At 36.8% G+C, this 63,312-nt stretch overlaps 2 protein-coding genes and 1 pseudogene across 2 annotated transcripts in view; 2 read left to right on the top strand and 1 right to left on the bottom strand.

Moving 5' to 3' along the window:
- Positions 1-7,721: 7,721 nt before the first annotated feature.
- Positions 7,722-30,061, top strand: LOC114470139 (ral guanine nucleotide dissociation stimulator-like; annotated as a pseudogene).
- Positions 30,062-40,729: 10,668 nt separating this feature from the next.
- On the top strand, positions 40,730-46,755 carry LOC114470331 (prostaglandin E synthase 2-like). Its single transcript, XM_028458484.1, has 7 exons — positions 40,730-41,025; positions 41,739-41,927; positions 42,713-42,768; positions 43,054-43,206; positions 44,852-45,052; positions 45,657-45,774; positions 46,510-46,755. Exons 1-7 carry the CDS (start codon positions 40,747-40,749, stop codon positions 46,672-46,674), a joined length of 1,161 nt encoding a protein of 386 aa, XP_028314285.1. The 5' UTR covers positions 40,730-40,746; the 3' UTR covers positions 46,675-46,755.
- Positions 46,756-52,107: 5,352 nt separating this feature from the next.
- Positions 52,108-63,312, bottom strand: part of LOC114470138 (nucleoporin GLE1-like) — a 13,473-nt gene continuing 2,268 nt past the window's right edge. Inside the window, exons 3-12 of the mRNA XM_028458149.1 lie at positions 61,059-61,316; positions 58,679-58,898; positions 58,490-58,602; positions 55,479-55,691; positions 55,086-55,276; positions 54,888-55,017; positions 53,947-54,051; positions 53,776-53,858; positions 52,475-52,538; positions 52,108-52,243 (exon numbers count right to left, since the gene is read on the bottom strand). Coding sequence (XP_028313950.1) covers positions 52,175-52,243; positions 52,475-52,538; positions 53,776-53,858; positions 53,947-54,051; positions 54,888-55,017; positions 55,086-55,276; positions 55,479-55,691; positions 58,490-58,602; positions 58,679-58,898; positions 61,059-61,316 — 1,446 coding nt within the window. The 3' untranslated portion in view covers positions 52,108-52,174. The remainder of the gene's footprint in view (positions 52,244-52,474; positions 52,539-53,775; positions 53,859-53,946; positions 54,052-54,887; positions 55,018-55,085; positions 55,277-55,478; positions 55,692-58,489; positions 58,603-58,678; positions 58,899-61,058; positions 61,317-63,312) is intronic.

Below are 63,312 nucleotides of genomic sequence, written 5' to 3'. Positions count from 1 at the left end.
CATTTATACACAAAGGTTGGATGGGGGCACCCCTCCCTCCACCCCCTTTCTTTTAACTGCACCTCATACATTCACTAAACACACACAGGGGATAGGGAAGTACCATAACAGGATGTATTTATATATGTATGTATATATATATACAATATGTACGTAGTGTATATATATATATATATATATGTATGTATATATATATATATACAATATGTACGTAATGTATATATATATATATATATGTATGTATATATATATATATACAATATGTACGTAATGTATATATATATATATATATATATATATATATGTTTGTGTGTATGTCCCGTAAGCAGAGAAATGTGGCAAAGTATTTGTACTAACTACAGCATTACATGGTCAGTGTTTTTCAACCTTGGGGTCATGGCCCTATGTGGGCTCACCTGTAATGTCTAGTAATTAATTAAAAAAATCAAAAAACTGATTCAAAATATATTAATAAAGTTTAAAATGACACACAATCTTAACTGTTTTCTATACTTCTCAAATATAAATATATTAATAATAAAATGACCTGTGAAAATAACTCTGCTTTTTTCTTCATTTATGTATTTCACATATGTTGAAGAAAAAACAACATTGAAGGTGAAAGGAGAGAATCCTTGTATCAGAGCCACTTTCAATAAACACATGCTTTTTGGAATAAAGGCTAACAAATAAACAAGAGCAAATGAACAATTAATCTTTGATATATGAGGGAAAATCATATAACCAAAGTACACAAAGATCAATATCAAGACAATGGAAATATTAAAAAACATATTAGTTAAAAAAAAAAGAAATACAAAATGAAAACATATATGCATATATTATACATACTGTATATCCATTCTGCTTTGCATTTGTAAAACAGAAAACCAAACATGATGAAAAACTCATTTTAGAAGAAAAAAGTGGCTTTTTGATATTAAAATGGGGTCACAACCCAAAAATGTTTGTGAACCAGTGAACCAGTGAACCAGTGGACCAGTGAACCAGTGAACCAGTGAACCAGTGAACCAGTGGTGTAAAGTGTAAAGCTTTAGTTCATCACAGCTGCTCCATTTTATTTAATCAGTCACATGTTCTTAGAGAAAAGCTGTTGGTGATGATTATTATTATTGTTTATCTAGTGACTCCAATGAATGACAGTATATATATATATATATATATATATATATCAGGGAAGACATTGTTAGTGCAAACGTATCTATTTAATCATCTATTTTACATGTTATGCCTATTGTCACACACGACTGCTGCTCTGAGTTTATATGAGAGTATTATTTATTTTTAAAGGTTAAGGTATATCATTTTTTCATTTACTATGTATTTATTATTATTATTATTATTATTATTTATTTATTAACTTTAAAAGAATAAAAGCAAAGAAGGCTCTTCAATTTACTCCGTCATGTGGACTTCTGGTTCCTTCAAAATAAAATGCCATGTCATGTTTTACGGCCTGAGGTCATGGAGTCTGATGACTTTTATTTTGAAGCCTTTTTATCTGACAGAGGTTTTGCTGAGTCATGAGTCAGTTTGGTCTGATTAATGACAGAGGTTTATCTGATACCTGAGGATGTCCTAACATAGACCCCGCCCCCATCTGAGCCAACAACGCAGGAATCATGTTTACATGAGATGTACAGTATGTGTTTCTATAGGTTTAAATCAATAACATGAGTCCATAGTGTTTAGATGTGTTAGTTAATAGGTTGTAAGATTAATGACAACTAAATACATTTCTATAAAATCCTTTCAAAATGTGTTTCTGACTGAGTCAGCCTTCAGTAATATCAGTTGTCTTTAGTACAAATCTTAGTATTATATTATCTTGGTATTTCTAACACTCTTTCAAAAGAGAATTTAAGAGGTTTTAATTATTATTATTACACAGTCAGACACTTAATACTGTATTTGACAACATGTTAAAACTGTCATAGCTTCACATCAATAATTCATCAATGAAACACATTGTTGATCCCTTACTTTATGATAAATACTGTAGTTTGGCCAGCAGGTGTCGCTGTGGACTACTGCGTCCTGACTTTATGACGTCATATGGTAGATAGAGGGCGTCCCCAGGGGGCGGAGCTCTGATGAGCCTGGTCTGAGTCACTGTGTTACTGAAAGCTGCAGTAGCTATAGTGTGTGTGTGTGTGTGTGTGTGTGTGTGTGTGTGTGTGTGTGTGTGTGTGTGTGGGAACTAAAGCTAAATAATGCGTCCATCAGTGTAGATGACTCAGCAGTTAGCGCTGCTAGCATCCATGGTCTGTTTCCAGGGACATTTATTAGGAATGTTTGATAGCTCATGGACAGTGAGGAGTATCTGGGACGGAGTGAGGCTGGAGATGGTGGCAGACAGTGGACCAGTGGTCCTCCACAGTCTGACCCACCTGGACCCAGACCTGCCTGTACTGGAGGTGAGACCACAGGGTGGATGGATGAGGATGGATGAGGATGGATGATCTCTATATGTGATGGATTCTAGAAACTACTGCTATGTTTGGTGTGTTATAGATTGTTCTAGTATTTTATTACCTTACACAGAGGTGTTCAGTGTGTGAACACATGTTCTAAATATCTTTTAAATCATTTCTATTATAAACAAAGATGTGTTGATCTTTATAATATCTGCTTACATTTATAATGTAGCATGTGCTTCCTATTAGGGCTGTGCCAAAATATCAATACGACAACATATCACAAGGTTTCATCTCTCTATACGTTATCAAGACATACAAGACATGACAAAAACATTATATATACATGATACACAGATATAATGCAGTACATATATAGTACAATCAGACAATAGGTGAGGAGTGTGTGTGTGTGTGTGTGTGTGTGTTTTACTTGGCTGTCATTCATATGAAATTGATTGACAATGTTTTTTAATTTCTGTGAAATGGATTCAATGCAGTCAATAAATTCAGATTTTCTTCAGTTACACAGATATTGTGATGTATCGTGGATGACTTTTCACGTGATGTATCGATTATTGTCATAATACCGTTATCGTGGGCTAAAATATCGCTATATATCGTGAGGGAACTGGCGACACCCAGCTCTACTACCTGTTGTTTATCTGAGAGTCATCAGCACTGACGACGTTACAAAGTCTTTTTGCTGCTGTTCATCAGTCAGTCATCCTTATCATTTTTAGTAGAAATGTTCTCGTTTTAATAGCTTTTTATGTTTATTAAAACGCATGCTGCATAACTATAATCTATTAGTTTAGGACTGACAGTGTCATACAGTAATCATACTAATCACCTTATCCCTCTGTGCTTTACAGAGGGGGGGGGGGGGGGGGGAGCATCAGATCTGTAAACTTCCCGGTGAGATTGAACACGTCCTTGAGCTGGCGTGTTGGGGAGACCAATTGGAGATAATGAGTTGTTTACGTTCCAGGCTAGCATTCTTTTCAGTAGCTGAAAGTCCTGGTCACTGTAAAATCCAATAGTGTGGATCAAACATCTTCTCCATCCTTTCCAAGATCGATTTAATTCCATGCAAATGCTCCAAAGTAGCCCCTTGTTCAGTGCATCGCTCCATCCTTCAGAGATGACTGGCAGTCTTCCCGACACAGCTGCCAACGTAGCACAGACTTTAGCCGCTAGCTCCAATTAGCAGCATTCCTGTTGCCATGATTCCAATCACGTAAATATCCTCCACGTCCTAAACGGAGAGTAAAGCCAAGCACACGACCTTCCACTCGTCCCAGAAATCCATCGTGTATCCAGCTGCAAACGTTCCATCAGGTCACGTCTGGTCTTCTCATTGAGACAATTGGATCAAAAGCATTAAGTGATCAGCTGATCAATTCCATAGTTCCAAGAAAAACGATGACTCATCAGATCAATATTCAAAAGATCAACAGTGAAACATAAAATGACACCAAAAAACACATACTGAGAGAATAATGTGAATAATACCAACAATTCACAAAAACAACAACAAAAATCCACAAAATAAAAGAGAAATATACTGAATAATAATAAAAAACATAGACAAACAACAACAAAACACACAAAATGATAAAAATGATGAACTGAAAACACAAAGATCAGTGTTGGTTCCACATCAGGAGGGAGTGACAGGAAATGATAAAAACTATCAAATAAATTTATTCACGAGCCACTAAATGCTGTTTTTATTTATTAAATGAGATTCTTTAAAATGTGTGTTATCATTCATTCATTCTATCATTATAATCTATAGATGTTTTTCACAGAATTCTGAGTAAAATGTAATAGTTGGACATACAGTAAGGGGGACTAGAACTCAAACAGTTTGAGAACCGCTAACAGTGTGTGTTCTCTGTTGTTTTATTTTTCAGGCTGTAGTTTGAGAGCAGGAAGTGAAAGATGTATTTTCTAGAATCACACGGTGTGTTTACAGTAATACAGTAATAGTGTGAATAAAAGCAGGTGTAGAACACTCTATAATCTAATCTAATCTGTTGTTACCTAATGTTTAATCCTCATGTTCAGGTCAAAACCACAGCCTCTACTGTTACACTGATGCTATTTTTGGTCCTAAGTGTGTAAGAAAAATATTATTCTGCAATAAATCACAATATTTCACAGCGCAATTATCATATCAATCCCAAAAATGTCCCAATCAATATTTGTAATCATGTTTTATTATGATAATCATTCCACGTGTTTTGATTTTGGTGCTTGAATAACAGTGTGTTACCATTTAATTGTTTTTGCAAGTTTAAAAAACTGAAATAAATTGTATTTCCTGTAAAGGTGAAATTTGTAATTATTGATATTGTGATCTATATTTTATTGTTTAGTATCAGGATATATTGTATATAGTGAGCTCTACCATTGACTTTGTGTGATTTAGAACATTAGAAAGCTTTGAATAGTTACTTAAAGTGTCAATTTCTTATGAAGTAAATAAGTACATTTAGATAAACTAGAGAAATATTTATTATGATGATTTATGGCCATCTCAGATAATTCATAGTTTAATGATCTTTGAAGCATTTATTTATTTAGCAAATATTCAGTAACAATAAACAGTGACCTGGTTATTGGTTTAGATCAGTGATTCTCAAATGGGGGTACGTGATGCTTGAGAGAGATTGTTTAGTTACAAATGGTAATCATACTAAATATTAGCAGCAACACACAAAACAACACCAAAAACACACACACTGAGAGAGAATAATTTAAATAATACAATCAACACAAAAACACACAAAATAAGATAAAAATGGGGATACATGAAAGTTTGAGAACCACTGGTTTAGAACATGCAGAAACCGTGGCTCAGGTGGTAGAGGGTCGTCTTCTGATTGAGAGGTTGGGGGTTCGATCCCAGTACCTGACTATGTGTCGACGAAGGGATTCAAATGATCAACTCCTCATCCAGCTCTGCAGAAGCCTGATAACGATCCTAATCATTTGAATCAGGTGTGTTGGAAGAGAGAAACATCTAAGCCATGCTGGATAGTGGTCCTCGAGGACAGGAATTGGACATCCCTGCTGTAGATAATATAAAGGAGGAGATGATAATTCAAATTAATACACTTTTAAGGCTCAATTGTTCTTTTATACTGTAATACAGTTTGATCTGTAGAATTGTGACATCACTTTTTAAAGCATCAGTCACTGTGTTTATATCCAGTGTAACAGGAGGACTCTCTATGCAGACATCCTATGCTGCTGACACGTCTCCTCAGACACATTTTATTATTATTATTCACCGCTCGTCACGTCACTGAAGAGATAAAGTGATGAAGTGATCATAAAGTGTGACTAATTATGGGTGATTAGACTATAGTCACTGAAGGTGAGTTTAGTGTGAACACCTTTAGAACAGGCTCATATTCATCAAACACAGGCTTATTTCACCCATTACGGTGAATAAATCACTATTTTCCGGGTGGTTGTCATGGCAGCTGAAGTCATCTTTGATCCATTGATGATGGCTTTTTATCAGGCATGTGCACATCAGTAACCCAAGGTTTACATACTCAGGGTTGATTGATCCACTTCATACCAGCTGTAATGAATCAGATACACAGAGTTTACCATGGAGGGTATGTTGACCTAGAGTTTATGGATAGACTCAGAGTTTGTTAAACCTCCTTTATGGAACACACCTCTGCACTAAAGTGGAGTTTTACTTTTTTATTTTCAATCTGTGTCAAAGATAAACATTGAAATAAGACGAGTGGAGAAAAAGAAAGAAAAACAACCCCAAATGTATTGACGTCACTTCTAATGGCACTTTGGACTTGGTTTTTCATAATTTTTTTGTCCGTCATCATAAATATAATAATGAGGTATTGATAGTAACGCTTGCTTGATAAATACATCGGAAAACAATAATCTTTTACCAGATAAAGATTTCATTGATCAATAAATCAAAGATGATTTACTCACAAATAAATATAGAAGGTTGGATATGCTGCTTGAAACTAATCTCCACTGTAAACATTTGGTTTTGTTGACATTCAGAATAGTTTGACGCATTGCATTGTGGGATGTGGAGTCCCGTAGAAAAATGCAAAGAAGTGTTTTTTCTTCATTCTTACCATGATCGGTCGTGTTTCATCACCACACAAGGAACACAGGGATTCCCTTCACATCGTTGATGTTCCAGTATCTCCATGGCAACAAAATAAACCATTCAAATGTGTTGGTGGGTCACTTTGGCTGTGTTTGTTTTATGACAATAACAACCGTGTTAATGCGTGAAATTAGTAAATGATCTTTGATTAATTAATTAATGTAGAGTAGATGGTTGCATGAGGGGCCATTCCTTGTGTTAACAAAGAGAGAGCGTGTGAAAACAGAGTTAGGGATACTAAAGGAGGTACATCTGCACGGTGCCTGTGACACAATAAACTGATGTAGATATTCAATGTATGTATTTATTGTCATACTCGATGTATCATCTATTACGTTTGTCCTGCATTTTGTCCAATTATAATTAGTTACAATTATTATATTCCCCCTGACATCAGTTTTCTGTTTTAATTCAAATGTTTTTAGAACATTCTCATGTCAATTACAATTACAAAGTTAATTATCTGAACTCAATTACAATTCAATTATGATTACAACAGCAACACATTTTTGCAATTGCATTTTCAATTATAATTACATCATAACTGTGATTAATTACCAATTACGTGATTACAATTATAATTGCCCCAACCCTGGCTCTGAGCTACACATGTTTCAGTACTAGCAGTAATATATATATATACATACACACACTGCACACACGCAACTTCCTCCACCTCCCGACATGCTGAGTCTCACCGCCTCAACTCACGATTGTGACACTCTCAATAGTCCACTTAGTTCCACACGTTCTCTGCTAGAGTGTGAGCTACTGTTAGCTTCACCGTCTTTTCTCGTAGCGCCATTTTCTGCCTCTTCCCTGGTTTGTCCCTCCCCAGCTATCACGGCTAATCTCTCTGCTGCCACCTACATGTACCAGTTGGTCACAACGTCATAGTACAAGCCTGATATTCACACTGTCTCCTAGCAACCCCCGTCAAAAAACACAATTGACGTATATTTACGTCATTGGCAGTGAATGAGTTAATAAAAGTGTTGTCGTGTTCCCAGAGCTCAACGCAGGAGATCGGCGAGGAGGCAGAGGAGGATGCTATCTTCCACCATCACACTGAGGAAGATGCAGCTCCACCATTCGTCCACTAAGGGCCAGCGATGGCTGGGTGTGGACAGGTGACTCCGCCCTCAGCCTCTATGAGACCTGTAAAAGTAAGAACTATTAAGGCTGGTACGCTGGAGAGGCTGGTGGAGTACATGGTGTCAGCGTTCAGGGGTAAAGACTCCACCTACGTCACCATCTCCGCTGCACTCGACCCGCCTCACCACCCACCAGGCAGGTGGACCGCCGGCTCAACAGGACACACAGAAAGCCACACCAGCACACCGGAAAGACACACCGCACACAGAAATACACACCAGCACACGAGAAAATACACACTCAGCACGATAAAGACACACCAGCACCACAGAGAAAGACACACCAGCACACTAGAAGAACAACACCAGCACACGAAAATACACACCATCACACTAGAAATACACACCATCACACTATAAATACACACCATCACACTATAAATACACACCATCACACTATAAATACACACCATCACACTATAAATACACACCATCACACTAGAAATACACACCATCACACTAGAAATACACACCATCACACTATAAATACACACCATCACACTAGAAATACACACCATCACACTAGAAATACACACCACACTCACTAGAAAACACCACCATCACACTAGAAATACACACCATCACACATAGAATACACACCATCACACTAGAAATACACACCATCACACTATACTGTAAATACACACCACACACTAAATACACACCATCACACTAGAAATACACACCACACACTAGAAATACACCATCACACTGTAAATACACACCATCACCACACTAGAAATACACACCATCACACTAGAAATACACACCATCACACTATAAATACACACCATCACACTAAAATACACACCACACACTAGAAATACACACCACCAACTAGAAATACCACCACACCATCACAGTGATTTTAAACCTTTTATTTTCATCTTTCAGGAAAAACCAACAACCAAAAATGTTAAAAGTGAGACTTTGCAGCTTTATTATTACAGTCATTATAAATAGACTGTATATATACAGTCATTATTATCACAGTGTGTAGAACAGGAATAAAAGGAACCAAAGAAAACGTTTTTATGATCTTTCTATATTCTTTCTAAAAACTGTAATTAACAATCTGCAGTCATTATTATACATTTAAATAGGAATCAAATGAACAATAACAAAAACTATATTATGATTTTTCATATTCTTTTTCCAGTCTTATACTCATAAATATATATAGAATATAATAATAATGATAATAAAGAAATATATAAGACATTTATATAATTCCATTTTGTTCTGTATTGTGAAAACGTTAACACGTGAACTTTGCCGTATATACAGAACATATTTTTATGAATATCACAAGTTAAGGTAGTTTTATTAGCAGCTGTCTGTCTGTGGGGGGGAGGGGCTTTCTGCAGCACTATGACATATTTACACACAATCATTAGTTTTAAATAATGTTTTTTAGACCAATTAGGTGAAACTAAAAAATTTCCCACAGTATACCAGACCATCTGTCACAGCACTGAAGTGTGCCACGGCCCAGGGGTTGAAAAACCCTTGTTTAGGAAATGTTTATTATTTTCAGCTTTCAGATCAAAGCTGGTTATAATCTGTTGTAGTGTTAGATTGTTTAAAAAAGAGAAATATATCCCAGTTAATCATGATGTAACAATAACTACACATTATTACATTTATTTTATTCTTTACACTTTGGAAAGTGAAAGTCAATAGATTTAAAATTAAACCATTTATTTATAAGTGACCTTGAGCCGAACAATATGCATTGAATATTGAATGTATTTTAAAATAAACTAGGTGAGCAGTGCAGTGTTGTAATTATTATTTGTTGTGTGTACACTTACTTTATGAGATATTTAAAGTCATTGTTTACCTGTGCTATGGTCCAGTGTTCTGTTCTCTATGATTTATACAGAAAAATGAAGCCTACAGTACATCAAATAACAAACATCAAATAACAAATTCTTTGATGCACAATTTCTCTCCAAAACAAATTTTTCTCTCTTTTCAATACAAAAGTGTCATTTTCACTTTATGGAGCCAATAAACCATTGTTAAAACACAAATAACCAACAACTCCATGAATCTAGATGAAATTTGTGTTTTTTGTTTTAACAGCTGAATTTTTGACAGTCATTTGAAATCTGCCTTTAAACGCTAACAGCTGCTGTGTTGCACACAGATTAAAGGTCACATCATGTTATTTATTTTTCACCATCATCTCCATTTGTTCTAAGAACTCTAAAAACATCATATTTAAGGTTTATTTTCCCAGAGTTTTATCCTCTGAAAAGTCACTTTCTGACCAACTTTACACAAACAGGCTGAATAATGTCCTACTTATGAATATTCATGAGTGGGTGTGTCTATAGACGGGACACTGACTTCCTCCTCCCCGCACAGTGACATAGGCCAGAGGACAGCCCACCCTCCTCCCACCCACTCCCTAGCTGAGCTCATGACAGAGCATGGGGGCGGGGCCTTCACCAGTACATACATAGACCGTAGAACATGTTCCCTCTTCCAACACACCTCATTCAATTGATGAACTCATCAAGCTCTGCAGAATCCTGATAACCATCCTGGTCATTTCATCAGATGTGTTGGAAGATGGAAACATCTAGAACATGCTGGATAGAGGCTCTAGAGGACCAGGATTGACCACCCCTGCTGTAGAAAAATACATACGTCGCACTGTGTGAAGGACGCTGACATGATCACCTTTGTGGGCGTGTCTGTTTACATGTCAATCACGGCAGAGTGCTTCCTGGAGCGTGGCTTCTCCAGCTCAGTGCTGCGTCATGTTCGTCATCAAAGTGAAAACCTGTCATTAAATCGTAGCGATGTGTTCGTGTTCACCCTGTAGTAAGAAAGGAACAAATCACCCTCTGACTATTGATTGATGGAATCAATGATTAAAAACACTTTGATCATGTTTATGAAGCCATAATAGAACTTATCATGTTTAAAACACAGAAAACTTCATTTAACTAATATGGACCCTTTAATGAATGAGTTCATTAGTGAAGCTACAATAAACCTCTGTGAAATAGATGATGTGTCCATCATTAGGTGATCAGAAATATGTTTTTTTAGATAAAGGTTCAGTCCCTGACTAACAGCTGTTAAATTCTGTTCTTGTTCAATTCGACTCATTAGAAAATACACCAGAACCATATTTGGCCCTGGATGAAACTAAGACCCTGTTCTAAATGATAGAAGTATTTATATTAACACTCATTTCATCCTTAAATAGAAGTTTCCTCATTACAGGACAATCATTTTCTTTCTTCTATTTTTCCTTCTTTCAGGTACGCTAAACTCCAAAACGTTCCAGGATCCACAGCACACAGAGTTTCCCCAGATGACTGCACAGAGCTGAGGAAGGTAAAGAACTGTGTGTGTAACTAAAACTCTCTGTCAAACCCCTGCTTTACTTTACTTTACTTACTTTACTTTACGTTACTTATGTTTGCTATCTACAGTACATGTTGAAAAACCAGCTCTTTACAGCACAACTGGCCTGAGATTGTGAATGTTTAGGTTAGCCTAGCCCGCTAACGGAAGATTCTGGGATATGTTTATCCAGCTTCGTAGTACAGACCCACAGGCTTAATCTTAGAGTGAGCGTAATAAGATAATGTAGTAGTATAGGTGTGTGCATTATTACAGTTTAATAATGTTCATACTAATAATCTTAGATTATTATTATTAATAATAATAATAATAATAATAATAATCTCTATTTAATTAATCAGTAAACAGAATATTTGAAAAAAAATCTCACATGTAGCTATGACACAGGATACTTTGATATCTACACAAACATTATACTTGAAATGTAAATTAACTGAAGAAGATAGGAAACCACATTTTATATTCAATTCAATTTCAATTCAACTTAATTTGTATAGGCAATTTACAGAAGTCATTCTCAATGCACTTATCAAAATATAAATTCATAATAAGAAAAAAAAACCCAACAAGATCTACATGAACCAGGTTCAGAGGTGGCAGCCATCTGTGTGGACTGGTTGTGGTTAGTAGACAGAAGGACCAACAGAACATGATAGAGAGATAGAACATCAGAGTGTTCCAGGACTAGTTGAGCCGTGAACACAGATCAGGAAGTGACATCATCAGCTTCACCTGAAACAGAGCAGAGAGAGAAGAACGAGGAGAAGACACTGACTGCAGAAAAACATGATACATTATTATCAAGTCATCATGTGTTGGTCTTAGACCTCACTCCCAGTGCCTAGTCAGCACTTATTATAAATATAACACCTGTTTATTGATAAGCTAACAGTGACTCTAAGGTCTGTAAATGTGATCATTTAAAGATGAGCCCATGTCTGCACTAGTGGTGAGGTTAACGCTATTATACGTTATACGCTTCAGCAAATAAGTAGGTTTTAAGTTTAGCCTTAAAGGTGGAGAGAGTAGCAGCCTCCGTAGTAAGACTGGGAGCTGGTTCCAAAGAGGAGGAGCCTGGTAGATATTGCGATATATCTTGTCCCACAATATATCGTCCCATCCTTAATATCTACTACTTGTTCATTTTTAATAATGTTCATATATAGTGTTTCAAAGTGTTTTCTTTGTATTAGAAAATAATGTGTTTGTACGTTATTCACTATTATTTCAGCACTGTGTCATCCATCCTGGGGGCGTGGCTTGATCAGTACTCTGAGGACTTCTGGAATCCTCCAAACCACGACTGTCTGCACCAGCTCCTGTCCTACCTTCACCTTCACTTTCCTGGGTCTGACCTGGAGCGTCGTGCTCGCAACCTGCTGGCCCACTTCCATCGCCGCCTGCACTGTGAGCCTGACCCTGATGGTAGGAAGATCTATATCATAAATATAGAGAAGATATTAAAGGAAATATATAGCAAATATGAGCACATTTGTACACATTCACAGTTCTTTTAACTATAGCAATAATGTCAGCCTATCAACATAAACAAATATTATTCATTATGTGCATACATTACATATCCTAATGTAACAGAGGGAAATTATGGTACGTTCACACCAAATGCGTTTGGGGCGTCAAAATCGTGTCTCACGCCCGTAGTTGGATGCTTGTGCTCATTGAATCAGACGCTTGTCATCAGCGTCAAAGATGCTCTGGACGCACGTCCAAACAAGTTGGGAAGAGAGTACTTTTAGGGGAGGGGCCTCTCTGTTGCCGGTGGTGTTCATACAATGGATGATATTATGGTGATCAGTTATGTTAATAATTCACCCAGTGACTGTGAAGTGGTGGAACATTGTGTTTAGAAGGTGGTGTTTCTGGTCAGATGTATTTAGGTGTGACTCAGCGTGTTCACTGTGATGTCAGAGGGTTATAGAGAAGTGTGGGTGGATGGAGAATAAAGTTGGAGTTCCTTGCTGAACACGCCCCCTCTGACTCCCGTTCATCAGCTCTACGTTATCCAGAGAGTGACTTGGCTTTATTTGAGCCTCTGCGTCGTTTCTGGATTCACCAGAGCTGTGATTGGACGAGAGTCACTTTCAGCACTACTTCCATCTCTCCCGTGCCCAGTTTGACGACCTGCTGACCCACATCAGCGCTCACATCTCCTACCAGGACCCCAACTATAGACGCTCTATTCCAGTAGAAGACCCTGTCCATCTGTCGTGTTAGTGTTTTTTTCTGAATACTGGGGGAATACTCCTGATTCGTCAACACGCCGTGATATGTCCCAAATTGTTCAACAATCCCAACTCCAGCATGGCCGCGTTGGAGGTGTTGGACGCACGTCAAAAGTTTTAATCTCAAAACGCACAGTGTCCACCGCATCAAAAGCTTCAAAACGCGCTGCACAGGAGGTGTTGGATGCGCAGCGGGACCTCTGACGCTCCTAGAAGCATGTCCACCTCATATTGCCAATGTAAACCTGACGCTGTTGACGCTTTGGACGCATTTGGTGTGAATGTGCCATTGATCTAATAACCAAAGCAGATTTTCTACTTGTTTCTAAATGTTTTTTCCCATTCCAGCAGCCTAACATCCAGTTTAATTTTACTGTGTTTTTACCAGAAGTGTATAAAGTACTGACAAAAAATAACTAAGTAAAAGTACAAATACATTAACTGAACATGACTTTGGTGAAAGTGAAAGTCCCCCCATTAGAAAATCACTAGAGTAAAAATCTAAAAATGGCTCACATTAAATGTACTTAAAGGCCGTCATCCATTGTGTTTCATTGTGTATGTTGACCTGGAACTTCTGGAAAAGGATTGGCTCTAAGGGCGGGGGGTGTGAAGTGGGCCTGGGCTCGCTACAGTCTATGGGCTGGAGGAGCAGTCGCCGCCGCCCCCCTCCTAAAGTGATACGTTCTCCAGGCGTTCTCAAGGTCACATGACCTGGCCAAAGACGGTCCGTCTCCTCCAAACTTACATAGTTGGTATTTGAAGAGGGAAGCCCAGCGTCGATACTGTCAGTGCTGTATATTGGTCTGAGGAATCATTTAAAATAACTCTTTAGGTCAAAAAGTCCACGATGTACCTTTAAGTATCAAAAGTATCTTATGAAATAAAATACTTAAGTATGAAAAGTAAAGGAGGAGGATCTTCCAGTATGTGCTGTCATTTTATCCATCCTGGACTTTAGTCTCTTTTCTCTGCCTCGTGTGTAACGATTTCCTCTGAACGTGGTCGCCCTAGTAACGGTAACTGCTGAATCAGCATCTTGATCTCCGCTTTCCCCGGGCATCCCATTCTTACCGTGACCTCCAATCCGCTCCAAACCAGAAGTTGTTCTTTTCATGCTCTCAGACACGCCCATTCCAGATTAATTATGTTCATATTTTAATTTGTAACGAGGTGGCAAAAATAAAAGTAAAGGAGTAAACGTTTGTTTTTTTTAACAATGAAATGTAAGTAGAGTAAGACTGAAGTATTGTAAGAAACTTGAATGAGTTTTGTTACTGTACTGTTACTGTACATGTGGTGTGTGTGTGTGTGTGTGTGTGTGTATCCAGGTGAACACATGGGCTGTCCCTTTGCCACGCAGGAGGAGAGCGGCTTTGAGGACGAACTTCCTGCTTCAGTTTCCTGTCATTTGACCCCATCATGGTGGGGAGAGCAGTTCACGCTCATGGACGCGGTGAGCATGTTACCATGGTAACATTGTTAATCAGAGAGACGGCCCCTGAATGCATCACTGAGTGTGTTAGCTAACTTCTGGTTGCAGTATGTCATATGTTCTAGTTTCTCTCTCACCATGATGGATGTGTGTGAGAATCATATAATCATATAATATCAGTAAACTGCATTAACAGTCCATTCATTAGAAACAGCCTAATGTCTTCATTAGTTTTAGAAACAACAGGAGTATTGTACAGTACATGGCAGGTCACTTGTGATGAATATATAGGCCTGGTATTTGTAGTGTTTGAGCTTTTTTTACCCACTTTAAGAAGAATAAAATCATTCAGAATTCATTTTTAAAGTTTTTTTTTCTAAAGTTGTTACAAAGTTTAATATAGACAAAAAAATGAGAAACATTTAGGAGTAATCTATGTGGTTATCGATGATTACTCAGTGAACAGACATAACGTAAAAAAAATCAGTATTATCAGGTTATCAGGTCAAGTTTTCTGTTAGATTTATTTTTTAATCTATTTTTGTGTTCGTTTGTTTGAATTAAATAAATAAAAATCAAATTGTTTGCTTTTCTGACTGTTATGAAAACTAAAAGACATGGAATGATGAGCATTGACCTCATTATTAATATTAATATTATTACTAATCTATTCCTCAGGACCTGTTTAAAAAGGTGGTGCCTTATCACTGCTTGGGTGGTATTTGGTCTCAGCGTGATAAGAAGGGTAAAGAGCATCTGGCCCCCACCATCAGAGCCACTGTGGCTCAGTTTAACTCAGTGACCAACTGTGTCATTACAACGTGTCTGAGCAACCCAGCGCTGAAGGCCAATCAGAGAGCTCGGCTCCTGGAGAGGTGGATCGATGTGGCTCGGGTCAGTTTGCTCCGCCTCGCGTTTAAAGAAATGAAAAGTCATTAGCTAGTGCGCTAAAGTGTGATTCTGACTTTCAGGAATGTCGGATCCTAAAGAACTTCTCATCGTTGCGAGCGATACTTTCTGCTCTGCAGTGTAACGCCATCCATCGCCTGAAGAGGACCTGGGAGGAAGTGACACGGTAATAAGACTCAATCACTTATATTTATGTATTCTTTATCAAACATCCTAAACTTCTTCCCACAGAGAAAGTTTCCGTACATTCCGTGAGCTTTCTGAGATCTTCTCTGATGACAACAACTATTCCCTGAGCAGAGAGCTGCTGGTAAAGGTGAGATATACTTCTTATTTTAATGCTCAACTATGCTTTTTATAAACTATTGGTGTATGCAAGTCATGCCTGACATTATAAATCTGTGTTTTTGGTATTTCTTTAACTGTGAGTCAGCAACTAAAGGAGCATTTATAATATGGTTGAACACAGCACTGATAGTTTGATAAACTGGGCTTTTTTTAACAACTATTTGATTAAACTGATACTTAAAGGGGGGTATTATGTAAAATCTACTTTTTCAAGAATAATATCATGTCACTATGTCATCGTCTGCCCCTCCCCCGCTTCCAGTTCCGTCTAATCAGCTGCAGTCACAGCAAACAGCTGATAGATAACTGTGTATAGATGCTGCTGCCTTTTCAGATGTCTGCTTTAAAACTAGAGTTTATTATTAGTGGATTAATAAATACACAGACATAATGTGATCCATATTCTGGACTATAGTGTGTGTGTGTGTGTGTGTGTGTTATTATTTGCTGCATTTTCCAAAAACATTTTGGTGTGATGATTCACATGATATTATTCACCATAGCAACCGAGGAATGCACACCTATAGAATGCAACAGCTAACCCTGATTAACATGGTGGGATTAACCACCTTTAGGACGTAGAGCAAACAAGGATGCCAGTAGAACAATGGTCGGGCCAGGTTGGCATGTGTGAAACCATAGGGGGGCCATGGGGGGCCATGGGGGGCCATTGTGATGCTTGAGTAAGTGTTAACTTCCAACCAGTCCTTCTTGGCCTGGTTGGAACAAACGTTTGTTTTTCAGTAATGAGGTAATCTAACTAATTACTTTTTATGCCGTTACAACGCCGTTATCGTTACTGAACGTTAAATGTGGTGCGTTACATGTATTGATTGAATAAACTTATATGAAAACATCCCTGGATTCATACTCAGCTGTAGTGAGGAGGTGGGTTAGAAACAAGGTAAGAGATTATGATTGGTTAAGGAGGAGTCATGTTTAATGGTAGCCAATCAGAGCCAGTGTTTTTACTCATGTGACAACACACACACACGCACACACACACACACACACGCACGCACGCACGCACACACACACACACACACACACACTACAGATGTGATGACTCAGCAGAGATGGTGAGCGTGGAACAATCTGATGAAAAGTTGTTATTTTTAAGGTGACGATATAAACACTACTTTATATTAATTATGATAAAAACAAGAACGTACATGTGAAGTGTTCATTATATCCAGGAGTGAAGACTTTGTCCACATCTGTTGTAAACAACTATAATTTAATGAAACACCTCACAATGACACATCTAAAAAATATGAATTATTTGACATAAAGCAACTTTTTTTTTTAACAGTAACGCAAATATTTACTTTCCTTGGTAATGAGTTACTTTTATTTTAGAATAATTCAGTTATTAACTCAGTTACTTTTTTGACAAGTAGTGATAAATTATAACTAATTACTTTTTTAAAGTAACGTTACCAACACTGTCAATCACAATTACGATAGCAACACATTTTTTCAAGTACAATGCCAATTATAATTACACCGTAATTGTGATTAATTATTAATTACACGATTACAATTATAATTGACCCTAACTCTGCCTGTACTGAGCCTCCCCTGGTGTTATAGGGAGTTATTACATCACTGTAATGGAGGCGGGGCAGCAGAACATGGATTAACTCACAATGTAATGCTACGTACAATAGAAACTTTGCCTTCTGAATGTGACACATTCTATATTTCAAAGATAACGAAGCCTATATTTTCTGGGGTGTGATTTAATGAAAGTGTGTGTGTGATTTAATTTGTGTGTAGGAGGGAACTTCTAAGTTTGCAACTTTGGAAATCAATCCTAAACGAGCCCAGAGGAGACACCAGCAGCAGAGGGACCTGGTGAGACCTTACACTTAGTTTTTAATAGATCTATTTATGTCATTTTGTCAGTGTATTGCAGAGTATGTGTGTGTTTCCTCCGCTCTGGTCCTGAGCTTTTATTCACTTCCTGCTTCATTTTCCATTGATTTGAGATTAGAATCATGTTCAACTCTCTAGCTTTACCAAGTCAACTATATTCATGAAATAAAACATGTTGTATTTGATAGTTGAGGTGGAAAACAAGTGTCTATATGTACAGTATGTTGTTGTGTTCTGGACCTAAATCAGTATTTTGGGGTGTGTTCAGGGTGTGATGCAGGGCACTATTCCATACCTGGGGACATTTCTCACTGATCTGGTGATGATGGACACGGCCATGAAAGACTACACTGAGGTCAGTGATCTGAAGGCTCTGTTTGGAGGATGACTTTCACTGATGAGGGTCTGCTTTCTGATATTAATACTATTAATTAATCATGTTGGTGGTCTCTCCGTAGGGGGGCCTGATCAACTTTGAGAAAAGACGAAAGGTTACTTTACATTTGTTTTAAGAATTGTAAGTGTAAAAGGTGTAACTGACATCACTGACCTGTGTCTGTATCTACTTCCTGTTTTCAGGAGTTTGAGGTGATCGCTCAGATCAAGCTGCTCCAGTTGGCCTCCAACAACTACAGCTTCACTCAGGACAACCACTTCAGAGAGTGGTTCTCAGGGGTGGAGAAACTTAGCGAGGCAGAGAGGTCAGGATTACACACACACACACACACACACCAATGTCGCCTCCTATGCTTCGGTTTCAGCAGTGTAGGGGGGATTTTCTGTAGTATTTTTCCATTTCTAATTGTTACCATGGTAATAATTGTTGCACACTTAAACACAAAGAGACTTCCAGGTGTTCCTGTTTTTTTTTACTCTTTTTAATCTGAATAACCCAGGAACACATACATCAGCTGCACCATCTATTTAATACAGGCGATCTGCTCGGATGCTCCAGTCTTTACCCGAGGACCCCTGCCGTCACATAACTGTCCCCAATGCTGACTGTGTGATCCAACGCTTAGTAACCGTAATCACCGTCCAATATAAACAGTGTTCTTCAACCAGACGTAGCGTGGAGCTGCTTGTCATGTTTATAAGTCAATAGATCAGTCTACATGCACACATGTGAATACCATGTGGTTGAAACGTGTTCAGGCTTAAAGAGACTTCGTCTTTATTCTGGTCAGGCACGTTCAGGCCGTGTTCTCTCTTTACTAATCAGAATCAGTGTTTGAATCAATTGTTATGTGTTGTCTCTACAGTGTGTGTGAGTGTTTATTAGTGGAGTACCTATATATATATATATATATATATGTGTAAATATATATGTGTATATATATATATGTGTAAATATATATGTATATACCAAGCATAAGTAACTCTATAACTACATTTGTCATCACCAATTCAACATATAACTTTTAGATTTAATGTAAGGCTGGAACAAAAAAAAAACGTCTTTATCTTTACATCACTAAATGTGACCGTTTACATTTCAACATTTTCTGCACCGGTGGCGCTCGCTCACTCTACACAATCCCCCTGTGCTGTGAAACATTCTGGTGAGAACCCTGAGTACTATATTATATACTTATAAAAAGACATTAGTGCTGGTTTGTAATACGTACAAGATAACTGTTTAAACTACAAGCATGCTATACAGTATGTACATATATGTGTTTGCAATATTTTGTTGGTTGCCAAACTGCATTTTTAGATTTAGTGAAATCATGATTTAGTAGTTTAGTGCTAGTATTCTGACCAGCACTAGTGAAGCGCCTATAAGAACATAAACATCTTAAAGTGCATCACAGTGTAAAATGGTTGATCAATAAAGTTTTTCTGGGTCTTTTTTAAACAAAATGTATTATTATGTAATGTCTGAGTATTGTCAGTGAAAGTAACACAATAATGTGATCAGTGATGTTTTATAATCTCTTGTAGTTATAATTTATCCTGTGAGATTGAGCCTCTGTCTGAGTCGGCCAGTAACACGCTGAGAGCCAAGAAGAACGGAGGCATCATGAAACGCTGGAGCGAGTAAGTAAAACATAAAAGAACATTTTATCATCTATACCAGTGGTTCTCTAACTTTTTTGGCCCAAGTCTCCCTTTCTCTGATTTCCAGTCTCTCCTTTGTTCGACTACAGCGTTTTGCTTAGAATATTATTGAAAAACATCAATAGATCATAATGATGAATGAATGAGTGATAACACACATTTTAAAGAAGCTAACTTTGTAAATCAGTGAATAAACAGTATTTAGTTCATCCTGAATAGATTTTTTATCATGTTCAGTCATCTCCCTCCTGATGTGGAACATCACTGACCTTTGTGTTTTCAGTTCATGTTCTAATAAACATAATTTCTATCATCATTATGTGTGCTTTGTTATTGTTTGTCACTATATTTTTCTTATTTTGTATGTTTTTGTTGTCATTTTTGTGTGTTATTGGTATTATTTAAATTATTCTCTCTGTGTGTGTGTGTGTGTGTGTGTGTGTGTGTGTGTGTGTGGTGTGTGTGTGTGTGTGTGTGTGCGTGTGCGTGCGTGTGTGTGTGTGTGTGTGTGTGTGTGTGAGTGTGTGTGTGTGTGTGTTTCTCTGTTATTTTTATTTGTGTATTTTCTAGTGATCTTATGTCTGTTGTCATTTTGTGCTGCTAATATTCAGTGTGATTATCATTTCTAATTAAAAATAAACATGATAAAACCCCATATTTTTAATGCTTTCATTTTTTAATTTTCCACTTTCTCTCTCTCTCACGTACCCCCTGTAGTGCCATTGCGTACCCCTAGGGGTACAAGTACCCCCGTTTGAGAACCACTGCTCTTTGCTGCCCTCTGTAATGCTGTAAACATATTAAAACTCTTGTTCTATTGTTGTGTAGTCGACAGTTAACAGAGGCTGGCTGTAGCAGTGGAACCAGCTCCCATTCCAAGTCCTTTGACCACTCCCACTACAGACCCTACCAAGGAGGGGGCGGGGACAGTGGAGATGCTCTCAGCGTCACCTCAGTCAGCTCTAGTGGGTCCGACCTGGAGGATGTGAACCCCAGCTTTATGTCCGACTCACCAGAGGGCCACGACAGAAAGGTGGGAAACATAAGTCACATTACTGATGATCTGGTGAATAGAAACATTATTAATACAGTTTTAGAACGAGATGAAACAATCCCATAATACCTGAGGCCTAAGTGGTCACAGTGCAGTGATTGTGGGTTGTAGGTGTCATTTGGGTCATCAGGTGGGCACCCTCCTTCACTGGTGTTTCAATGATAGGCCCACAACACCTCCAGAGGGCTCATCGGCAGCACCTGTGGTCCCAGTTGTGCCACCCTACTTTTAACCCTTATATACTATTATGGGCCCAGGTGGTGTCTTGCCTTTTCATTTATAGCACTGACTTGCTATTTCTGCTGCCCCTGAGAGGGCTTTGATGGTTTGGCCTCGAACTCCCAAGTCCTTAAGCAGCCTGATGGTTGTTTAACCCACAAAGCCCCTGCAGCCGACCTTCACAGGGCAAACCTTGGCTTTCCAACCTTGTTGTTTAGCATCAGCTGCTAACTCAGTATACTTAAGGCTCTTGCATTTGAAGGCCTTCTCTACAGCAGCCTCCCAGGCAACGGTAAGCTCTATGATGTATGAGTGAGTAGGACCAGAGCACAAGGTACTGGTCTGAGGTTTGTTGTGGTGATCTCAGTGGGGAAGCATAGCCTCTGGTTTAAATCTGCCGCCAACTTCCAGTCACGAGCTCCTCCGAGCTTGCCCGTGTCCGAAGTTGGATGGACTTTGGGTGGCTTCATACCTTCTCGGATGAACTCCCTTGTTGGTGAAGGATAGACTGGTGGAAGAGGCAGGGCATTGATTTTCACCGTCTGGACTCCAGAGTAGCTGCTAGGCACTTCAGGACATGTTTGTACCACCAGGTGTAAACGGCCTTGTGATAGGCTCATCTTGCAGCTAGTCAGGATGTGTTTGAGGTTTGCTGGAAATGTACAGAGGGGGCATGTGGGGTCTTCTCCGTACCATTGGTTGAGGTTAGAGGGGGAAGGAAGGACGACATATGTGGCGTGTAAGACAAAGCTGATGTGAAATGCTTCTATGCCATCAGCTCCCTCCAAGAAAACTCTCTCTTCTCAACTCCCTCCCAAGTCAACCACTGTCCTTGCCTGGCTTGTGAGACAGCCTTTGCACACATCATTGCCTCCTCGTGCTGACGCGCCTCCTCGACGACCAGCCGTGGAGGCTTAGCTGAAGTTTCACTATGCCACCGTGGTCTGCTCTCTCCTCTTCCTAGTTGCACAAGGCCAACAATGTCTCTTTGCCTGAGGTCTGACTGAGCTTGCTGAGTAGCCACAGCTGGGGTCCACTTCCTTCCTGTCACCTAAGTAGGTGCTGTTTGGGAAACGCATGGGTCACGAGACTCTGTTAGTGTCATTTCCAACTTTACTTTTGGGGTGTCTGCGAGGCCGGAAACAGGAAGATCTAAAATGCCTTTTCCATACAGCCCGATGTTACTGAAGCATCTGGGGAGTCCTAGCCACTTTCTGATGTTAGAGCTCAACCTCCAGTTTTTCTACTTTGGAGATTGGGACCTAGTATATGGTGAGGGGCCACGTCAGCCTAGGCAGTAGCCCAAACTGAAGGCACCACAGCTTCAGCGAGCCAGGGAACATGGTCTTATTGATATTCTCAAGGCCAGTTCTGGTGTCCTGCCTAAGCTGGTCCACTTGTTCTGTGTCATTGAGGGTGGAATAATACCAGCATCCAAGACTCTTGACTGGCTGCTCTGACACTGTTGGTCTAGACTCTTCGTCTACATAGAACCAAGCTTACCCTTGATGAGTGAAATGCTCCTGGACTTACTTGGCTTTATTCCCATCCGTGCCCACTGTATGTTCTCCTGCAGCTTGTTCAGTGGCCGTCAAGCACACACCTTAGTTGTTGTGAGGATGGTCATATCATCCATATGCAATAAGCTCTGTTGGGAGGGAGGTGAAGACCAGCTTTGAGCTCCTCCTGTCCTCCTACTACCCATTGAGAGGCTCAGATGATGATTTCCATAGCCATTATGAAAGCTAGAGGTGAGATGGTGCATCCTGCCATAATTCCTGTCTCTAGTCATTGCCATGTTGTGGTACACTCATCAGTTGTCAGGCATAGTTGTAGGTCACAGAAATAGAATTTGAGGAGGCGGGTGGTTGCTTCTGGGATGCTCAAATAGTCGAATGCCGTCCAGAAGAGTTTGTGAGGCACTGACCCAAAGGCATTTGTGAGGACTAAAAAACACAACATGGAGATCTCTTCCATCCTTTTTTCGGTTTGGAGTTGATTCCATATAATGTTTTTGTGCTACAAGCAACCAGAGAAGCCTGGAATCCCTGCTTTCTGCACCGTGGTATAAATATAGTGGTTCTTTTCCAGGTAGACTGCCAGCCTGTGAGCCACTACACTGAAGAAGATTTTGCCTTCAACATTCAGGAGGCTGATTTGGTGAAACTGGCTGATGTCCACAGCATCCTTTTCCTTAGGATGCCTCCTGCCCTTCACCAAGTAGTTGGAATTGCTTGTTTCTGCCACACCAACTTCATCAGCCTCCACAGAAAATGCAATACCGCTGCTGTGTTCTTCTGGTATGGGACTCCATTGGGTCCAGGGGCCGATGGAGCTCTTGCCCGATGTACAATTCTCTCCACTTCACTCCACTTAGGGGGGCTGATGTCCAGTTGATGTTCTGTATCGGGGGCATTTTGGGTGGAAGAGCTGTCTGTCATTGTGGTTCTGTTTCTTTGATGTTTGGAGTTTGCCACTTTTGTCTTTTGTGAAAAGTCTTTTTGCAAACTTGAAGGGGTCTCTGAAGACGTTTGATCTGGTTTTCTCCTTTATTTTACACCTCTTTCTCAGATTCTCAGCTCTCCTCAGAAATGACAGACTATTGTTGATATTGGAGCAGGTTTATACCCTCCTTCTCCTCCTCTGGAGCTTTCCTCTATCGTTTCTTCAGCTGTCTTCTTTCCTTGATTAGTCGTTCAATCTCCCATTGTCTCCTGGACTTCATCGGAGTGGGTGATGTTTTCTTCCTCTTTTCTGCTGTTCCAAATCGCTCCGCCCCATAGTTGTAAATCATGTCTCCCATTCTCTCCAGCTTCTTCACTGCAGTTCCCCTCAGTTGTTCTAGGATTTTTCTGATGTCTGTATCAATTGTCTTCCACTCCTTTTTCTCACAGGATTTTGGCCACCTGATTAATAAATCAAAACAAAAAATGGATGTTACATAAAACGTGCACATGATATGTGATCAAAGGAACCAGAGGTGGTGTAATGAATCTACTCCAGTTTTAAAGTCTTTACACTGGCTCCCAGTCAGCCTCAGAGGAGACTGTAAAGTTCTGCTGCTGGTTATAAATCTGTGAATGGGTTTGGTCCAGAATACTTATGTGACATGTTTGTCAGGTATGAACCCAGCAGGTCTCTCAGATCTATGGACACAGGTCAGATAGTGGAGCCCAGAGCTCACAGTAAACATGGTGATGCTGCTTTTAGTTGTTATGCTGCAAAGAAGTGGAACAAACTGCAGCAGAGCTGAAGTCAGCATCACATGTGAACATTTTTAAATCAAAGTTAAAGGAACTTTTTTCTCTACTGCATATGATTGAGAGAGAGATTTATGGTCATGTTGATGATGTCATGTGTTGTTGATGATTTTAATTGATTTTAATTTTTTTTTACTGGTGATTTTTAATTGTTCGTATTGATTTTAACAATTGAATGTTTTATCATGTAAAGCACATTGAGTTGCCTTGTGTATGAAATGCGCTACACAAATAAATTTGCCTTGCCTTGCCTACTGGTGCTCCTCGTTTCTTGTGATCAACTTCCGTGTCTGTTGACTGCTGCTGTTAGTTGCTAGTGATATTATAACGTGAGCAAAATATATATTTTACTGCCCTCAAAAAAGCTTGTTTTTGCAAAAGTGTCAAATGTTAGAAGTTCTAACATCTATTGTTCTTCATAGTCGATGGTAGGGACGTAACGATTAATCGTAAGGCAGTTAAAAATCGATTCATAGGTATCGATTTTCTGAAAATTGAATCGCAGTACTTTTTTTAAACAGCAGAGGGTGCTATATATTTATCCTTCTCTTGTCCAAATACTGAGGCGGCGGGGCGGAATCTGCTACTACTTTCTTTCTGGCCGCCTTCTACTCTTAAACATGTTCATAAATTAGTCCTTCCCCCTTTAGCACCAAAAGAATATCTGTAATATTACGTGAATATCTGTAAAAGTCATGTTTTTCTATTAGCTCTGTCTGCTAGCATAGCATCTCTTCTTCACTGCACAGAATATCTGCATGCCAACCGACCACTGGGTTACCAGCACCCTCTGCTGGTCCAAACAAATAGCTGACGTAAATACAGTGCAATGACTGTTTTTATTTTTTTTAAAGTCCAATTGTTAAGTCACAAAATACATTTTCAGTTGGACTTTTAAAAAGAAAAATAACTATTATGTAGTTTTGTATTGTTTACTATAGAACTAGAATTTAAATTAATAAGCTTCTTCTTCATTTGTATTATTCCTTGATTTATTTCATTCAAGATTTATTTTTAGTTTATTTGCATTGTTCTGAATAGTTTATCAAGGAATTATTTGACAATGATAAATAAAAGGAAAATAATACAGTTTTTTCTAGTTTTTTTCCCAAAAAAAATAAAGAAATATTTTTCAATCATTATTTGTCTACAGTCCCATTTTGTAAAATAAATCGTGAGAGAATCGTATCGTGAAACCAGTATCGTGAATCGAATCATATCAGGAGTTGAGTGAATCGTTACATCCCTAGTCGATAGTCAGTCACCAGATTATCTGGATACTATTTGGACGGTAACTGTTGGGTAAAGTTGGCAGATATTCACAGATTCAGACTTTATCGGTGTGAGGTGGACAACATGATACAATATCATTTTATTAAACACAGCAGAATAAACGTCCTCCCCCATCTGTGGGTCCCTCTGTGCAGTGAGATTAAAACATGAAGCTCTCGTTCATAATAAATATTCAGATATCACAAACTGAAAAACGCTGCTTGTCTGGTTTTAGATTTTTTGGTTTTCTGTTTTGGCTTTAAGTCAGTGAAACAAAATAACCACTTTGTTTATTGGTTATTTTGCTTTGGTTTTAAAACAGAATAACCAAAGAATGAAGGGTACATGGATGTACTTTATTGGAATATTTATTATTTATTTTTAGTGCACGGACCCCCACAGTAATGCTAGACCTCTGTTTAATCTGGTCAGGTTCAACCAAAGCTTTCATGGATGTAGGGTTAGCGTGAGCTGGAGCTCCTTATTCAAAACTCCTGAATGTTAATTTCCCAAAGTTGCACTTTGACGTATAAATGATACATAAGTATGTATACGACACAAACAATATCCCAGCTATAAGTGACAGATAGCAGTCCCTGCAGGGTTTTCTCTTTTAACTGTCATTGATTTTGTGACAAATCTTTATTTAATTTTGGGAAATTATGAGAAATTATTTCAGGACTTTAGTTAATCCTTGTGTTTCTGTCGTCCTGCAGACGTCCACTCCGTCAGTGAAACTCATTGTGTCTGCGTTGGGGAGAGAAGCTCCAGCTGCAGATACCACCTCTACAGTAATACTTTTTTTATTTTAATACAGATGTGCATAATGAGTTGCAATAAACACCACAATTAACAGTTAAATAATAGGACTCAGGGAGTGCTACACAAATTGAAATCTAGATTGATGTAATAAAACACACTGTTTATGTTCCTGTATAAACCATGTAAAACTCTCCTTCCTCTTCCATCAGTTCTGGGAGTGCACGTCTCTGTCCTCTCTGGAAACATCTGGGATGGGCTCCAGCTCTGGCTCCAGCTCTGGTTCAGCCTCTGGTTCTTCCAGCACCTCCTCTTCCTCCGTGTCCTCCTCCACCCCCCTGTCAGCCTCACGCTACCACAAACGCTCAGTGTCGGTGGGTGTCCAACTACTCCACCCTGTCTCTGCCTCTGTACAACCAGCAGGTGGACGACTGCTGCATCATCAGAGTCAGTCTGGATGTGGAGAATGGAAACATGTATAAAAGTATTCTGGTAAGAGTTACACGTTCAATGTGAAAGGAACTAAAAATATGAAAACATTTAATGGAAGGAAGTTTATCATTTCACTAATGTGTTAGTAAGGAACAACATTCAGACCCGCAGTGGTGGGTGGACCCCCAGAAACTGGGGATTATTATCATGTGACCATCCCAGCCTGTGATTGGCTGATCTGGTTAGATCTGTGAAGATGGTGTGAGTGAGTGTTGGTGGTGGTGGGAGGGGCCGATGGCGCGCTATGGCAGCCTCGCTTCCATCAGTCTGCCCCTGTGGCTACAATAGTAGCTTACCACCACTAAGTGTGGAGTGAAAGAATAATGCCTTAATTCTGTAAAGCGCTTTGAGTTTCTATGATAAAGCACTTAATAATAATTAATGTATTGTTATTATTATTCTGAATAACATTTTTATATTGGCCCAACAAAGAAAGAAAACACTTGAATATTTGCATTTCTTGAAGAAATTGCAAATGAGGATATTCAGGTGCTGGCCCGCGTCGCACTGTATTAGCCTAGCGTGAACATTAGCCTAGGGTAGCATTAACTTAACATTAGCATAGCTTTAGCATTAATCTGGCATTAGCCTAGCAATAGCTTTAGGGTTAGGGTTAGCATTAACCTAGCATTTGCATTAGCCTAACGTTAGCATTAGTCTAGCATTAGCAATAATGTTATCATTAGCCTAGCATTAACATTAACCTTGCATTAGCATTAACATTAGCATTGGCTTAATGTTAGCATTAACCTAGCAGTAGCATTAGCATAGCAATAACATTAGCCTGGCATTACCAATAACCTAGCATTTGCATTAGCTTAGCATTAGCCTAACGTTTACATTAGCCTTGCGTTAGAATATAACATTAGCATTAGCCTAGTGTTAGCATTTTCTTAGCATTAGTCTAGCATTAGCGTTAGCCTAGCATTAGCATTGGCATTAGCCTAGCATTTATAATAGCTTAGCACTAGCTAAGCATTAACCTAGCAATACCTGAACATTTGTATTAAGTATGAAAAAGGTTGAAATGAGTTGAAAAATGACCGAACAGCTGGAGTTCAGAGTTAAAGGTTTAAAATGTTGATGGGAAATAGAAAATTTAAAAAGTTAAATAGTTTAAAAAGTGGAAAAGAAAAAAAACTAATTCATAGAAAAGTCCAGAAATGATTTGTTGAAATGTTGAAATGCCTCCTGCATCATCACTAATTATGTAGAATATTTCAGTAACAAGGCATTCAAAGTGATTCATGTAAAGATTTAAAAACATTTTAAAGTCATTTTAAAATCATAAAAACAGCTCATTAAAATCTAATTACAGTTTTCACAAATACAATAACAGCACTATTTAATTTGTGAATGTAGTGAATATTGTTCATTATTTCTGTACTTTTTTGTCATTAAAATGCTTTTAATCATTGTTTTACCACCAACATGTGGTTCTGCATGGTGCTATTGTTGTTATGAGACGTCAGAGAAATGATTGTAGAGAAAATCTGTCCTTGAATATGACGTTAAGTTATAATGTTGTGACTCAGGTGACCAGTCAGGATAAAACCCCCGCAGTGATCAGGAAAGCGATGATCAAACACAACCTGGAGCGAGAGAAGACGGAGGAATACGAGCTGGTGCAGAAGATCTCTGAGGACAAAGGTGAGAGAAATATCTGAAATACAGGAAATCTGGGCAATTCAGCAAAAACATGATTCATAGAGACCAAACGGATTCATGACTCAGCAAATCCTCTGTCAGATGAAACAACCTCAGGCTTCAAAATAAAAGTAATCTCAACAGCCTCAGGACGTAAAACACGACATGGCGTTTTATTTTGAAGAAACCGTAACTATACATGGCGTCATCAATATGTGCTGCTTCCTGCTTGTTCTCAGAGGAGAAGGACGCTCTTTTTCCTGCTTGCTGCTCTTTTGTCTTGTTCGTCCTGATCCTGAATCTAATCATGGAATTGATTATCTGGTCTTTTTTCGCTTTTGGTCAAATCTCTCTACGAGAAGGACGAGGAATGGAAGAGTTCGCAAGTCCTGAGGACGTGGAAGACGTCCACCATCAGATTGGAATTTATGATATCGGGTCTTCTGCTGATTGGATCTGGCATTTTCCTGATCTATCGCAAAATTGGATTACGTTAGCAGCACTATTGGAAGCCTGACCAGGAACAGAACAGTAGGGCTGACAGTCATGTTATGGCTAACCCGTCTCTATTCTCACACCCCCCGAATGAACAGCCCGTGGTCTGTTTTCCTCTCTCCAAGGATGGAATGTTGATACGACCCTCTGACCTTTCCCTCACTTTTCATGAACATGTGGACCAGGCTCTGCCGACGAACTCTGGAGGTCATCTCTACATGAGAGTCAGCAGCAGAGTCTGAGTAAACAGGCTTATCTCAACAAACACTTTAACTCCTCCTACATCACCACATATACATACAAACACGTATGTTGGGCGTGTCCAAACAGACTGCAGACTTAACACAATATAAATGCTATACATTTAGTAACATGCCCATAGACATAAGTACGCTCTTTAAACAATAAACTACAGAGAAATATAAAGAAAAAATGCTTAAAGTACACAATGTGAACTTAGGCAATAGGCTGATGTCATATCATATGATCATAACATCATGTGAGAGAAACATTACAGTAGGCACTCAATAATGAACCAGATAGTGTCCTTTCATTGGTTCAAACACCATAGTTTAGTTTAGTGTTGATATTTGAAAAGTGTCTAAACACAAACTGTGTGTTTTGTTTCCTGCAGAGCTTCGTATCCCAGACAACGCTAACGTTTTCTACGCCATGAACTCCACTGCCAACTATGACTTTGTGCTAAAGAGGCGGGGCTCCGTGCGCTCAGTGAGGGCCAAGAACGTGGCCAGTTCCACTCTACCACGCATGAAACAGAAGGGCCTGAAGATAGCTAAAGGGATCTTTTAAGACTGACTGTCTTCCTCAGAGGCAACTGGTCTTGTCTTGGATGTACTGAAATTTCTGAGTTTTCTGTGAGCAGATGTAGAGAAGAAGAAGAAGAAGAAGAAGAAGAAGAAGAGAGAAGAAGAAGAAGAAGAAGAAGAAGAAGAAGAAGAAGAAGAAGAAGAAGAAGAAGAAGAAGAAGAAAAGAGCTCACAGGCTGTCTGCAGGAACCACGGGAACACTATCTAGAACCCTGGGGGGTCCTGGGGGTCCTGGATTAGAAACGGTAAAGACACATTAAAGGGATTCTAATTGGTGCAGCGGTGGCGCCCCCTGTAGTTAGAGCAGGAACACTGTCTGGTTGTGTTGCCATGGAAACAAAACCCTTGCCTTTCTGGACCGAACCATTTTGTTTACACCCGTTTCTATCTGAGCGCGTCCTTCAGCTCACTGGGATCTTTGTACTTCACTTTTTTTAATACGTGAACCGTAGAGGATTTACAATGTGCTGAGTCATCATAAAGGACCCCCTGGCATGCAGTGACCACCTATAGACTCTACATCTGTGCTTACTGTGAGGTACTTTAACAATAGTGACTCCAGGGCTGACACATGGACAGGTTTAAACTCATGAAACACGTCCTCCATCTTTGTTCTTGTGATGTAATGAAGGTTTTAACAAAATGACATTTTATGTTCAATGAACACGTTTTTTGCTAAAGCTAGAGATGAATCTAGCGTAACGTTCATATCAATTAACACTATCTTTTTTTACCACTCATCACTTCAATCTTTACTAACTTTTCCTGTGGTTTTGTACATTTTGTTGCTTCTCTGAAGTGGTGATGTTTATTATCTATAATAATAATAATAATAATAAGTGACCCTTCACCAGTGACATCATCACTTTCTGCTTTTTACCGCCATGTTTTAAATATTATTATTAATCAAACAGCTCCTCACGTTTAGACATGGATATGACATCATTATATTTGATTGATAGAAATAGAGTGGTGGGTGTGTCCTGCTGCACATACTCAGTGAACATCCTCCTATTCACTGCAATATTACCATCATTCATTCATAATAATAATCTTACTAGGGATGCACCAAAATGAAAACTTAAAAACACTAAAAAAATATTCTGCAAATGATTATTTCCATTACATTTATGGCTCTGAAGGTGTTATAACCACTAAAATTAAAACATTTGTATAAATTAATATTAATGCTTCAAAGAATAAAATGTCTAATTTATAATAATAATAATAATATACAGGCCTATAACTGACTGAGCTGCTGGAACAGAGTCACATTAAATATGTTCTCATTAAAACACAAAGTGCATTGTAGTCACCCACACACACACACACGCACACACACACACACACACTGTGCTTTGATTACAGCTTGCATCATTTCCTGTCCCCTTTAATGCCAGTAATAATGTTAATAACGTGGACCTGGTACAGTAGTGATGTAGATCAGAGGATCTCTGTGAAACGTGTTCTGACTGGAACAGATTAATGCTAATGCTCAGCATGTGTCAGTCTGCTGTGTAGAGGTGTGTGTTGGTGGAACGACACGTAAATACAGTAGCTGTGTTTCCATCACCCGTGGAAATGCACAAAATAGCATATCACTAAAAAGTTTTGATGCTTTCATGAGGAGGAATTTCAAACGTTTCAATATTGAAATGTGTCACAAAAGTGCTATTTTCCGCAAATACACGTCACAGAACGTGGCGTACCTGGTCACATGACCACTTCTCCCTGAGTGTGAACAGAAGAGGAGACCCAGACATTTCTTAGCGTTATACTTTAAAATTATGAACGTGAAAAAACTTTTGAATGCAGAGTGTTCTAAGGAGGTTTGGAGCGTCTCACAGGATGAGATTTCGCCAGAGTTTCCAGGCTCCTCCCCCAAACCAACCTTCAATGGAAACACCTTCGAAACACAGCTATACTTTGTCAACTCTTAGAAATATCACTTTTAATTTGTCAAAATCTGTAATGGAAACCCAGCTAGTGACACATACATAAATCACACTCACTGTTCTGTCTCAAACTCTGCTTAGCAGAAGCATTACTGCTCAGATGTGTGATGCTCTGTGTCCACACACACACACACACACACACACACACACACACACACACACGCACACACACACACACACACACACCTGTGACCTGTTACAGTCGACTTGTTTCTGTGAAAAAAGTGTTTCAGCTAAAAACATAAAATGCACTTTGAACATTTTCAATGGCTGGAATTTTGGTGCATCATGACTTTTACTGAGGAGTGATGTTTAGTTTAGTATGTGTATCAGTTCATATCCATCAACAGCATCGCTATGGTTGAATGTTTCTAATGCTCTATGATATGAACAGCAGTGATGATGATGATGATGATGATGATGTTAGTTTGTTTACTCACTAATGAATTGTGTCATTTGTTCCTGGTTTTTCTCCTAAAGATTCAGTAGGTGTGTGTGTGTGTGTGTGTGTGTGTGTGTTCATTAGAGAGACACTTGGCACAGGTGTTATTAACAAAGTTGTATTGATTATGTCTTTGATTTCACTCTTTCTACTTTGTCTACATAGCTAACATAGTTTACCCCTCATCACTCTATCTATCTATCTATAGCTGTATCTATCTATCTATCTATCTATAGATCTATCTATCTATAGATCTATCTCACTCACTCTCCCTCAGGCTTCACAGGAAATGAGCAGGAAAACCCTTTTCACTTTGAAATGCATTTATTCCTGATTTTATTTCAAGTCTGTTTTCTTTTTGTTTTTATCAGCGTTCAATTTATATATATATATAATATACAGTCCCCTCCAAAAGTATTAGAACAACAAGGTCAATTTCTTTCTTTGTGTTTTATACTGTAGATATTTGGGTTTCAGATCAAAACATGAATATGAGACAAAAGTTCAGAATTCCATTTTTTATTTTATGGTATTTACATCTAGACGTGTTAAACAACTCACACAGAACAGTTGGGTATAAACAATACAACAATTTGGAATGTCCTGAAAAAGAAAGAAACTACTGGTGAACTGAGCAACAGACATGGAACAGGTCGACCAAGGGTATCAACAGCAGTTGATGACAGAAACATTGTGAGAGCTGTGAAGAAACACCTAAAGACAACAGTCAGTGACATCACTGCACCTCCACAGAGCAGGGTGAAGGTACCACAATCCACTGTTTTCAGAAGACTTGGAGAGAAGAAATATAGAGACCATACCAATAGATGCAAACCACTCATCAGCAAAAAGAATCAAAAGGCCAGATTGGATTTAGCAAAGAAGTTCAGAGATGATCCACAAATGTTTAGAACAAAGTTTTATGAACTGATGAGACCAAGATGAAAGTGATGGAAAGACCAAAGTATGGAGAAAGAAAAGATCTGCTTATGATCCAAAACACACAAGCTCATCTGTGAAGCATGGTGGAGGTAATATCATGGCTTGGGCTTACATGGCTGCTTCTGGAACAGCCTCACTAGTCTTTATTGATGATGTCACTCATGATGGTAGCAGCAGAATGAATTCTGAAGTCTACATTTACAGAAAAATACATCCAAACTAATCAGGAGAAGTTTCATCATCCAACAAGACAAAGACCCAAAACACACACTGTCAACACAACAAAGGACTTCATCAGAGGGAAAAGTAGAAGATCTTAGACTGACCAATCACTGGACCTTCACCCAATAGAACATTTTAGCTCCTGAAGAGGAGAAACCTCCAGAAACAAACAGGAAGTGAAAGAAGCTGCAGTAAAAGTATGGAAAAACATTTCACATGAAGAATGCAACAGTCTGGTGAAGTAAATGTGTCACAGATTTGATGCATTTATTGTAAGTAAGAATTATGTCACCAAATATTAAATGTTATTCACTTTAAGTTTATTTAATAATTTCTGTTCCAATACTTTTGCTTATACTTGAAAAGTGGGTGTGGTCAAACAAAGGTGTTCTGTCCTGAGTTGTTTAACACGTTAGATGTAAATACCATGAAATAAAAACTTTTGTCTCATATTCATGTTTTGATCTGAAACCCAAATATCTACAGTATAAAACACAAACAAAGAAATTGACCTTGTTGTTCTAAGACTTTTGGAATAGACTGTATATATATATATATATATATATATATATATGTATATATATACAGTCTGAGTGTAAAGGAAGGTGAGAACAGGAGAGGCTAGATATTGAACATCAGTCAGATCATATTAATCAATAACAGCAGATCAGAAACATTGAAGGTTAGAATCTCAGCAGGAAATCACAGAATAAGAAGATACAGTAAAATATTTAGAGATAGTGATTATACACATTTAATGAAATGGGGAGTAAAGATAATCAACTACTCTGTGCAGCATAAACCTGTAGCAGAAGAACAATAGAAAATCCTGTCAACACTTGTCAAATAACAGTTTTTTTATTATTTCAAAATAAAAGCTTAGTTTTACCCCAGTATTCTTATTTAATCAGAGAATTTGACCAAATTTTGTAGTTTTTTTAAATTCTTGCCCAAAAAAGTTCAACAGCATCTCAGACTTTAAAAATGTTTAGACATTAAAGGCCACGCCCACCCTTCTACATGTGACCTTTGACCCCACTTTGAGGAGCATTGATGTAGATACAGTAGCTGCCCTTCATGTTTGAACACTTTGATCTTTGAGCACATCCTGTAGAGCACTGTGAACAGAACCAATAGCTATAGTCATTACTCACTGTGTGTTATTATGTTACTGTTACAGTAACTGTTACTGTAACCCTACATGTGCCATAAGGACCAATGAGCATCAGCCTTTTATTATGTTTACTGTCATTGATTTTATGAAATATGCCTATAGTGAGGTACATGTGACAGCTGAACTGAAGCCATTCATCAGTAACCTGATGATGATGATGATGATGATGATGATGATGAAAACTCCACTTAAAGCTGTTTAAATTCCTTTTTATGAATGAGTTTATTCTGAGGGTGCACGGTGGTGGTGGTGTAGTGGTGAGCAAAGCTGCCTCACAGCAACAAGGTCCTGGGTTCAACCTCCACCCATGGTTCTTCTCTTTCTGTGTGGAGATTGCATGTTCTCCCTGTGCATGCCTGGGTTTTCTCCACATAAGCACATTTCTGCCTCCGTTCAAAATCAACTGGAGTCTTTAAAACCCCCTGGGTCATAAATATAATATAATATAACATAATATAATATAATATAACATAATATAATATAATATAACATAATATAATATAATATAATATAATATAATATAATATAATATGGGTCTATACGTGTTTTCTCAGGGTGTCCAGGGTTCAAACCCCCCGATAGTGATGAACTCCTGTAAACCCTCCAACCCTGAACACAAACACATGATTTATTGTGAAGGTAACGTATTGATCATCGTTTATCACATGATGTTAATGGTGATCATGTGACCAATGGATGTTTACACACTGACCTCCAGGGTGGGGCTCAATTACATTTTTCTTTTTCAATTGTTTTCACTTACTTATGTTCAATTACAACTCAATTATGATTACGTTGATCAACATTTCTTTCCAATTATAATTAATATTTCTTCTGTAAGTCAATTACAATTAATCCCAATTACTGAGCCTTTAATAAATATAAAATGCTTTGTGTTAGCATCTCTAATGCTAATGACGTCTTGAATAAAATGTAAAATACACTAATAATCCATTAAAATATTGGTATTAATAGATTTGTATATTTTAATATTTGAACTCAAATATAATTAAATTACAATTGCAACGTCAATAGATTTGTTCAATTACAATTACAATTATAATGACATCATAATTGTAATGAATTATAATTGAGCCCAACCCTGGTTTTATAATGTGTTTAAATCACATAAAAGTTTGGTCCTAAAACAACAGGATGAACCACGGTTTGATTATTATTCTGTCGTTTCCTTTGACTCAGTTTTTCAGAACGAAACTAAAAGTGTTTCATTCTTTAAACATGAATATTTGTGTTTCTAATGTACATCACATCTTTGTGATGTCACAGCTGTGATGTCACAGTGTTGGATGGTTAAAGCTGTGATGTCACAGTGTTGGATGGTTAAAGCTGTGATGTCACAGTGTTGGATGGTTAAAGCTGTGATGTCACAGTGTTGGATGGTTAAAGCTGTGATGTCACAGTGTTGGATGGTTAAAGCTGTGATGTCACAGTGTTGGATGGTTAAAGCTGTTCCTCTGTGGTTGATGTGATGCTCTGTGTGTACTTGTCTGTGTGTATTTCTGTGCTTTCACTTGATTCATTGTGAGTTTGAACATAAAAGACGTGTGTGGTTAGATTTCATCACTGCTTTGACCTTTGAACTCTGTGCCATTTGAACTAATATTTCTCTGTTTTTTGTTTTTTTACCTAATCTTTGTGTTATTTCCTCCAAAAACCTGTGTACAAAACCATCCTGATGATGTCTGTATTTATTGATTTGTAAATAGAGCTAATGTACATTCCCCTTTCTCGTTATAGATTAATTTATTCCTGTATATATGAATAAACACTACATTTATAAAAAGTAAGGGAGCTATCTTTGTCTCTATAGCGGGAATCAAGTAGGTCACTTCTGTCTATTACACACACACACACACACACACACAGTATTTACGTCAAATCAATAGACTGAGCTACTAAAACTTGTGCAGAATGGCACCATAAGATATATGTATATGTAACATATGTATACTTTTATGAAATTAACTATATTAATATGATAAAATAATTTAAATTATTACATGTTTAGTATAAACAAGTAATAATTCAAAATAGTGTATTATATTAGTAATATTTTATAAATGTGACATTTATTTGCAATGAAAAAACAATAATATAAAAAACATCTAGAAATGCTGTGAGAACTAGTTTACAGTAGAGGTACAGTATACGTAGGTTTATGTGTTGGCCTTTATACGGCTTTTAATACAAGTAATAAATATTTCAGAATCAGAAATGTTTTATTGGCCAAGTACAGTTTTAAAGACAGCACAAAAAATTTGACTTGGTCGTCGTGTGTGGAACATATTATTGTTATAATATTATTTTAATCAGAATAATTGTTAACACTTACATAGTGGTCTCACTGTACCCACAGACACTTACCATAAGGAGAAAACATGAGCAGAATGAATTTTTTGACTGTTTTTAAATTGATAAAATGTTTCACATAAAAAACACACAAACAAGTAAATAAAAGTCAGTTTAAATATAAATCTTAGTAACAGGTTCAAAATACAAATTATTAATATTGTTAGAGTAAGACGTTGCACAAAAACAAGATAAATGTAAAATACAAACCTAAAAATAAAAAAACAAAAACAAACCAACCAATAATTGAACTTAAAAAGACTTTAGTGACACTGTAACATTCCTAAAAAAATACATTTACATTTTTAATACTGACTAAAATGTTTTGCTATTAACGTTATTATTTTGTGAAAAGATCCAAAACTTCCAGGAGTAAAACGTTTAATACGTTTAAAAACCAACGTGATTTTTCCATTAAAGAATTAGTTCAGTTATAAATCACTAACTTTTACACACATTTTTAGAAAGAATTGAGAGATTTGATATTTAGGACAATCATTGTGTGTTTAATCTTTCTGATTCCTAAACCTGGAAAACATAAAAGACTTAATAATAATTTAACACCATTTACACTTTTAAATACTGACTATAAAATTATAATAATCAATGAGACACAATTAAAGGGACGATCAATGCATAATAACATATAACTTATATTTCTTGGATTTTATAAAGACTTTGATTGTGTTGAACATTTTTTTATTATTTAAACAATGACACACTTTGGTTTTGGGCAGAAATGCATTGATGTGATTAGAATGTTATATAATATTAATAGTTCAGTGTCTTTAGGTACATGGTTTATTATATTAATAGACATGGATGTGCTAGTTCATCTTTACTCTTTATTATGTTTGTAGAAATGTTCATTAAATGCTCATTAAACTTAGTGGAATTGAAGTCATTGATATAAAAGGAAATCAATAATAAAATAAGCAGCTGATCAATGACACAACTTTGTTTTTAAAAAAATGACAAAGTGTTTGTTTTACAATTAAAATTAAATAACTGTGAAATTATAACAATACATGACCACCCTCTACAGCCTTTATATATTATATTTATATATTTATATCCAGCTAAAAAGTGAGGTGAAATATTTGGGAATGATCATATCTAAGGATAAAACTGTAACTGAGAAAAATAATATTTGTAATAGATAAACATATGTTAAACAGATATAGTTACAGAGAGACTTCACTGTATTTGGCAGGATATTGTTTATAAAAATAGACGGTTTATCTAGAATCATCTATCTGTCCTTTTCTTTTTATTATTACACAGAACATGATTAAAACAATGAACCAAATTAAATTTAACTTCATTTGGAAAAACAAAATACCACTTTATTAGAAAAGAAGATATTTTTAAATATCATAAGGTATAAATGTAATAGTCTTTAATGTGATGAATGAAGTTATAACATTTCTAAATAATCAAAATTCTCTGGTTTTCAGTTTGTAAATTAATCTTTGATAAAGTTGGAGGTTTAGATGTTTCACTTTGTTGTGATTTTAAGTGAAATAATTTACCCATAATGCTCTGTGATTTCCATCAGCATCTTCTCTACTGGAAGATGATCTTTAAACACAACTTTACTCATAAAACACCTTATGGAACAATCAATACATACTGATCCACAGAAAATCTGTATTTTGTCTAAAGTATATTTGTACATTTGTACACTTCTTTAATAATTCAGGAGATATATTGTCTTATGAATAGTTTTGTTTGAAATTTGGGGTCACTTGTACCCTCAGGATGTATAAAAAATAGACAAAAGCAATATTTGTACCTGTTTAAATAATGATGAGAGATGATTTATTATATTCTAAAACTTAAGAATTATTATTATTCTAATAATAATTTTATCAGACTTAAATTTAAAGGTTGTGTCAGTGAAATAGAAGATTTGGAGCATTTTTTAATTGTTCTGTTTGTACATTTTGGGAGGAATTATGGAGAAATAAACTTATTCCCACTAACAGTTGATTGTATTTAATTTGGTTACTTTTCCAAAGATAAAAATATAGACTTTGCTGTTAATAATTTAATACTGACAGCCAAATTCTCCATACATAAATAATGATTGAAAAATAAAATTAAAATAAAATCCTAGTTTCTTATTTTGCAAAAACAACTTTATTCTATTTGTTAAATCCATGAAAACATTTTAAAAATGAGTCTGAAACTCTGTACACAGTTAGAGAAATTTATGTTAATATAATTAATTCACTTCATTAATTATGTCCTGATCCTGGTACGTTTTTGTTGATTCGTTATTGCTGTTATTGGAAAATATGTGATACTATTGTATTTTATTTTATTGTTAGTATTATTTTATTTTATTTTATTTCATTCTCTATCTTTTTACAATAATGTATGTTCAACGTGTGAAGATGACATAAAAAGAATAAAATAAACTACCATTAAAAACTAGTAGAAGAAGAAGTGACAGTAAAGTAAAGGAACACGTGGTTCAGAAACACAATCAAAGAGTTTAAAGCTTTGATCTAATGAACCAAACATGAACCAGGACAGGAAAGCCAGGGGGAGGAGCTTAAAGTCGTTTTCAAACTGAAGCTCGAGGGTCGTTTCACTGCTTGTAAAACAGTGATGTTTATAAAAAAAAAGCTATAAGAGAAGTTAAAACATCTAAAATAATACACAATGATTCATTATTAATGACTAAGCAAGAAAAGTGGAAAAGACTGGAGGAAAGTTGTTAGAAGTGAAGGTAAAAATATCCATAAAGAAGTGGTTTTTATCCCAACAGATGGAAGTGATAATGGATACAATGTTTGAAATATGAATAATGGAGGTTAAACAATGTGTTTCAGAGACATTTGTGACATTTAGAGGAGATGCTTTACAAATGTATAGTTTTCATAAGATATCAGAGTTCTAATGTATGTTCCTCCACTCAGGTCATATATACTGTAACTGGTTCAGACACATAACAGCAGGAAGAAGCTAAGTGTTGCTAACTGTGAGCATAGCTCAGCATTCAGTAGATGTGAAGAGAGTCAAAGAACTGTAGAGATAGAAAAACAGACTGAGGGTTTAAACTATGCTGAAGCAGTGAACAGTGCAAGGTACAGTTAATGCTATATTAATAATAATAAAAAAGCTTTTAATCTTCATGGTCGAGGTCACAAACTGTTCGGTTCACGCTGCCAAGAAAACTGAAAAGATTAAGATAATCGTGAAATCGACGGAGAAATTCTTGGGGATCTGATTTAGGAAGAAGTTGGATATTTGTTCCAACAAGAGTTATTAGTGACACGTCTCAGTCAGAGGCTGGAGAACACTGTGTTCTATTATAGTTAGTTAGTTTTGTTTTGTTTTGTTTTGTTTTGTTTTGTTTTGTTTTGTTTTGTTTTGTTTTGTTTTGTTTTGTTTTGTTTTTAGGACACTACAGTAATACCTTTAAGGTTAGAAAACTACAAATACTGAAGTAAAGAGCAGTCTCCTGTAGGTGGCGGTATGCACCAGATAAGTCATGGTTACAACCTGCTATTGAACCAAAAGAAGAAGAAGAAGAAGCCGTCCTCCAGACGTGATGCATTCTGGGAGTTTACGTAAATCCATCATGGCGGCCGCCTGCTGCAGAGCGTTAGCAAAGGTCGGCTGGTCTGTTCTGGACTCTCCGGTGGTCCGTAGGCCCGGTTCTCTCACTAATCTACTGTATAACATCAACACCCGGGGTTCTAGAAGGTTCTACCGGACCAGCAGCCCGTTAGTCCGCCCTCAGGGGCCCAGAGGCCGGGCTCTAGGCTGTGCTCTGCTCCTAGGTGGTGGACTGGGATTCTACCAGGTTCTAAAGACTTCTGTTCAACAACACCAGGCAGAAGAACCCAGCGACACCAAGGTAAGACCCACAGCCTGGTGGAAGGTTCTAAAGCTGTGGTTCTCAAATGTTCCTCCTTTCTCTGATTTCTGAATTTAAGTCATTAACTTTGACTACAACATTTTACTGTATTTAAAAACATCTATAGATCGTAATGATGAGTGATAATAACACACATTTTATTTTGTAAATAAGTGAATGGAACAGTATTTATTTCCTCCTGAATAGATTTATTTCAATAGTTTATATCATTTCTTGTATTTTCACTTCATGTTTTAATCAGCATCCTTTACATTATTATTATTATTATTATTATTATTATTATTATTATTATTATTATTATTATTATTATTATCTTAACTAAAAATGAACATCATAAAACCCCATATTTTTAATGCTTTTTGTTAATTTTGCACTTTCTCCCACTCATTAACTGTAGTGACATTGTATTCATTGTCCCTGTTGTGGGCCGCGGACCGCTGGTTCTTATAGGTTTATAAACATTAACACTATACTAACTAAAAAAATATGAAATAAATAAAACAAATGTAAAATAACTTTACGCTTAAATTTTTCTCTTTTTTGTGTAAAAAAAAACCTCATAAGAAATGAATTAAAAAAGAGAGAAAAAGGCAACAAGTGAAAAAGCAATGAGTTGGTTAGACGCTGGTTGCATGGTTCCATTCATAATGTGTGTGTGTGCGTGCGTGCGTGCGTGTGTGTGTGTGTTCCAGGACACAGGGGGGGTTCTAAAGCTGACCCTCTACCAGTATAAAACCTGTCCGTTCTGCAGTAAGGTCAGAGCCTTCCTAGACTACCATGGACTACCCTATGATGTGGTGGAGGTGAACCCTGTGATGAGGAAAGAGATCAAATGGTCGTCCTACAGGAAAGTTCCCATCCTCATGGTGGATGGAGAGGTGGTAAGAGACAGAACTCTGGATGTGGGGTTATTCATTATTACTGTGCTCTAAAAGCCTAATTATAAGATCATGTTTAAAAGTCCAAGTGAGGCCAGTTCTAAAGCATTTTTCTGTTGAAAATCATAAATGGAAACAAAAATGTTAGTTCCTGTTACCATAAATATGTGCACTGTCATCTCTATTAAATCCACATGCTCTCTGCTAATCTGAGTCTGTGTACAGTAAAGAGGGTTAGAGGAGCAGATTAGGATATATTTACATTTTAATTACAACTGCAAACATGTTTTATCCTCCTAAACACTAGATTTAATTAAACTGACCAGATTTTGTCCAAACTATGTTTTTCATTTAAAATTAAGGTAGTGATTTTATGCCTCAGCGACTTATATATTTATTTATTTCTAGTCAGCAGCAGCACAAATATGAGTTTAATGTAAAGTTGAAATGTGCTTTCAGTGAAAAGGATAGAAGAAGGTAAAAACTTAACTCTTTGTGGTTCTTACTCAGTAGGAGCTGATGGGCAGTTAGCATTAGCATTAGCATAGCAAACAGTTGGAAAAACTTATTATTATTATATAACTTATACTTTCTAGTCATATATTAGGAAGGAGGTTTTAGGGCCAGTGATGGATAGGCAAACACACACACACACACACACATATATATATATATATATGTGTAAAGCATGTTTTGGTCATTTTTGAATTCTTTAAAAATCTGTTTATTCTGTAACATTAATACTTATTTTAATATTATTTTCCCTCTCTTTTTCTGTTCATTTGCAGCAACTAAACGACTCCTCTGTCATCATCAGTTCAATCAAGACTTTTTTAATTAACAAGTAAGCTGACCTTGTCTCATTTTATATCGTTACATGCTATATGTTGATGTTTCTGGCTCTTTAACAGGTTTATTTTTAAAGTAAAATTCTATTAACCTGACAGAATAAAAAGCTGTGTCTGTCTGTGTCTGTCTGTGTGTGTGTGTGTGTGTGTGTGTGTGTGTGTGTGTGTGTGTGTGTGTGTGTGTGTGTGTGTGTGTGTGTGTGTGTGTGTGTGTGTGTGTGTGTGTGTGTGTGTGTGTGTGTGTGTGTGTGTGTGTGTGTGTGTGTGTGTGTGTGATGGAGGGAGAAAAGCATGTCAGAGATCCTGTGCTGCTACCCAGAGATGAAGGCGGTGAATGACAGAGGGAAAGAAGTAACTGAATACACCAACAAGTACTGGTTGATGCTCAGTGAGGCTCAGACGGCTGTGATTTACCCTCAGAAAGGATTACAGAAGTAAGTACAGCGTACACACCACACTCACTGTTAGAGTTGTCACGATACAAATGAGTAACCACAATACTATACCAGACAAAGTATCACGTTACTTATAGTGTTGTTTGGTGCATGATAAGAGTACATGAACAAAAGCATATAAACTATAAAAAACTAATAAATTAAGTTAGAATTTATATGGTAAAAAAAAAAAGAAAGATCATTCAGTTTCCTTTGTACATTAATTTATGTTTAACTAATATAAATATCAACTTAGGAAAACAAATCCATTGTCTTATAAAAAAAAACTATTAGACAATAATGTTTCTTCTCCAACATAATAAACCAGAGGATAAAATATAATAAACAGGAACTGATTCCCTGAGAAAACTATATATTTATGTATTTTCTCGGTGACGTCACTGGTGTTTTATGAGATTGGATGTGATTCATCTTTTGTATGTATATCATTTGGAAATATTGTTTGTATATTGTAGATATCTCTGTAAATAAAAAATGTAAATAATTTAAAAATTTAAATAATAAATCGCTCTGTCCGTGCGGGAAAAAAAAAAGTGTTTCCTCTTTTAGCTCCTATAGCTGGTGACAGCGCCTGCACAGTAGATCTCCTTTTGCTTTAACATCTCTGCCTCGTTTAAAGACAAAATAGTTCCTAAAGGGACTTTTGGAGTTTGGTTTTGGGACAACGCCCCCACCACAGACTCACCACTCAGGCTGGTGCTTCTACCATGTGTTGTCTGGTGTTTGTGACTGTAAGACGTACACGTGTCCAGGTGAGACAGAACTTTAGCTTGTTTGTTATGAAGTGAGTTTCTGTTGAAGCGGAGCTGTTTTCATAGAGTTCCTTCTGCTGGCAGAAACACACAAACAGCCAATCAGCTACAGAGGGGCGGACCCAGCGTGAGGAAACAGTCAATCATATCTCTGTACGTCACCAGTAACAGGCAAACAACCAATCATTCAGCAGCTGTGGAGTCCGGTTGTTGTGGTTGCCATGTTGGTTTGTTTTCAAGTGAATATCATGCAGTGAGTTTAGACTGTGCAGTGAGACGTCAGGAGGAGAGTAGAGGCAACCGCAGAAACGTACCAGTAGTATCATAATCTACAGTTGTACCATCGTGTAGAATTTCTAGTATAGTAGGAACCGTTATAATTTTTTAAAGTTAAAATTAAATTAATCACAATTACTGAGCCTTTAATAAATAATCCTTATTAAAACGTAACCTTCCTCTTGTGTTAGCTTTCTGTTAGCATCTCTAATGCTAACGGGTAAATTTGATCCATGTCTTAAATCAGCTGTAAAATACACTAATAAATATTATTGTTAGGCTTCCTAATCAATGAATATATTTTATTACTATTTATGGTGTGGGTTAGGGTTATATTATTTTAAAAATGACAGTGGGAAAAGTTGATCTGAAACATATTTTAATAATTATTAACTACATATGTACATATGTACTGTATGTACTTGTGTTTAATTAAGAATTTCATTATATTTACAGTCAATTATCTGAACTCAATTATAATTTAATTATAATTAAAACCCATAAAATCAATTACAATTGTCATAATTGTAGCAAGTTATCAATTGTTCAATTACAATTGTAATTGAGCCCAACCCTGGTGTACTTTGTGTTTGTAGAGAGGAGATGAAGTGGCGTCAGTGGGCTGATGACTGGTTGGTCCATCTTATATCACCAAACGTGTACCGAACTACCGACGAGGCCTTGGCCTCCTTCGACTACATCGTACGTGAAGGAAAGTTTGGAACCTTTGAAGGGTTCTTTGCTAAATACGTTGGTGCTGCAGCCATGTTTGTCATCAGTAAAAGACTGAAGAGTCGGTGAGTCTCACACACATGATTTATTTCTATCACCTCCACCTGTAACACACGGTTCATAGCGTTCTATAAAATAACTCATGTTTTCACATTACATTTTTTTATTCTGTTTTTTAAGGAATATGAGAGTGATTGGGTGAATGAGCTGATATGTAAAGCGCTTTGAGACTGTTTCAGTGGTGATAAAGATCTATATAAATCATGTCCATTTATCATTTTACCATGAGAAACAGACAGAGTTTCACAGACACAGTAAAGTTAAACTCTGAATTAGGAGTCAGTGATGATTAGCGTAGTTTTTTTGCCAGTTTAGAAGGTGTTTAGACTTTGTTTGAAGCAGCAAGGATGGGAGGGGGAGGGGCAGTGCACATAATGAGCGGTCCCCAGAAACATTTCTTCATAAAAAAATGTTCCTTGTCTCACAATGACGCCGTTTTATCCACATTCTGTCCATTTCCAATAGATTCCATTTTCATTGGTCGATTTTGTGATTCCTTCCTCGATTCTGTTAACGTAGATTTTAAAGGTTCTTAAGTTTAACCCATTGTTTACCTGTTGTTTACCTGTTGTTTACCTGTTGTTTACCTGTTGTTTGCCTGTTGCACAGACACAACCTGCAGGATGACGTCAGACAGGATCTCTACAAAGCCGTTAACGACTGGATCGCAGCCATTGGAAAGAAAAGGAAGTTCATGGGAGGAGATCAACCCAACCTGGCAGATCTCGTGAGATACTTTCTATCCTGTTTCTACCATTTACACAAGGTTTCATTAGAACGACTGTTTCTAGCAGCAAAAAACTGTTTCACTACAACTGGTCTCTCTGTATTTTGTTTTAAAAAGGAAAGTAAATGTCAGTATCAATATTTTTTTAAAGAGGAGTCTAATGACTCATTGACTTAGTTACTAAAAAACAACAATATGCAGATGACACGCAAATGTACATAACTGTATCCCCAGGAGAATATAGTGGCCTTTAAATGTCTTTATTAATAGATCTATGTCTAACAAAACACAGTATTTGGCACCATATTCATTTAATTGCCTTTTAAGAATGGGACTGCTTTACTTTTACAGTTTTAGAGCCCGTGTTCCTCCATCTTGAAATCACATGATTGATGATGTCACACGGCCCCACTGCCTGTAAACATCCCATTGTTTTCTATTGAAACATTCAGCCTTAGATTATTTAGTAGATTTTTTAGTCAAAATAACAACTTGTGCTACTTTTAGTTGCTCTAAAAAATCAGGAAAAGTTAAAGATGTGGATGTAAACCTCTTTTGTTTACAGAAAGAGGATAAAAACAGTTGTGACCACAGGGGGCGACACTTCCCCTCTGAGGTTTGGTAGTAGACAATAAAACACAGAAGAAGAGCTCTCCTAAGGGACCTTTACTCTCCTTTAAACAGTGTGCTGACACGCTCCGGTGGCTGATGTTAGACACGTGTTGTGTGTTCCAGGCTGTGTTTGGGGTCCTACGTGTGATGGAGGGTCTGCAGGCGTTTGACGACATGATGGAAAACACCAAAGTCAAACACTGGTACAAACGCGTGGAGGGAGCTGCTCTCAGACATGAGGGTCTCACAGGAAGCCCCTCCCCCACCCACAAAGACACTGAACTGTGATGCTTCAGAGCGGCCCACCTCAGGGTGTGGAGGGTTTGTAAAGAAGACTATGTACAGTAGTATAAAGACAACTGAAAAATACTGTCGTCAGATTCTTTTTATTTGAATTGATCTTTTGTGAAAACCTGTTTTTTGTTTGTTTGTAGGAATAAATACAGGACACAAAATCTATTCAAATATCTATGCATGATTGATAGAAAAGTCTTCATGACTTCCTGTTTGACATCAGGAATGTTTAAACATTAGCGCGTTGTTTACATGAAGTTAGAAAACAAATAAAATGTGATTAATTCCCGTTCTTCAGTAGCTTCATGATGTTTGTAGATCAGATGATGTCATTTAAACTTTCACACTTAACATCAGGACTGTGTTAAAAAATGCAGTGAATTTACAGGGATGGGATCAATTACAATTACAATTATCCATGTTGAATTATGATTGCGTTAAGATTTTTTACAATTAAAAATCCAATTGCTATCTTTCCCCTCAATGTGAATTACAATTACATTCTCAATTACTCATTTAATGGTAAAATGATCCTGAAGAGAAGTGATGAGTAGTGGGAAAACTTATTTATTAACTATGTATGTATAAGACATAGAACTGTAACATGGTTCCACATGTTTGCATTCCATTAAATTGTAATTGATAATATATTTTACATTTCCTTGGCAATTACAAATAAAGTGAATTAAAGCTACAAGCAGCGATGAACGGCATCACAACCACACACATGTTGGGACGTAGCTGACCATGTTAAAGGATTATATCACAAACTTTCCTACAATGTTCTGTGCAAATATGTCTATGACTTCCTTTTACCAATAGGTGGCGCTATGACTATGAATGATGGTTGGGTTTAATTTAATTTAATTACTAAAAAGAACAACATTCAGGAACATTACTAAACAAAATACACACAATAACATGTCTTTACAATTCAGAAATGTGTACTTTTAACCAGTTTTATGATTTAATTTTTTTACACAAATTTTTCAGTTTCAATTTTCATTTGCCAAATACGTGTTCCTCTTAATGCAGGTCTTGCCCAGTTGACTCTGTAATTGCATAAAATTAAATAGAAAATGTCAATTACAATTTAATGAAACACAAACTGAAGTCTGTTTATAGTCGGCTCAGATATACACCATAAATATTAATATTAATATTAATATCAATATAAGCCTAACATGGTAGTCAAACTGACCTGTTAGCATTAGAGATGCTAACAGAAAGCTAACACAAGAGGAAGGTTACGTTTAATAAGGTTTTTTATTAAAAGATCAGTAATTATTAATTAATTAAATTCGAACTTTAATAATTGTGTGAATGCAAATGAGTTAAACAGCTGCTGTTTATGAACTTTTAAGAAAAACTGCTGTTAAAGCTTTAATCCTGCAGCTACTGCTATAATTTATAACTTCAGACTAACATCAGTAGTATTCTCAGTTAAACCAGGATTATGGTTTAAACCTGGTCTAACTAAACCATCCGTGACCACGCCCCCTTTTACCATTTCATCAAACTTCTCAGCTGACAGTGTTTAGATTCAGTGAATGTCCTCATAAGACCAACTAGATCGATCACAGATTTAATGATTAGAGAGTGACGGAACATGCGCTGCAGCTTTTACGATGAATAAGAAGCCAATAGGAACCAATGCTGAGACCAACAGGAAGTGACGTCATCTGTTACTGGCAGTGAAAATAAATGACGGACACGTTAAAAAAATTAGGAGCCTTAGTGCTCCGCCCTGTCCCTGAAGCCCCTCCCTCTCTGTATATATCCACAGCTTTCTCATTATTAATCTCTGATCAATAAATAAACACATTTATACCGTGTGGTAAACAGAGGCGATGGATACACACGTATATATTATATATCATTATTAATGGTTTAAACACATGGAGACTGTGATATCATTAATAATACATTGATTCTATCGTCATTTTGAATTAAAATCATATTAAAACATTTACCATGACATTCTGTTTAATTTCCTTTTAAAATACTGTATTAAAACAGTAATTTAAAAAAAAAAAAAAAAAGGCTAACAGAAGTCTTTTTGACTCTTTGTTCCTTTTGTAGATCTTTATTGAATCACTAAATGACTTCTTTAATAATGATGATGTGGTTTCATTAAAGTGACTCAGCAGATTAAACCTGGTCAGGAGCAGGTTTGACCCATGGACTGTGTTACTATGGTAACCAAGGTGTTTTCTCATTAATTAAACCGCTGTTCCAGGTAGAACCCGGTTTAACGGAGCAGGACTCTCAGGTTAAACCTGGACTTAACCCTGAGCTGGGTTTGATCAAAAACCCCTCAGGATGTGGATCTTCTTCTTTATTATTATTTTATTATTTTTATAATTATACTTAACTTTGCGTTCACCCCTTATTTTGCTTTCACAAGCAGGACTTTTACCCCAAGTATGTATATATATATATATATATATATATATATATATATGAGAGAGTAGTAACAACTCTTTTCACTCCAATGGTTTTTTTTTTTTTTACAACAATAGCGGCTCATGGAGCCTCAATAGTTCCAGGAAGTGATCAGTTTATTATTGTAGCCAATGGAGCTAGAGCTGATTGGATGGTTTGTGATGCACTTTTTAACAGTAAGATGTTATTATTATTATTATTATTATTAATAATAATTATTATTAATTATTATCAGCGTATCTAAACACATTAACATGTGCATTAAGGCATGTTAGTGGATTATCCTCCACTAAACCAGTACATTTGTATTTTTATTTTCATTTTTTATCACTTATTTATTTTTTTTCCCTTATGAGATAAACTGTTGTTGTTTTCATATTCAAAAGAAAAAGAAATAAATTCTAAATTATTCTTATAAAAGTCTTCTGATCGAGAGGTTGGGGGTTCGATCCCAGTACCTGACTATGTGACACTGAACCCTAAGTTGCTCCCAGTGGTCGACTAGTGCCTTACATGTCAGTCCTGTCCCACTGGTGAATGAGCTGATATGTAAAGCTTCAGTGTGGTTATAAAGCTTTATATTTATCATTCCATTTAAATATGTTTTCAATGTGTCATGTCTGGATGTGGTGTTTTTAATGACCCCCACCCTTTTTTTTAAAAAGAAAATTCAAAGCAATACGTCCTGTATATAATACATATTAACACATATTTTAATCACATTAATGTTGGCCTTAACTGTCAAAAAAACAGGTAAGCTGTTTACACTAATAATTAATACAAATTAGGAAAATAAACTATTTATGGAACTACATAAACATATAATGTATATACACATACATATGACGGTGTACAGTATAAATATTGTCAATCAATGCAGTTATTGATGACAAATAACAAAAATCTCAGTTATGTCACTAGGAATCAATGGATTTAAATAACCCGTAAATAACTTATGGGAACAAATTCAGTTTTACATAAATCACGTGACAATCAAACATTTTGGACTTCAGTCGTTTCAACTCTCTCTCTCTTTATACGGTTCTGGCTTCTACCTTCCTTTGAGCAAGCATCAGTGGATCCTGGTTCTAATCTTGCCCTGTACCATGTACAGTATATACATTTTACTTTAAAGTATCATAAATCCTTAGTGATGCTCAATGAATGAACTGTTCATTCTCTGTGTACTGCCTATAAACATCTAAGCTTTTGGTGGTTTGTGTACTTTCTATGCTATAGTAAGGAGAAAAAAATTAAAACACCAAAAATAGACCTTACCTCCGTTTTTTAAGCGATTGAAATATTTTTCCACGTTTTTATGTTTTACTATAGCCTTACCTTAGTTTTTTGATGTTTTAAATTTTTTCGCCCGTTTTACCATGAGTCTACCTCTGTTTTTTGGCATCTGTATTTTTTTTTTCCCCTTTTCTATACCTTACCTCCATTTTTTGGCGTTTGAAATGTTTTCGCTCCTTATTATGTTTTATTATAGCCTTTCTCTGTTTGAAACTATTTTGCCTGTTTTGATGACTTACTATAGCCTTACGTAGGCGGTTTTTGACGTTTGAATTTTTCCGCCTGTTTTTATACCTGTATTTTTAGGCCTTTGAAATTTTTTGGCCTGTTTTTATTTTACTATAGCAGCAATTCTCAACTGGTGGTTCGGGACCCAAAAGTGGGTCGCAGACAGCTAGTCAAAAATAAGTAAATACTCAATATGCAGGCATGCTGTGAAATGCATGTTGCACAGGAAAGTTTACGTTTTAAAAAAGATGATATATGTGTGCTATTTTTGAAAAACAAAATTGATTGAATTCTAAAAAAATTGGGTCGTGATTTAATGACAAAATGTGAGACCAGTTGAGAACCCCTGTCCTGAAGTTTTTTCACCTGTTTTTGATGTCTTACTATATTACCTCTATTTTGTGGCGTCAGAAAATTTTCTTTTGTTTCAAGATGTTTGAAACTATTTCGCCCTTTTTTATGCCTTACTTACATTTTTTGACGTTTTAAATATTTTCGCCTGTTTTGATACATACATATATATATATATATATATATACAGTATATATATATGTATGCAACACTGCCATCTCTTTTTATATCCTCCCTATAATAAAGTATTTCTTGCCCTTCCTTAGGGAGGGCTGGTGATGGTCACAATTATACAATAAAATAAATTCATTTATTTATTTGCAATAACAAAACATGCTTTCCTGTCTTAAAAAGATTACACTTCTTGTAGCGTTGACCTTTGACATCATGTGTAGACAAAGAAAAAAAGAAACATACTGTTAGCATGTCATAAAAAAATGTAAAATAAAACATAAATAACATTGTAAAGGCAATGTTATTCCTAACCCTGATGTACATTACATTGTGTTCAGGCTTAGTTAATGTTACCAGTGTCATGACGTGGTAAAAATACTGTTTAATTCTTGTGACGACAGGTAACAGTTAATATTATTAAATCTAAGAAAAACTAAAACTCAAGAAATAATTTGGTTATTATAACATGTCCAAAGAGTTCACCAGTGTCTCCAGTAAATTCTTTAAATTTAACAAATCACTGTTAAATAATGTCATTCTGACATCATTTGGACTTTTTACTTCTTAATAAATGATGAATTTGTGATACTTTTCTCAATAAAAATGCACAACTTTGATAATTTATTTATTATATAGGCTAAATTAACAGGAATCATAGCGTCTGATGTGAATAATAAATTGCTGTGTTTGATCAGTAAAACACTTGGATTAATTAATAAGTTTATTAAGAATTAATCTTTGCTGGAATATCACCATTACAATTGATTATATTTGCTTTTTATTAAAGCATATTGAATTTCTGCATTTGCAGAACAAATAATATTTCTTCATGTTATTCTCCTTTTTATTAAGTAGTCTGATGGGCGTGGCAGAATAAAATGTACCAGGTCAGAACATTGGTGTTAGTGTTTATGAAAAAATCATAAAAGTCTATAAAAAGGAGAACTGATTTTTATTGATAATAAAATAGTGTCTGCACAGCTGGGAGGTATTTCCTGTATCACAACCTCCAGAATGATGAGGTCAGGTGACCTTCGGGCAGGTCTATCCTCTTCTTCTGCAGAGACGCCTGTGGAAGAAAAAATACATTTTACATACAGTCACAGGAGCTTTTTCACAGTAAACATGATTGGTTACGTAAAGAGGCCAATTGTGAGTTATTTAAAGCAGGTTATTAACTTATTACTTGAGTGTAATTAATAAAATTATTGAATGATCAAATATAATGAATATGACAGGGAAAAGGTTTTCTTCTCGTGGAAATTTCAATGATTAGAAAACTGACACTAACTATCCATACCTCTATGAACTCTTTGAGTCTGGTGACGGAGCCCATCTGATCAATACTGGTGATCGCTTCAATCCTGTGACACGCACGCACACACACACACGCACACGCGCGCGCACGCGCACGCACACGCACACGCGCACGCGCACGCGCACACGCACACACACACACACACACACACACACACACACACACACACACACACACACACACACACTTAACCTCTGCAGCTCCAGCCACTTTTCTCCTACAATCACAGTCCAATAACAAATAATGTTCTTCTAAGCTTCTACATGACCTACATGTCTAATGTTTGTTCAGATTGAACTAAGACTCTTAGTGGTTACAGATTATGTGAATTTTATGGAAATATATGATATTGAGGGAAATCTGTAGTCCGCTAAAAAAAAAAACTAGATATCCATCAAATATAAAGTCAATTGTCATTATTGAAGGCTATAAAAGCAGAATAAATTAAATAATGTATGGACATCAACTGCAGCAAGTTTGGTGATGATAATAAAAATTAGGCTCTTATTAAGCAATGCTTTGACCAATCAGAAAGATTGACACAGCGTTGGAAAGATCAGAGCCTGTAGAAACTGGTGATATCAAACACTATGAGGGTGGGCTTTAGTCCTGGCCAATCAGAGCTGGGTAAAGGAAGGACTGGCCATTTTATGAACGAGTGCTGTGTGCTCATTGGATGGATTTCTTGACTGTGAAACGGCAACTTATCTGTAATGGTGGTATTTATCAGACAACACAATTTGTATTTATCAAAATATGGACTTTTATGCACATTGGAGCAACTTTTAATAAGAAACAACAAAGGAAAGACACAATTTGTCATCACTGCTGACTTTTTCCCGCTGTGTATTTTCTGATTTAGTGACATTGTTTTGGTACGTTACATACCTGTCCTGTATATCAGTGAATTCAGCTCAACTTTATTTATACAGCGCAAATTACAACAAAGTCCTCTCAGCGCGCTTAACAAAATATATGATCCATAGTAAGAAAGAAAAAAAGAACTCAACATGAACAGACATTTAGTGACAGTGGGAAGAAAAACTCCCTCTCGTTATAGAACAAATGTTTATTTTGTGAAGCAGAAAACTGAAAAAGGCTGAGTTTGACCATAATGTCCTGGTGTGTGTGCTGTGGTCTTTAGCTCTGAATGTGTGTTAGCTACAGTTTTAGCTTCTATAGTTCTGTAGGATTACAGTGAGAGTCACAGAAGCTGGAGCGGGTTTGTTTGTGTTGAAGAGGATAAAAGGTGTCCCTCATGGTCAATGAAGTGTTTCAGTTACCTGGGTAAGTATTCCTCTTTGAGCAGTAAAATCAGTTTCCAGAACTGGTTCTGATACTGTTTTATGAGAGCATTCCCACACACCTGATGTAGGCAAACACAAATACAGTCACATTCAGACTATTGTTACATGAAAAGTACCATTAAAATTCATTTCTATGATTATTATTACCTCCAGGAAGTCGTACAGCAGAGTAGCAGTGATATCTACCACAGGTGCCATATTCAGCACCTGAGCCAACCAACGCCAGCCATGGTTGAGGCCATGTGGAACAGGCTGAAACAGGACATTTAATGTACCATCATTCTTTGGTTATTCCTTTTTAAAACCAAATCAAAATAACAAATAAACTGTGCTTTATTTGTGGATATTTAAGGGAAATTATGACGAGAACTTCATGTTTTAATCTCACCACAGAGACTTTTACTAAAGGACAAAGAAGGACATTACTGACGTTATTAATACATTAATAAGTCAAAACAAAAATTGAATGTTGTGAAAAATATGCACGATACAGTCTGTGATTAAAGGAACCAGAGGAGGTGTAATGAATCTACTGGTGCTCCTCGTTTCTTGTGATCAACTTCCGTGTGTTTTGACAGCTGCTGTTAACGTTATTTATAACGTGCAAAATAAATATTTTTACCGCCATAAAAAAGCTGGTTTTTTTTTAATGGTTTTTGCAAAAGTGTCAAATAGAAGTTCTAACATCTATAGTTCCTCACAGTCTATAGTCAGTCACCAGATTATCTAGATACTATTAGGACCATAACACCATAAAACAAGACGAGCTAAAACATCCACAGACTGAATGAAAACATGAGCAGGACCAGAAAACTGATGAAATAAATCCTAAACAGTCCTATTGTGTGATGAGACCTGGTCCTGGACCTGGGGAGGGAAACCAGGTGTAGTGGACTTTAGTTCTCGTTCTAATTTACCGTAAATATCTCACAAACAAAACAAGGTTGAATTTTAAAACAGAAAAATGTTGCTTGTCTGGTTTCTGATTTGGTTTTAAGTCAGTTAAATAAGTTTATTAGTTATTTAGATTTGGTTTTAAAAAGGAATAACCATGTTATAGAGTTCTACTGTATATGTGTGTATGTTACCTCCTGCTTAGAACCAAAGGGCCACCTCAGCTGGACAATAGCAGCATATAAACGGATCATTCCAGACATTCTCTTCAGAAACTGGTCCTGGTTCTCCACTCCAGACTCATCCACATGGTAACCAAGAATCCTGTCCAAACATTCATTCACTTTATTTCTACACAGTTACAGTGTGTGGTGACGTGTTAAAAGACTCACTCTTGGTACTCCTTCACTGACATGCCGTCCTTCATTGGGGGGTAATGGGGGATGGAATAAGGACAACTCTTATGTAAATGAGCCAGGATTAGGTCCCCCACTTTAGGGTGGAGCTCCCAGATTCCACTGGCCACCACAGCGATGGGGAACGCTGCTTTATGGTTGGAAGCTACTTCCTCTTCTCCTAGTCTCTATATATGGGACACACACACACACACACACACAATTAAGAGATCGCTCCCTTTTTCTGCTAATTATTTTAAATGAGGAAATATTGAAGTAAATTAATATTCTATCCAATTGATCAATGGATAATAAATAGACTTTTTAGTGGTGCTTTCACATTTTTGTGTGGTAAATGATAATAAAACATTTGATCTCAAACAGACTCACCACAAATTTCTCAGCTATCTTGTAGCTAACAAAGTTCAGTCCTTGTGGATGAAGTGAGGTAGACACAGACTTCCCTCCACACTCAGTGGAACGTCCTGACAGCAGATTATCAATCTTGTCAAAGATTCCTCGAAGCAGAGATCCTGAGATGGGGGAGATCTGACACACAGGTGTAGTGGCTGTTTTCTGTAGCTCCATCTTTATCTTTTTGGTCTGCATCATCAAAGGAGAGACGTGACATTATGGTTACATTTCAGAAGAAAAAAATATTCTGATGGAAAACCAATAAACTTGCTCTACATATTCATACCTATCAAAGTGAACATATTTTATGGAGTTTTTTTATGAAGGTAGATATGTTGTAAAAAAGGAGAGCTTGTAGAATGTGACGTGAGCTTCTGTATAAAATATCCACACGTCACAAATGATGGGAAAAAATGTGAACCTGTTAAAATATTCACACATGCATGATCTGAATGTGAAGTCACACAAATGTGTAGAATATCTACACAGATTAAAACAGCTGCAAACTTGTAACCAAGCATGTATTTTAATTACTTGCATCAATTATCGTTTACAACCACAACTCTGAGGTTAAAACTTCTCTGATCTGACGCTACACATGCACTAAATACTATTCCAGCGTAAATCTGCGCTGCTCCAGTTGTGCAACGCATTTTGCGAGACATCTGTAGCAGAACAGATTAGAACCTGAAGAAATGCCTCCTCTCTCCTGTATGTGTGGAACATTTCTTCAGGTACAAATCTGTTCTGCTACAGACATGTCAGTACTTTTTTTAACAGCAGAGAGCGCTATCTATTTAGAATTTGAAATTCAGGACGCACCACCGTGTTTTAAATCAGATGTGTGGAAGCATGTTGGCTTCTCCAAGACAAAATGAAAGAAGAACATGTGAAATCTACAGTCAGAAGGTCACAGACAGGAAAGAGAGAAACAAGAGAGAGAGAATGAAAGCCATAGTTTATTTATTTATATTATATTTCTTTGATATGAGATTTGTTTTAAAGTCCAATTGTTAAGGCACAAAATACATTTTCAGTTGCACGTTTAAAAAAGAAAAGGAACTATTATGTAGTTTTTCATAGTTTACTGTAGAGCCAGAATTTAAATAAATAGGTTTCTTAATTTGTACAATTTATTTATTTCATTCAGGATTTATTTTTATTAAATGCATTGTTTGTCTACAGTCCTCATTTTGTAAAACATCGTATCGGAGTTGAGTGAATCGTTACAATCCCTATAATCTACACATGTGTGAATATGTTTTTCTGTGACTTCACATTCGATCATGTGAATATTTTTCTTTGGGTTTAAATTTTAAATCTACAGGTTCACCACGTTTTTTTTTTCTCCATCATTTGTGACATTAAATTTATTTTCACACGTGTGAGGATTTTTAATACACAAGTTCACACCACACATTCTACAACATATCTAGTACCTTTATATTTTTTGACAACTAAATAGGCTTGGAGGCCAAAGTTGAGGCTATGAATGAGCTGGTTATACAACAACTGGTAAAATGATGGAATCACCAGTGTTGGAGGATGTTTATTCAGTTGTTTCATTTTGTAGAAAAAAAGGAAATCACAGACATGCCACAAAACTACAGACATTTAAAATGGCAACGTTCTGGCTTCAAGAAACACTGAAATAAATCAAGTTTATTTGATTTTCAAAACTTCTTAAAGAAGGGAAATGTTGCAGGAATTTGTTGTTTGTTCACAGTCAGCTGTGTCCTAAAAATCTGGACCAAGTACAACATCAAAGGCAAGCATACTGGTAGACCAGGAAGACATCAAAGCGTCGACACAGAAAACTAGAAACAATGTGTGTTAAAAACAGAAAAATACAAAGCAAAACAAATGAAGAACAAATGGGAGGAACCTAAAAATGTCTGTGAGTGACCTATTAGGAATGGGATCAACATACAGAAAAGCTAAAGGAACGCCATCATTAACACCTAAACAGAAAGAACAAGGTTCCAATGGTCTACAGAGCAATGATGGATGAAAGTCATATTCACTGATGAATCACTGATCTGCATTGGACAAAGTGATGATGCTGAACTTTAGTTTGGAGCCGTTTTCAATGAGATTATGATAAAATCGTGCAAATTTTCCAAGTCATTGACGATGTGTCCATACCAGCCTGTGATTGGCTGATCTGGTTAGATCTGTGAAGCTAAGCAGGTCTGGATGGAGCCCACTGAGAATTCCAGGGGCCACAGTGAGGACAGTCGCCTCAGTGGTATGTATCATTTCTCAACATGATAATGCATCTTCCATCATAGAGCAAAAAACTCTGAAAACATTCCTTGAAGAAAGACACAAAGGGTCAGTGTCATGGCCTGAAAATAGTCTGGATCTCAATGCAACTGAAAATCTGTGGAAATGGAAGAAAACGGTCCATGACAAGGTTTCTATCGCTGCAAAGATCTGGAAACAGGAATCAGAGAAAGCTGGAGCTGGATTGATGAAGAGTTATGTGTGTCACTGGTTAGTCCACGACTCAGAGACTGGAGCTGTTATTAAAGCCAGAGGTGGTGCAACAAAGTTCTAGTGGTGCAACAAAGCACTAGTTCTATTGGTGCAACAAAGCACTAGTTCTAGTGGTGCAACAAAGTTCTAGTGGTGCAACAAAGTTCTAGTGGTGCAACAAAGTTCTAGTGGTACAAACAAAGTTCTAGTGGTGCAACAAAGTTCTAGTGGTGCGTTGGAGTGGTTTGTTTTTCATGATTCCATCATTTTTCCCTCTGCTTGATCTAAGAAAGCAATTGTTACTGACTACCACAATGTTTTTTTCTTAATTTCTTTAGTGTTTCTAAAGCCAGAATGTTGCCATTTTAAATTACTTCAGCTTTGTCACGTCTGTGATTTCCTTATTTTCAAACAACTGAATAAACATCCTCCAACACTGGTGATTCCATCATTTTTCCAGGGGTTGTATAACTGTCTGTGGTTTAACAGGTTTTATGTTCATTTCCCACCTGTTTATCATGAGAAGAACTGAGCTGCTCAAAGGACTGAGCACACTGAGACAATGACGTCTGCAGGTCTCTGAACCATTTCATTGTGCTTCCATCTGCTCTGTTCTGCAGTCCTGTAACAAACATGTCATTGATATGATGCAGTCTACAATACAACATAAACTCAGCCTAACCACTGGTGACTCAAACCTTTTCTCTGTGCTTTCTCTTTGGATGACTCAGCAGCTTTTTTCTCTGCTTCTTTCTGCTGTTGCAGAGCGACCTGCTTCCTGTGCTCCTCCTCCTCACCACGTTTCTTTTTCTCCTCCTGAGCACTTACAGCTTCTTCCTGCATCTGCTGAATCAGCGTCTTCATATTGTGGAGAGCCTGCTTAGCCACCATCATGTCCTCCACACCAGGAAACTCTCCCTGAAACCACAGAGCACACTGCTTAACCTAAATACACTCACACACACTCTGGTGGAACATCAAATGTTCTATAAACAACCTAATACAGGGTTCACACACGTTTTTCACAAAGATTTTTCAAAACTTTTCCTAAATATTTTACCAAATTTCCATGACTTATAGTTCTGAAGTGCTAAGATCTTTTTTGCGTTTGCATTTCCTGGTTTTTAACGTAGGCCAGCTGAAGTCATCTGACCTACGCACAGTTTTATAAATGAGGCGGAGAGTGAATTTGTGTAAATGTGTGATTCGTGATCAAGCACTTTCACTTTGAGATAACGCTCAAAATTGTTGGGGTTTAACATATTTTAAACATTAAAATAAAATAGGTTATATTTCCAAAACAGTTACATTTTTCCATGACTTTTCAAGACTGGAAAATCATTTTTTTTCAAATTCCATGACTTTTCCAGGAATTTCCTGACCGTGAGAACGTTGTTGAACTGATACATTTTAACACACGTTCAAAAAGCTGGAAAAAGTATTTTTGTACTCTGCTAAACTTAACTTAATATGGAAGAATGTTAGCAGGATATCTCCAAAGGTTCTGAAAATATTAAAAAGAAATTGAGTGAGCTGAAGGAAGAACAAGTTCAATGTTGGAGGTGATCCTGTGTGTCACCAGAACAAGCTTTAGAGCATAAAGTGGACATTTGCTTGGTTCTACAGCACCACCTGCTGGTCATTTTGTCCCTATAAAACCTGATCTATCTCAAACATGGACTGAACGGTATATTACATATAGGCTGAGCTGAGCTTTATGGTTCAGTTTGGTTCCACCACACGAGGCACTACTTTTTCTTTTGCTCAATATGTTCAACATTAATAAAAGTTATCCAAGCAAAAAGTTCTCACACATTCTCCTGCAGTTAATGAGAAAAGTGTCATTTATTGGCGCACTATATTAACTGTGCATTGAGACATACAACTGTTGAGCTCCATTTTCAACCAATCAGCATCGAGAATGTTAGCAGGTCACAGCCAGGTCACAGGTATATTTATTTACTGTTAAGTTGAATAACTGACAATTGCTTTCTCATTTTAAGGTCTTTCATATTTCGTAACACTATTGATATAGTTGTTTACAAACACAAAAGTGCAATTTATCCAATTACTTGATTAAACTATCTGATATCTGCAGCACTAAACGTGTTTCTCAGACATAACTTTATGCTGATGTGTTACTTTTTCACAATTTATTCATTTAAATCTATGAAAACAATAATTATCACAATAATTACACATTCCTGACGTCCCACCTTCAAACACAACCTCATTTAACCATCCATGAAAAAGCTACTGGCCCCTCCCACTTTTCTATAGTAATACATACTTCCTACAGACACTGACCTAGTGACAATGTGAGATCAGCTGATTATAGTGTTTCATGTCAATCTGATAGTGAGGACAGTGATATTGATATTTAGTGATGTGTATATGATAATAAATGTAATATAGGACATATATATGTAATATGAATAAATATACATTAAATCTTGTTTACAATAATCACTCCTGTGAATATGTACATGTAGTGCAGTTACTGCTCGTGTATGCAAATTAACAATTCACCATTAAATGTATTATTTTGAAAAAGTGTTTTTTAATACATTATTTTTTGGCATAATTTTATTTGTTATTCAGATTTTATTTCAAATATAACCTTTGAATTAGAATAACAGAATGAGAAGTAATGGTGATGTTAAAGCTAAGTTTTATTCATAATTTTATCATATTTACTGTTCCTACATAGCAACTTCAGGTATAGTGATGCATTATTATATCACACATTTCAAACTGGTGTATTTTGTACTTCAAGTGGTTATTCAGCAGTTTTGGGTTTATTTGATAAACAAGTTTGAAATGCAAAATTCCCGATGTTTTTCCTTTTTTCAAAATGGCACCTTTAGTATCATTCTTCTCAAAACTGCAAGGTTTGTGCAGAGAACTTTTCCTGAAGATCTCTCTCTCTCTATATATATATATACAGTATATATACATATGTAACTGATGTAAAATCTAAAAAAATTAGGTAGTGCCCCCCGGGGTTCGTTCCACCCCGGGGGGCACCCCGGTTTAAGTTTAAGTCAATATAAACACTAGTGAAGAAGACAAACTGACCTCTGCAGTCTTGTGTACCACCTCTGACACCTGTGAGCACAGCTGGTTCCCACGGGTGGTGTATGAGCTGAGGCTGCCTGCCAGCAGGTGCTCTGTGATGTGTGTGGATGGATCCAGCAGCTGGTTGAGCTGGAGAATCTCCTCCTGGATGTTATTGAGGTTATTCAGCCTCTCTCTGCCCTCAGCCTGCCTCTGTCGCTCTAGCTCCGCCTCCCGGACGCGCTGCTGCTCAGACTCCCAGACACGCATGTTCAATATCTGAAATTATAATTAATTTATTTTGATCTCCATTTGCTGTGACAAGTACAGCTTTTCTTCCTGGAGTCAACCCAGCATGCTGCTCACAAAACAATATTTACACCAGTTTTCACCACCAAGTGATACAGTTAACCCCCCCACCCCACACGCACGCACAATTAACTAATTAATTAACTAACTAATTAATTAATCAGTTAGACCACCATTAGTCACACAACTGGCCTAATCAAACTAATACATGAGAAGATGCCTTTTCAAAAGGGCTTTAAATTGGTATTTACTGTTTGCATAAATAAGTGTTCTAACCAGACATGGTTCTATACATTACAGTATTTTTTCCTTTGTTGGTTCTCACAATAATGATCAAACGAACTAAAATGTAACTCTTTGTACAGTACATTATAATTCAGTTAAATCCATTAAAGAAGCTGTATGTCTGTCTTACACATTGAGCCATGACAGTATATTATACACTAGTTTACAGTAGTTCTCACTGAATGCACAACGAGCTGCTCTGTTTTGAACAGTTTGTAGAGCTTTTAGATTTGTTACAGCAGCACATGACCACATGTCTGAGCAGTAGTCTAACTGTGACAATACAAGTGTTTTTATAACATCTGCAGTCATACTGGAAGATTACATATGACATCATCTTTTAACCATTGAGAGGCCCCTCCCCTTTCTACTGGCCACCATACTAATATGTTTAGACCAAGATAATTCATTGTCAATTTCAGTACCAAGAAGTCTGGTCTGTCACACCTGCTCAACAGTTACATCTTTGACAACAAGACTCAATGTGGGTTCATCCCGCAGCATGTTTTGTTCCAAAAACAATACTTTTTGTTTTGCCAATATTTAGAACTAGTTTATTATTTGTGATCCATTTAAATACTGATTTTAATTCTTCCTTTAAAACAGTTTGAAATTCTTCAACCGTAATTTGTGACGAATAAATGTTGAGTCATCAGCATACATTGCTATTTTTGACTTTTGTAACACTAGTGGCAAGTCATTTGTATATATAGAGAACAGGAGAGGTCCTAGGCAGCTTCTTTGAGGTATACCACAGCTGATTGTTTTTACATCTTCCATTAAAAAAGACTGTTTGTTTCCTGTTTTCTAAATCATTCTTAAGTCACAGTAATGCTGCTGGACTGAAGCCATAGCTTGTGTTTTCCTCAACAGAATGTTGAGATCTATAAGATCAATAGCAGTAGCAGTCTAGTGACCTGCCCTGTACACATGTTGGACATCTGTATTAAGATTGTTATTGGAAAAATATTTTTGGATTTGTTTAAATACAATCCTCTCCATAAATTAGCTCAGAGGTACCAGCTGATTGGTCTACTGTTAGGGCCACAGAATGGAACTGTAGCATTTTTGGTAAAGGCACAATTTTTGCTATTCTCCAAGCCTGTGGATAGACCCCGCCCTTAAGACTTCAATTTAGAATATGAGCAATAGGAACAGCAACTAAGTTTGCAGCAAATTTCAATAATCTTGAATCAATATTATCAACACCAGACGGTTTTTCTTTACATTCTAAAAGTAATTTATCAACAGTAACATAATAAATAACTCCAACTTGCACTTCTTGTCTGCCATAATATTGTTCCTTATTAAATATTCTGCTTTTGAGTTATTTAGTTAGTCCCATATCACCTCTTAGCCAATCACTTAAACTATTATTTATGTAATAAATTTGATCAACTATGTCCAGTGGTTTTGTAATAAAAGAACCCCTGATTCAGAATGATGGAGTTGTTTTAGAATTCTTCCCATCATATTATTTAGGATACTCCATAATTTCTTGTTATGTTTCTCATTTATGATCAGATTCCTATAATACAATTTTCTTTTCTTTTTGTTGAATTTAGTTGTGTAATTCCCCAATTTTTTGTATACCTGCCAATCTGATTGATAATTAGAGCTAGTTTTTTAGCCTCATCTCGTTGTACAATACAGTCTTTAAGTTCTGCATCAATCCAACACA

Source organism: Gouania willdenowi, chromosome 9 (assembly GCF_900634775.1).
Source record: "Gouania willdenowi chromosome 9, fGouWil2.1, whole genome shotgun sequence".
NCBI classification, from domain to species: domain Eukaryota; kingdom Metazoa; phylum Chordata; class Actinopteri; order Blenniiformes; family Gobiesocidae; genus Gouania; species Gouania willdenowi.
This window is presented reverse-complemented; position numbering and strand designations above follow the sequence as displayed.

Excerpts from the sequence above, each read along its gene's own strand:
- LOC114470331 (XM_028458484.1), top strand. The coding sequence starts at position 40,747 with ATGGCGGCCGCCTGCTGCAGAGCGTTAGCAAAGGTCGGCTGGTCTGTT. Across the intron at positions 43,207-44,851 it reads CCTCAGAAAGGATTACAGAA|AGAGGAGATGAAGTGGCGTC; the intron begins GTAAGTACAGCG and ends TTGTGTTTGTAG. Across the intron at positions 45,775-46,509 it reads AACCCAACCTGGCAGATCTC|GCTGTGTTTGGGGTCCTACG; the intron begins GTGAGATACTTT and ends TGTGTGTTCCAG.